A 70,298-nucleotide genomic window follows, 5' to 3' on the forward strand; every position below is an offset into this window, starting at 1 on the left:
CTTAAACATTCCTAGAATTCGAGCTGACTGCTGGGAGGTACTCCTCCTGTGTAGAACAGGAGTGACCTGCGACTCGAGGCTCAGCACTTAAACACTTATTTGTGTCTGATATTCTTGTACATGAACATGATTCAAGTCTTTTAAACACTTCAGCTAATAGCTTGTTTTTCCTGAACTATCCTATTGTGCACCACATGTCAATTGTTTATGAAACTTCAACTGTTTAATTCCATTGTCTTTCTTTTTAAAATCTCGTTCAAGTTCTGTAAAGTTTAGTGTAGGATTAGTCTTCCCTCCCTGCAGGCAGGCTGCAGGCTGTGGAGACTGCGCCATCCCAGCCATTCCTAAACTCCCCTTTTGGAAACCAATCAACAGGCACTGTCAGGTGCCAGTAAAGAAACACTGTCAGGTGCCAGTGAAGAAACGAATTAATTGGTGTGCTTTTATTATCTTATCTTGGTGTATAAAGCAAAGCCCTCTTTATTTACTGCCTGTTGTCACCAGTCCTTCCAGGCAATGGGTTTGCCAAGCTCTTAGTGCGCAGCATCAAAGACGAGATCTATAAATCAAAAGAGTTATGTTGCCACATGGCAGAAACACAGCACAATGTAAATACATGGAAAAGGTTCCTAAGGCATTACTGGTGGATACTGCCAGTGAGTTAGAACAGATTATACATTAAACATGTTGTTGATGATCTGATGCTATGGAAGCATCTTTTATCCTAACATAGAGAACATCATGTACGATACAGTACATTGATTGAAGCTGTGGTGGACACATCCTCTCCTTGCTCCCTCGTTGCTGTGGTAACGCTATACACGTTTCAGGAGCCACAGCACAAGGCAGTGTTGGTGTCTGGGAACACTGGAATGTTCTGGAATGTTCTGGAATGTTCCCAAAACACAGACGTCCCAGACCTCTGCCTCCGACCAGCGCTTCAGCAGTCTGCCTGCGAGGGCCCAGTAGCAGCTTCAGCAGTCTGCCTGCGAGAGCCCAGTAGCAGCTTGGAGAGCGCTTAACGGGAAGTGCTGACTACTGTTCATGCTCTGACCGTCTGGAACATCTATCAAGTCTTTGCTCTCCAATTCCACTCAACTGCAGGGGGCCGGTCGGGGAGATGCAGGGGGTTAGGGTCGGGGAGATGCTGAACTGCAAGTGAAGCGGAACCTTTCCTCAGTAAACATCGAAGTGGAGATTAATCTTTCCTGTTCTTTTCAGAACATTTTGAGTATGATTTGTTTCTGAGATATGCACTAGCATGCTCACTGACACATTGTTCTCAAAAGCCTTTTCATTTAAATCCTCTGGGCATGAAATCTAACTGTGTGTACAGTACAGGATTCATTACACTTATACCCACAAGAAAAATACAATTGAACAATAAAAAGGTGGTAGATTTTTATGTTGATCACTTTTGGTCAGCTTCAAGGTTATCATCCAAACAGCTTGTGTTTAATTCCAGCCTAGGGTACCACACACACACAGACACACAGACACACAGACACACACACACACACACACACACACACACACAGACACACACACACACACAGACACACACACACACAGACACACACACACACACACACACTCTTAGAGAAATGTTCTGATGTTGACTTAGTTTCCCAGGAGGCCCTTAAGCACCAAACCCAGTTCTGGTATTTTGGTTCCATGCTCAATAGCAGTGAAGCATTGCTGTCTTGGAACATCAGACTGTATGAAGAATAACATGGCATAAAACTGAAGCTTCGTCAAAGCATCAACTTGGATGTTTGCCTTTGTAAAACACATTTCGATATACTGTATATGTGTGGAATTACATTCCAGGATATCTTTATGATTTTATACACATACAGTATCAGACGTGATTGAAGTTTACTTGAACAAGCCGTGATTTGCTGGGTCAGAATTCTTCCAGGTTTCTGAGAGCAAACAACAGGTGTGTACCATTAACCATAACACTGTATTTATGCTCCAGTGATAGTAGAGTGACTCTCTCTGGACATAGACACAGATTAATCACACCTACTTCCCAGAAAAGGTACGTCCCTGGTATGAAACATAGTTCCTGTCCTCAGCCATCCATCACAGCTGACTGCTAAAGGCACTGGACTGGAGTTCATGCATGTTCTGAACGTGATTCATGCTAAAGCTCAGAAAGGTCGCTATGGAACTTAAACAGAGACTGTGTCTCACCTCTAGTCATTTGTTAGGCTGACTGAGGCAAGCTGGTGGAAGCGGATGTTCCCTGGATGAGCTCTGGGTCTCCACAGAGAGACACACAGGAGTGATCTAGCCCACAAGCTTGTTTTGGGATTTTAAATGTACGTTCTCAGATACAAGATAATCCTAAACAGGTGCTCCTTGTGGCTTGTACACATATGACAATAAGGCTCAGTTGGTGAAGTTCCTTGTTGCCAGGCCTTCCAGTTAGTGATTAGAAATTTTCCTCTGTCAACACATCTATAAAATGCAGACTGTTAGTCACGAAAATCCCAGAATTGTCTCCAAGATCTTACGGACACACATATCTGCTATTTCCCCACGTTGGCGTGCTTGGTTTTCCTACACTGCGTGGTAGGAACAACTTGTGCTTTGCCTGATTATGTTTCAAAACATAAACCCTCATATTAAGTCATCATTCCAATTGCCTGTGAAGGTATCATTCTCGTCATTTTTGTGGGATGATTGAAGGAATGGTTGCTCAGCATTGTTTGTACATTTGTAGCTCAAAGAAATAATCTGAAATCCAACCAGGTGCTCTCCATGTGTAGGTTAAATGATCCTTTGATTCTGACTCTGAAATGTACTGATTTCATGATTTTGTCTCAATGTCATGCTGAGTGACATGGTGGAAAGAAATAAGAGAAGGACGCGGAACGCAACTATCAGATACCCTGCTGGTTTTACTGGAAGAAGCTGGAATCTGAGGAATTCTTCATGCTTTTAGTTGCTCACTTCCTTGACTGCTATAAAACATGGAGTAGTGAAAGAGTAATAGTTTAGGGTACCAGGAATCCCTTCCTTGTTCCTGTCTTGAATCCCCCCCAAGTCTGCTCTGTAGAAGGAGACTGCTACTCCATTGGTGGAGAGGATGGAACTGTTTCCTTCTGTCAGAGGTCTCAGTATCCCTCTCTCTCTCTCTCTCTTTCTCTCACTCTTTCTCTCTCTCAATTCAATTTAATTCAGCTTTATTTGCATGACAGTCATTACAACCATATTTCCAAAGCAAGAGGCACAACAACAGACAACCATACATAAACAACACAAGGAACGACAGCCAGTATTGTCCGGAACATGTGGCAACAACAAAGTGTCAAGAACAGAAAACAACACTTGAAAACAAGACACAGTGACAACCCTAACCAATGGTCCAATGGCTGGTCAATTGAGTCTTCAATTTCTTTCAGCTTTTGATTATAATGTTTTCCTTTTTTTGCATTAGATTTGTTTGTATTCTCTCAGTGTTTCGGCATAATTCTGACTTACGTCTGTGTTTTGAGGTTGATGGTGTTTTTGATTAGACAGATTTATTATTATTTTTCGGATGTTTTTACAGTCTTCAACTGTTTTAGATTTTTTTGTCCATTTGTTTTTATCTCTCTCTCTCTCTCTCTCTCTCTCTCTCTCTCTCTCTCTCTCTCTCTCTCTCTCTCTCTCTCTCTCTCTCTCTCTCTCTCTCTCTCTCTCTCTCTCTCTCTCTCTCTCTCTCTCTCTCTCTCTCTCTCTCTGTCTCTGTCTCTCTCTCTCTCTCTCTCTCTCTCTCTCTCTCTCTCTCTCTCTCTCTCTCTCTCTCTCTATCTCTGTCTCTCTCTCTCTCTCTCTCTCTGTCTCTGTCTCTCTCTCTCTCTCTCTCTCTCTCTCTCTCTCTCTCTCTCTCTCTCTCTCTCTCTCTCTCTCTCTGTCACTCTCTTTCGGCCTGGAGAAGACCTCCTGGGGTTGGTCTGTGCTGTAACTGGTTCTGCTGTCCGGGGCTGGAGAGTTGTTTGACACCAAGCAGGAATGTGAAGCAGGTTCAGTAAAATCCTCATCTCCTCTCAGTAGAAGAGGTTAGAACCCACAACTGTGCAGCAACATCTGAGATTGTCCAAGTTTACTGTCAGATGTAACAGCTTGACATCATGCACTTTACACTTAAACAGCTCCACTTAGCGCCAAACCTCTCATCACCACAATTCATTAAAGGTGGACCTACAGTACCACAGGAAACGTTGTTTTGTGAATAACCGGCGTTCGTCTTAGTTTTGCTACGTGCCCTGGAAATGTCATCAGCCTCGGCTCACATTCTGCTTCCCTAACCCCCGCCCCCTGCCCCCCGCCCCCCCTCACGCTCAGAGGGGATAGATGGTTGAGGAAACTTGACTTTGAGAAACAGGGTTAGTGGTTGATCCTCTTGGACCAATATATCACAGAAAAGCTGTTTGGGGGATTTGTTTAGCAGATGATTCCTGCCTGGACTGACCAGGAGTCTGTGAGGGTCTCAGGAAGGGTGACGGTTGAGCTGTGTTCTAAATCAGCTGTGCACCACAAGGTCAAAGCCTCTCTCATCACGTTGCTCTAGCTCACCCGATGAAGACAAACTGGTGAATCAATCAGGGAAATCTGTCCTACCTGGGAGTCTGCTGATGTTCCCTGCAGGCTCCAACACTGATTGGACTTTGGATTTGCCAGGAAACATTTAAAACCACTGTCAAAATGATTCATAAGATTCCCTGGCAAACTGGATCATAGATCTTCTCATCAAACCACCTCAGTCCGGCAGCGGACCTGGAGGACCATCAGATCAGCCCTTGGAGTGTTAGAAGACTGTTCAGAGGAGGTAGGAAGGGTTAGACAGTGAGAAGTGCCTGGTGCCCCCCAGCTGCCTCCAGACCCCAGGGTCGGGAGTCTTGGCCCCCTTACCCATGTAGTTCCGCTGAAGGGAAGTGGTGGAGGGAGCCAGTGGAGGCTGATGGATGAGGCCTGCAATGTGACGTGACACAGCGCAACAGCTCCTCTGAGCCAGCCAGCCCTATAATTACCTACACATTCATTTCCAAGTCCCACAAGGTTCGCAAGCTAGCGCTCCCCCGCTCTCATTCACTCACGTGCATACACACACACCCACGTCCCAGCAGTGGGCATGTGCCCTCTCAGTTTTGCTGTGTCAGTGAAAGTGAAGAAACAGACATGGGTTGTTTTAGTTCTTTCAGGTTGCAGACCGACACTTTCCTGTGGTGCTGCTAGAGGAGGGACTAGGACAGGGGTGGAGGGGCTGGTGGAGGGACTAGGACAGGGGTGGAGGGGCTGGTGGAGGGACTAGGACAGGGGAGGTTAAACTAGTCACACTTACTGTACAACATTTCCATTTTAGACATGGAAGAAACATAATCCATCTTCTTTCTTAAAGATCACTGTTATTGTATAACTAACCCATGTGATACTTGTGAGGAAGGCATCTCTGAGCAGTTCAATGATCACAATCAAAATGTCCTTGTAGGGAAGGCATCCTAGACTCAAAACCAACCAGCTGCCAAGGTTTAGTTTATTACTAACCGCAACCCTCAGCGTTTCAGGATAACCACTCACACCTGAAGGTTGTTTGCTGTTCACGGGCCGCAGACACATCAACCAGGAAGCACTCATGTGTGAACGGCCCCAGTGAGTCTGTTCGTCTGTCCCCTGTCCCCTGGACCCAGCTCCATGGTCTCAAATGAACATCTCATCAAAGATCTCATCACAGAGAGAAAGTCTGAGAACATAGCAGCCTGTAGTTACAGCAACAAATTGAACCCACAGATAGAACAACCTAATGGGATGATTACAAAGAAGACAACCATTAGCACAGTAACCCAGGGGTAGAGAGTTGACGAGCCACTTCAGTGGTGGTTCTGGAAGCACGCATCGTGTCCTCTCAGCTGGAGAATCTTTCTTTGAGTGGGAGACGGAAAATAACATATTTCTTTCTAAGGATTAGGGAGTCTGACAACGTAAGCTGAGCTCAACACTTCAGAAGACTGCGCTGACTTGGGCGAGCCAAGAGATCTGGATGGTGCTGAGTTGGTTTTCTGATTAAAATACAGATCAGAGGACTGTTTAAGTGTTTTGTCAGCATGGCGGTATTGAAGACAGCTTTGTCTACAGCCTCATCAGCCTGGTTGTATTGTCACATTAATTATACAGGAGGAAGTCACATCTAGACGATCCTCGACTGTACAATGAGTGTGTTTGTACCTTTTCAGGTACCTTTTGTACCTTTACGTTTTCAGTGATGCAAACAGTAGGGTCAAGCCATGGCAGAGTAGCTAGGAAGACTTGTTTTACATTTAGAGAAAAAGGGCTTTTAATCAATCATTAAAAACACAGAACACTCCAAGGCTGAATTATGTGTGTTGGATGTTATGTGTATCTGTGGTTTTGGGAAGATCAAGTGCAATCAAGGAAAAAGAAAGTCAACTTTGGCCTGTGTTTGGTTTTCTGATTATTCTTGACTATGATGGCTTTAGGGTTCATTGCACTATTAACATTTTGGATTTACAGTAGAAACCAACTAAACTCAACGAAAACTAAACTATGCAGTAATATTGTACTTTGAAACCAAAGTTTTTTTAAACACTTTTGCCTTAGGAAAAGCAATAACAGTCAAAGTCTTGACATTCGATCCTTCACTGTGCTGAGTACGAAGGTTGGCCAGGACAGCAGAGAGGTTTATAGACCTTTCTCACTCCTCACTCTCGCCCTCGTTGAAGGATTCATGAGTCCCTCTCTCCTCCTCAGGGGCAAGCAGTGCTGCTACAGGAGCACGCCCTCATGTGCTGCTGTACTTCTCTTCTCCCAGTCGCACACACACTCAGGGGGTCCAGCTACTGTAAGACGACCCTATAAACAAAGCAGCCTCTGTTCATCGTGAACGTGAGACGACAGGCCTGGCAAGTAACAAGGCAAAACCACAGCCCGCTTCAGACAGTGATGCAGTAACACAGCATGCATTTCTACAGCAACCACCAAGGGTTCTCTGTCTTTAGCATTCACACCGTTCAGAGCCTGATGAGTGAGCTCTGGGGACGAGGTTTTTGAGGCTGGCTCAGGGAGGGTCTGGTGTCTGCACAGAAACACATCTCTCTGAGCTGTAGACCAGTTCTTTTCCACTGGTTGTTAAAGGGCCGTCGTGTTAGAGACTATCTGTCTCCTGTCTGTGTTGTCTGTCTGTGTTGCGTGCAGTCTCCCTTTGGTTGTCTTGTCAAACAGCTGAGCTCAGTCGTGTGTGTGGTGTGGGGTCCTCGGGAAGGTAGATGTGATGGTAGACACCGATGACACTACTGATGACACTACTGATGACACTACTGAAGGTCAACACTTCACTTTGGGAACATGATTGTAATGGTGCTGTATTTCATCCAACAACTCAACAGCAAGCCTGGGTAGGCAAATCAAACAGAACTTAAAAAGCTGTCATGGCTTTTTCTGGTTTTAAATCTAAAGTTGTTTTTTACTAAAGCTAAAGATGTGGTAGTCTCTTAGCCTGAAGTGTTTGGCATGATTAAGGATTTAACACATTGACAACAAACTCAGCAATCGTAACTAGCTGGACATCTGGAAGGTTCTATCTCTTCTCTGGTCTTTGAAAACACTGAGCTGCAGCATCTCACCAAAACACAGGAGAGTTTCACACAGCTCAGCACGCCAGGAGAGGATAGAGGAGGATTGAGAGTGTGTGTGCAAGTGTGTATGTGTGCACGTGCGTATGTGTGTATGTGTGCATGTGTGTATGTGTGGTCTTGAACAGAACTCTTCACCAATTCCAACCATGCAGGGAGACAAGGCCAGTCACTGACTGATGTCCTTCCCACCCCTGACCAGCGGACCAATCACATGCTGGGGGAGGATCTTTGACTGTTGCTGCTGTGTGATCTCCTCCTGAAATCTCCAAAAAGAACAAAACAAACCTTATATTTGACTGAAGATTAAATCACTCAATGTTGCCCAATGTCTGTCATCATAGTATTATATGGGTTTCTCAGAATAACTACACTGCACACTCTACTCTGTTTATGTTGGTAAAGCGACAGTCAACTCCATGGAATATGTTTAGAATTTGATACAATTGTTGAGATGTGGTTAAGTCATGGCTGAGTGGCTTGGGTCCTCGGGTCGACACAAGCTCGAGACTCCAGAACCAGCTGAGCCAGAACGCCAATCACCTGGGCACACATGACATTCTGAACAAACATCACCTGGGACAACATCCTGCTCAGAGCTGTAGAACCACTTACGGATATTGACAAGCCCACCACATCCACACCACTAGTGATCCAGCTGGGATCCAAACATGGTGTGGATGTGGTAGAGACCGAAAGTCTGGGTCTCTACTAACCCTAACCCTAACCTTAAGGTCTGGGTCTCTACTAACCCTAACCCTAAGGTCTGGGTCTCTACTAACCCTAACCCTAAGGTCTGGGTCTCTACTAACCCTAACCCTAAGGTCTGGGTCTCCATGCATATTACCTGTTGGAATTTAACCTAAACAAGAAGGGGAACAAACTCTCACAAGCCTTACCCGTTATTTCAAACCTAAGTGGAAGTGTCAATAACTCAATATCTGATATGCGATATCTAATATGGGACATCAGAGGCATCCCTTTGAGAGAGCCAAGGAAATCTGAATGTTGAATTGTCCAGTTCTAAGTTGCCAACTGAATTATGCTAGGCCTCGTTTTCTGTCTTTCTTTTGTTGCTCAGAAAATGTTGCCAGGTGTCCAGAATATCATCTGGTTCGTGCAGTATGCCTCAGCCTCGTGGATCATGTTACACTGACATATATCTGCTTTATCTATACACTGTCTATTTTTAAATAATGATTGTAAGTGGTTTTAAATCTGCATCCATTCTGGGATCTGTGAAGGAGGAGTGGGGAGCGGCTGTCCTACTGAGGCTGTCCTGCTGAGGCTGGAGTGTGAGGCTGGAGTGGGAGGCTGGAGTGTGAGGCTGGAGTGGGAGGCTGCAGTGTGAGGCTGGAGTGTGAGGCTGCAGTGTGAGGCTGGAGTGGGAGGCTGCAGTTAGAGGCTGCAGTGTGAGGCTGGAGTGTGAGGCTGGAGTGTGAGGCTGCAGTGTGGGGCTGCAGTGTGCATGCGTGTGGGGCTCAGGGGGGACTCAAACCTTCCCAACCCAGCCTCTGAATCCTGCAGAAAGTGACCCATGCAGAAACCTGCTGACTGCTCCAGAGGGCATATCCGTCTGAGCAGAGCGGCTCTCCTGTTCTGCAGAAGCGTTCAGCGTGCTGCAGCAGCATGCTGGAATCCCATCAAGCCAGTGTTGACTTAAGAGTTTGGATATGTACCTGAGACAGGACTGGTAATGTAAATCCTGGAGTGTGCTGTGATCCTTGTCTTCTGAAGAGTGCGTACTGTAACTCATACTGTACAGAAAAGATTTAATTGAACAAATACACACGTTGTTGTTGTGGAACGTAATGTAATACTTTACGTTTAGTTTGGAGATTGTGTGTTGTAGAAAGATAAGGAATATCACACAGGAAGTTGTGTTGGGATAGTCTGTGTCTGTAGCTAAGATGGGTGCTAGGTCAGCCAGGTACAAACCCCGTCATCACGACAACTCCCAAAGCAATTACCAGGCGCTATTTACCTACTGACATTAAATCATCAGCTAGCCTGAGTGCCGGGTCTGAGCAAGAAAACAAACTAACTGATGAATACAAATAAACCCAGACCATGTTGAAAGAAAGATGAGTTAAATTAATGCAGTGATCAACTCAACAGCTTCCAATGATTTTGTACCCGCTTCACAACTGATCCACACAATCCTCCAGAGAAGCCTGAGTCATAAACTGAATTTGGATCATTTATCCCAGCTCAGGGTCACAGCGTCTTCCTGTAGCGGTTTGAGATGACTTAACCCATCTCATGTTTCAGATGCAGTGGTGAGGACGTCAACACGACCTCTGGTCCGGCCTGAGCTGGGCTGAGAGTGTTGAGAACTGGAAGACAAACCAGGAGCAGCACCCAGGTGAGCAGTCCTGGATGATGTTGCTCTCAGGTTCAGAGGAAGTCTTTGATTTCACCTTGTCTGATAATCTACCTGGAGAGAAACTGTTTTTGTAGAGATGTGCAAAATTATACATCACCTCATAACACATGTTTATCTTGAGAAACATTGAACTAATATCACATCAACACACCCCTGCCTTAACTTGCAGCCATTAAGTTTGTCCTGGGACAGTATCCAGCCAGTATCCAGGCAGTATCCAGGCAGTAGCTGGGTCTGATTCACAAGCCAGGTGGGAACCAGCAGGGATGTAAGACCATGCTGTGTATTTTCCCCATAATGCATTGCAAATGTCCTCAGCGCAGTGAGCACCCCATGGTCCTAGCGCACGTGAGGGAAAGATGAACTAAGCAGCACACTGTGGAGCTGTGCTGCTCGTCACAGGAGACAGTAAAGGTTGCTGTGCCCTGAGCCTCACTGTCTGGAGGGGATGTCTCAAACAGAGAGCTCCTCTGCAGGCCAGGATCAGATCTGGATGCTGTTCTCATGGCAGAGAATACGCTTCCATACAAGTCATAAACAACTGCTATTAAATGAGTGTTTTCTCTCTGGCTCTCCCCTGTCCACTTTTGTCGTATTTGGAAGCATTTAAGGTGACTACATTTCATCAAGTCAACAGTGGATTAGGTGCCAGATGTAACAGGTTACTGAGTTCTCTGTAAGCCCTCAGGCTTGCTGTGGAAGGGAACTCTGTCCCTCATAGCATACATTTAGTCATTTAGCAGACGCTTTTATCCAGAGCGACTTACAGTAAGTACAGAGACATTCCCCCCGAGGCAAGTAGGGTGAAGTGCCTTGCCCAAGGACACAACATCATGTTGCACGGCGGGGAATTGATCCGGCAACCTTCTGATTACTAGCCCGACTCCCTCACCGCTCAGCCATCTGAGTCCCAGCCTGGCAGTTATAATCAAGTGCAAATCCTGTCCTGGGTGCAACACCAGAGGGGTAAAGTGAAGATTATGGATTTATCAACAAATAGGATGGACCAGCGGTGCCACATGACATCTGTTCAGCTCTGTTTGAATGCTCATGTTAAACAGAGACTACAAATATTTTGCCATCAGACAGTGTTGTCCCTGCATGTGTACTGGAGTCTGAAATGTCATCCATTCATTATTACATCATCATCCATTCATTATTACATCATCATCCATTCATTATTACAGTCTCTCCAGACTGACCAGAGAAGGGCTGGTAGACCAACAGCTGTACGTATGGAGATATTACAAGTAGCTGTACGTATGGAGATATTACAAGTAGCTGTACGTATGGAGATATTACAAGTAGCTGTACGTATGGAGATATTACAAGTAGCTGTACGTATGGAGATATTACAAGTAGCTGTACGTACGGAGATATTACAAGTAGCTGTACGTATGGAGATATTACAAGTAGCTGGACGTATGAAGATATTAAAAGCAGATGTGTAAACTGAAATGTCCTCCACATGGAAAACCAGACGGAGGCTAACCCTACTACTGTAGATCCAGCCTTACCCAGCCAACACATGCACCAGCCAACACGTGCACCGGGCACAGACGTGCACCAGACACAGATGTGCACCAGACACAGACGTGCACCAGACACAGACATGCACCAGACACAGACATGCACCAGACACCTTTGCTGAGTTACATTTGCTCTGAACTGCAAATATTGATAAAATGTTATATGTTACTAATTTGTCTTGTGGATCAAATCTTTGATCTTTGATCCTTTCATGGTCTAAATGTTTATACGTGTAAAACATGTTCCTCAGGTTTTATGAGAGTTCAACATGGCCACCTTTACCTGACAAAACTGTGTCATAGCCTTCTCTGTCAGGAATGTAATCTGCTTTTCAGAAGCATGACCACCAGCTGGCTGTAAATCTACAGATGTAAACTCAGGTGTATTTCTGTTCCTGTCAAGCATCTTCTCTGGCCTCTGCCAGCCAGGAATACATACCTTACCCGCCTGAAGGAATACATACCTTACCCTGCCTGAAGAAAACAGGGATCCACATGTGCAGAGCACCTGTCTGAGAAGCACCAAAAACACTCAAGTGTTATGCGGAGAGTTTGGACACTTGAAGCAGCGTTTCACTGCAAGCTGGGAACGTGTGGTTCCCAGAACTACTTTTCATGGAACCTGCAGCCTGATTTTAGCTTCGTTCCCACCGCAGGATCTTTCCTCAGAAGTACGCTGACGAATGCTTCGTACAGGCCTACATGAATATAATATAAATATATTTTGCGGTTTGATAACTCTTCCCCACCCTTACCATGCCAGAGATTTCAGAATACACTTTCATTGTGTGTCACAATGTAAAATAAGAAAATATCAGTGTAATTTAGTTTAATTGATATGAATACCGTATTGTATAAAGACCGTCCAACCACATGAACAAGTAACAGCTTTTTCAGTGGTGTAGCTGGTTAAAGCGATGTCTGACGACGTCAACGTGAGTCTGGATACCCGACTTAACGCCCCAGTGCAGGGCACCTCGGACGATATTCTTTAACTTTTCCTGTGAGAAAATGACACAATTCTAACGGCCTACAAATGTATCACAACATTTTAATATGTGAGCACTAATATCAGATCAAAATGAACACATGTAGCCTTGATTAACATATTAAATAACGTAGGGTAGTCTACCGTCAGAGACAACCACTACGGCCATTCAGCCAGTTTAAACAGCTGCTAGATGACGCTGTTCATTTTCAATGCGCCGATAGTTCAGCTCTTTGGGCCGGCACAATCCGGAAGAAACCACCAAAGCTTCACAAGGCATCGTTCGCCCATCCCTAGGCAACGAGTTCTCTGCAGCCCTCTTGTCTCCTTGTCGTAATTTCAGCAAACTTTCGCCGGCCCCCTGGCCCTCCTTAGGGTGATTAAACACTGCCCAAAACTGATCTGTGAACAGGGCATAGTTATCTGTCTCTGGACCCTGTTGTTCCCATTCAGCCGTTACCCACTCAAGCACCTTGCCAGTCAGTTAAGAAATTAGGAAAGTCACCTTTGCTGTCTCGGAACGAGACTGAGCGGAATCCTGGGAGAGGTGTAACGTGCATTGCAGGGGGAAACCTCAGCATCCCTCCAGTAAGCCGCTACACCTCTCCGGTAGAGCTATTCCATTCTCTCTGTGTAAGGGTGGCGCTGGCCGTTCCTAATCAGGATGTTCTGAGTCAGGCCGCGCTGGAGTATCGAGTCGCTGGAGCAGCGTCCCCATAGCTGTGTTCGGCTGGTCACTTTGTTCCTGTTGTTGACCTGATAGTTGTTCTGATACCTTGATAGCGTGTTCCATGTTGAGATCCTCGGCTTCATCCCACGGTGGTGGAGTCTTCTGTGATAAAGCAGCCAAGGACTCAGCGTCTTTAGGATGAAAGCACACAAGTTCTTTACTTGATTACAAAACAAAGGTCAGACGCCACACGGCCATCGAAAACAAAACAAAGAATAAGACTCTCCACAACCTGACCCTGACCCTGGAGGCGCAGTTTCAGACACACATGACTGCAGGGCTGGATTTGCCTGGGTCCTTCTCAAGACAATGTAAATAACAATTGCATATGGGGAACTTCCACATGTGATCATACAAAACCATTGTGGCATATCTCTGTAGACAAGTAACTTCCTTCTGCTGAAACACTTATATATCAATAGCCAATAGACAGAGCGTTGGCGTTGAGCTGGCCCTGGAGAGTGACAAGGTAGACAGACAGGCAAACCACAAGCTGCAGTTTACCACCATGGATGGATGAGACTGAATTCTACAATTTTGTGTTCCTCAATTATATATATCACCTGAAAAAACTAGTGATGATGGTAACTGCCTCGCAATTCAACATGTAAGTCTTTGCGAAGAGCAACCTCTGTTTTATCTGACGATGATATCACTAAGTGGTCTCCTGGCTGGGCAGTGTAAAACTTTGACCTGACAGGCAAGAAAATGTTAGCGTGTTAGATCATGTCTTTATTCTCCAACAAATTCCCTGTGGTCAGCCAGAGGAGCTCGTTAAAGGAGATTTGAATTATTCTGCGTGTCCAGGTTCTCACCAAGCAGCCAGGTCTGAGGCTGAGACAGACTGCTTCATACCGGCGACTGTTTGTGAGCAATCTGGAAAGCAGCATTCCCCTCACACGGCCAGTCCTGGCCTCCTCTTTTTCCATCCTGTGGTTTCTATATAAACAGTCTGGAGAAAGGACACCACTTTTGGACAGCTTCAGTGTTTGGTTGAGACGTCTTTAAGTTGGCTATGAACGGAGAATATCAAAGGTGGTAATGTTATCATCTTTTTGATATTTTAAACATATGGTAACGTCATAGTTTCAATATCACGAGTATGTGACTGAAAATGCTCTTAAGATGTCACTGGGTAGCATCATCTTTGTCCTGATAAAACACCAAGTGTTTCCAAATGGAAGGAAGGGTAGGGATGAAACTGGCTGCCAGTTCTTCATTTGAAGCAGATGGTTGATCTGATTAATGTAGGATGTTTAATCAAATCGAATTGAAACAAATGTGTACCTAAAGTGACATCTTGGCCAGATGTTTTGAGTGATTTGTTTGAAAAAGTCCCTCAAATGGAGATCATGAGATCACGTAATCAGGAGATCAAGATAATGACAAGGTATTGATGACAGTTATAAGTCTAGTCAGTATTTCAACAGCTCCCTACTGTGTGCATTAAGTGTGAATATGTTTTTCTCAGAGTGGAGGGTAATGCGAGTTATTCCCTTTATTAACCCAGAGGGATATTCAAGAACATTACATTCTGACAGAGGAGCGTGAAGATGGAGCAAATCCTGCTGGAGTTACTGTGTCAGTAAAGCTCTGCAGGTAAACAAGCTGCACCGTGGAGAAGAATGAGAGCACTATGACCGCTGAGGGCCGTTAAGAGAGAGTTTCCATGGCTTAACAGGCTTTTGCTAAATCGCACCCAATTTAATCAGGAAAATGTCCTTGGAATGCTTCGTGCCTCTAGTGGGACTACAAATAATGAGCAGCTTCTGAGGAATTTAAATGAAAAGTCTGGAGGAATCTATTACATAAGTACTGGTTTCGCAGAAGCTTTTGTTTTAATTAGAAAACTATTCGTTTAACAGAAAGTGCTGAATAAAGTGTTAATCAAGTGAAAGTAATGACTTCTGTAAACCTGTCTGCTTCTCCTTCACGCCGGCACCTGAACGAGCTGCTCATCTCATTCATATTGAAGTCTTCACTACATGGGAGTCTTCACTGCGTGAGAGTCTTCACTGCATGGGAGTCTTCACTGCGTTGGAGTCTTCACTGCGTGAGAGTCTTCACTGCATGGGAGTCTTCACTGCGTTGGAGTCTTCACTGCGTGTGAGTCTTCACTGCGTGGGAAGTCTTCACTGCGTGGGAGTCTTCACTATATGGGAGTCTTCACTGCGTGAAAGTCTTCACTGCATGGGAGTCTTCACTGCGTTGGAGTCTTCACTGCGTGAGAGTCTTCACTGCGTGGGAAGTCTTCACTGCGTGGGAGTCTTCACTACATGGGAGTCTTCACTGCGTGAGAATCTTCACTGCATGGGAGTCTTCACTGCGTTGGAGTCTTCACTGCGTGGGAATCTTCACTGCGTGGGAGTCTTCACTGCGTGAGAGTCTTCACCCCGTGGAAGTCTTCACTGCGTGAGAGTCTTCACTGCGTGGGAGTCTTCACTGCGTGGGACCCTTCACTGTATGGGAGTCTTCACTGCGTGGGAGCCAGTACTGCTCATCTCAGTACTGGTGGACTTCTACTTTCTAGCATGATGCAAAATGTATATTCTTCTGATTCTTTCTTAGTTATTACTAACTAATTTTCGAAGCAATACAGCGAGACATCATCTTGTATCTTATTAGGTAAGTGCCATGTAGGCTACAGTGAGTGTTTCTTATAATAACACATACAGGGAATATAACAAAAAGGCCAATACACGTCTGTACTTCAGCTAAACCTGATACACTGCTTGACAATTTCACTGAGGTCGATATGTGAGAAAGTCATTAGTGTCAATAAAATGAAAATAATATAAATCCACTTTTCAATAGCACGTGTCCCTTCATTGCCTAGCAACAAGCACAACAGTCTTTTTGAAAGTTAAATTTGAAACATTTTTAATTTTTTTATAATACTAAGTGACGAATAAACATGTCACCCTGTTCTAATTTAAATTTAAATCATGAACCTCCCTCTTAGTATAACTGAGTCCTCAGTGACGCATTGACTGAAAGAATGCTTAAAGATTTTATTTATTGCAACCTTCCATCTCGATTGCCTAAGTAAATATTATGGATACATGAAATAAAAGGGTTGTATTACTTGCATAAAAATACCTCAGTGACATCTGTTACTCAATCCTCTTTATGAAATATTCACATTTCAGAAACCAATGAAAGTCTAAAACGCTTATTTTGGCAAATTATTATCTAACATATCAAACAGGAGTCTTTTCAGGGTCCATTTCTCTTAATTGTCAGAAGTGCCAATGATCACACACAGGAAATGAGGAGCCTGTGTTGATCCACCAGAAGCAGGTTCCTACGTCATCCAGATACTGCCTCTCTGGGAAGACAGGACGTCAGAAACATGATGCAGTCTGAAGCTTATTTATGCTATGTTGCTGATACAACATCCCCATCAAAGCACCAGTGTCGAAGAGAGAAACTTCACTCACAATTCAGCTTTGAAGAAAGTGTTAAGGTGTATACTGCCACCCAAAGGTGGAATGACTCCCTGAGGGAGGGCATGGTGTCAGCTGGGAGGGCATGGTGTCAGCTGGGAGGGCATGGTGTCTGCTGGGAGGGCATGGTGTCAGCTGGGAGGGCCTGGTGTCAGCTGGGAGGGCCTGGTGTCAGCTGGGAGGGCATGGTGTCAGCTGGGAGGGCCTGGTGTCTGCTGGGAGGGCATGGTGTCAGCTGGGAGGGCATGGTGTCTGCTGGGAGGGCCTGGTGTCAGCTGGGAGGGCATGGTGTCTGCTGGGAGGGCCTGGTGTCAGCTGGGAGGGCATGGTGTCGCTGGGAGGGCCTGGTGTCTGCTGGGAGGGCATGGTGTCTGCTGGGAGGGCCTGGTGTCTGCTGGGAGGGCCTGGTGTCTGCTGGGAGGGCCTGGTGTCTGCTGGGAGGGCATGGTGTCTGCTGGGAGGGCATGGTGTCTGCTGGGAGGGCCTGGTGTCAGCTGGGAGGGCATGGTGTCAGCTGGGAGGGCCTGGTGTCAGCTGGGAGGGCCTGGTGTCTGCTGGGAGGGCCTGGTGTCAGCTGGGAGGGCATGGTGTCGCTGGGAGGGCCTGGTGTCAGCTGGGAGGGCCTGGTGTCTGCTGGGAGGGCATGGTGTCAGCTGGGAGGGCCTGGTGTCTGCTGGGAGGGCCTGGTGTCTGCTGGGAGGGCATGGTGTCTGCTGGGAGGGCATGGTGTCTGCTGGGAGGGCATGGTGTCAGCTGGGAGGGCATGGTGTCTGCTGGGAGGGCATGGTGTCTGCTGGGAGGGCCTGGTGTCAGCTGGGAGGGCATGGTGTCGCTGGGAGGGCCTGGTGTCAGCTGGGAGGGCCTGGTGTCTGCTGGGAGGGCATGGTGTCAGCTGGGAGGGCCTGGTGTCTGCTGGGAGGGCCTGGTGTCTGCTGGGAGGGCATGGTGTCTGCTGGGAGGGCATGGTGTCTGCTGGGAGGGCATGGTGTCAGCTGGGAGGGCATGGTGTCTGCTGGGAGGGCATGGTGTCAGCTGGGAGGGCATGGTGTCAGCTGGGAGGGCCTGGTGTCAGCTGGGAGGGCATGGTGTCTGCTGGGAGGGCATGGTGTCTGCTGGGAGGGCATGGTGTCTGCTGGGAGGGCCTGGTGTCAAATCTGCTATTTCGATAAATCAAGATTACTTCAGAATCAGAATTCGGTTTATTCGCCATGTATGTAATACAAACATGGAATTTACTGTGGCAGGGAGGTGCAAAACACTAAACATAAACGAATCTTAAGTTAAGTGAAAGTACAAAAGTTTAACTATTTATAATGACTAAAGAATCTAATAATACAACAATTTAAATATAAAATATAAATAAAAGTAAGAATAACAATGAGCAGCGTGAGTGTTATTATGGGGATTAATACAAAATAATGAAATTAATACCATTCAAGGCTTTCAATTGGCTGTAAGAAAATAATAATATTATGGTAAATGTTTATAAATCCCTGTTGTGATAATTTCTTTGTATCTGGTGTGTTAGTGGGGATATTGAATGGTGCATACATCTGGACTGACTGAATAATTACCTAATCTGTTTGTCTGCTTCAGTAGTGGCTGCAGACCTGTAGATATGGGGTGCAGACCTGTAGATATGGGGTGCAGACCTGTAGATATGGGGTGCAGACCAGTAGATATGGGGTGCGTGTGCTTCCAGCATGGGGACCAATGGTAACCCACAGCTATGAAAACAGACAGAGGCTCAAGATAAACAAATCTTCCATTTGAGTCCAGATCACTAAGGTTTGTTTTATTTTCCTATCACAGTCCCATTGCAGAGTGCAAAGTCACAGGTCTGGGTTTTCATTACATTCTGTCTTGTGTCAGGCTGGGAGGAAGTCATAGCACACAACACTGACACACTAAAGACAAATACAGTTTAAAATAAATGTATTTCAACAAACTATTGAAGTACTTTCCATATATTCCAGACATTACTATTTTCCAAGGTATTTTCTGCAAAATCCATGCTGACTCACCATGCAATTTTCCTGTGATAAACTGCAATTATTACAATTCTCTAAAAGGTGAGTTATTTAGTTATTTCATTATTCAGTTATTAAGGACTCTCCAGAACGGCCCAATCCCAAACAACACCAGACAGCCTGTTCCACCAGACAGCCTGTTCCACCAGCAGCAGACAGCCTGTTCCACCAGACAGCCTGTTCCACCAGACAGCCTGTTCCACCAGCAGCAGACAGCCTGTTCCACCAGACAGCCTGTTCCACCAGACAGCCTGTTCCACCAGCACCAGACAGCCTGTTCCACCAGCAGCAGACACCCTGTTCCACCAGCACCAGACAGCCTGTTCCACCAGCACCAGACAGCCTGTTCCACCAGCACCAGACAGCCTGTTCCACCAGACAGCCTGTTCCACCAGCAGCAGACAGCCTGTTCCACCAGACAGCCTGTTCCACCAGACAGCCTGTTCCACCAGCACCAGACAGCCTGTTCCACCAGCACCAGACAGCCTGTTCCACCAGACAGCCTGTTCCACCAGCACCAGACAGCCTGTTCCACCAGACAGCCTGTTCCACCAGCACCAGACAGCCTGTTCCACCAGACAGCCTGTTCCACCAGCAGCAGACAGCCTGTTCCACCAGACACCAGACAAGACAAAAAACAAACCTGTCACAAACATCTTATTTTACTTGCGACTTCCTGAATAGTTTGACCTGACTTTGTTCAGTTTTCTGTACTGTACAGTATGTAATGAAAGTCAGTCCTTCATCCCAGCAACCAGATGAATCAGCATTAGAATAACAGTGTGACCTCTGACTGACTTCTGATCCAGTCTGTCTAACTAGAAGATGTGCATTTCCAGTCATCAATAAACACTGGACTGAAGGCCTGCTTCACTCTCTCTCTTTCCAAACACTTGTGTGTGTCATGGCAAATTCCAACAGAATGACTATTGAATATTGCACATAAAGATTTAACTGTTCACTGACAGACTAGTTGGGTAACGTTGCTTCCAGGACAGCTACTTGCTCAAACACATGAAACCTCGTTATGTCCAATCTAGTCTGCTTCTGATTACAGATTCAGTAAAAAGTTTTTTAATGTGACTATAAAAAATATCTAGACATAGAGATTAAATGGTAAATAATTTAGGACAACATTTGGGAAAAAAGAAAGCCATGTTCAGACTGACAGTACACAGAACCAGAGTATGGCAACATTGATGGAGAGGACTGAGTGGAACCTAGTAGGCAAGCACACATTCCCATCGTCCTTCCTGACCAAGAGTTTCCATGGTTTGGAAAACAACGTGCAAACAAACCATTCCAAACATAAACAGGAAGCAAAAAAACACAATTCTCAGCATTGAAGGCCTAAAAATCAAATCTAAATGCTTCAACTTGGCACCTAACTAAGGATTAAGGGGTGAAAGCCTCAGGCCACAGTAAATCCCACTGGCAGTTTAACATGCAGTGCCGGTCTACACTGTAGCAGGACTAGCAGTTTAACATGCAGTGACGGTCTACACTGTAGCAGGACTAGCAGTTTAACATGCAGTGCCGGTCTACACTGTAGCAGGACTAGCATTTCCGGATGGTATTCAGGGAGGAGGCTGGTGTTGTGGGCCAAAAACTGAATTTTACAATCCTTAACTGGATGTTTCCCAGAACACAAGGAGTGTGTGTCATTAAAACAAAACAGGTTTACAGGATTCATTCTCTTTGTACGTTTGTATTTCCTGTTACAGTAGATATTTTCTATCACTTTTAATGTGGGTATTTTGGGCATATTGTCTAACAGACACTTTCTAATAACACAAATTATTTTTATTGATACAAAATACAGATGAATGATGCGATGATAGACTGTTGTCACTAACAAACTAGCAAGGCATCCATTTTCTGTATATATGTATATATATATATTATGATAGTTCTTCTTCTAAAATGACAAATCCCTCTGTCATGTCCATGAAATACTGGAGCTGAAAATGGTTGCAAGTGTTGACCCAAACATTGAACAATAATCAAAGAAACAGCTAAACTTCTAATCAAAACCATACTCCTGTTTTTTGGAAAGATCTCTTGGCTTGTGTATTTATGTAACTTTTTCGGCAGACAATCAGACACACAGAAAGCCTCGTAAGGGTGAGCCAGTTGTATGGAATAAGGTCGTTTGTCTTTTGGCAACTTTGATCTTACAGGAAGCTCTACAAACCTGTGATCATGTCATCATTGCACTGCTGAACTGACATGACTTCACAATAACACCGCATCCATGCCAACATGACCAGAGTCAACATCCAGACACATAATGAAGCTCTGTGATCATCCTCATGTTCAGAGTGTTCTGATTAAGTAGAGCTGAAGGTTCACCAGGGAGAACAATACTGGCTTGTTGGTTCCCGTGGATTAACAAACAGCAGACTGTTCTTAGAGCAACTCTGAAGTACAGTAGCCAAGCCATGCTACGCATTCCAACCCACTCCATTGACAAATCCCACGTCCAAGGTTCAGATGAGGGCTTTAGCAGTTCCTTCCGTAGCCAAAGTTGTTGTGTATGTTAACTGTTCCCCAGGATTCTCGTAATGCTGCTCAGCACTGGCTGTGTCTGTCAGAGGAGTTTCAGCAGCGAGGAAGCGAGCTGCCATATAAGGGAAGTGTACCGCCTCGTCAGAGCGCTTCCTCGAAGAGTCCCAGGACAGAACTGGTATGTATCTGGTCAGTGACTCACAGTCTTTCTTCTTCTGACCCTCTCTATCAATGCTGTTGTACATTGTGTGTGTGTGTGTGTGGGAAAGGGATATACTTTGTTTAGTTTCAGTGTGTCAGATCCACTACTGTGTACGTTGTGTATCTTTGGCTGTTGCTGAGTTACCATGACTGTTTATTTGATGGATTCCTAAGATTCATCTCAAGGGAAGGGATATACTTAATATCAACAGAGTGTACAATGCAAAGAGTGTTTTAGCAATAGCTCTGTTTCCCAGAGGGCTGTGTTTATATCTGTGTTGCACACATCAGAGGGATGACATCTAAAATGATCTCAAATCTAGATGGAATCATGCTGCAGGGGAACGCTTCATGAATCCAGAAGCTACAAAATGCTTCTGTCATCCAAGACCTTTTACATACTCCTATGAGAAATACCTTTTTGAGAGAGAGAGCGAGAGAGAGAGAGAGAGAGATTGAGAGAGAGAGAGAGAGAGAGAGAGAGAGAGAGAGAGAGAGAGACCTCTGTGTGGCCCAGGACCAGGAGGGTTTGGGGCCAGAGTCTTGCTCTTCTGACTGATGGTGTTAGTGTGTTAGGGTTCATCAGGGTTCAGTTGCTGTGTCTAGTTAGGGCTCCTGATCTCTACCCTGAGAGGACAGAGACCCCTGTGTGTCTAACTAGGCTGGTGTCCATGTCAAGCTGACTGCGTCTGTCTCCTGTCTGGAGCATAGCTGGTCTCCTTCCATCTTCCTCCTCCTGTCTCTATTCCTATCTCTATCCTCCTGTCTCTCTCTTCCTTCTCCCTCCCTCCCTCCCTCCCTCCCTCCCTCCCTCCCTCCCTCCCTCCCTCCCTCCCTCCCTCCCTCCCTCCCTCCCTCCCTCCCTCCCTCCCTCCCTGTATCCTCCTCCTCCTGTCTCTCCTCCTCCTCTCCTCCTCCTCCCTGCTGATTGAGTCACTCAGCAGCTGTGCTCCATCGCCCCTCACCTCATTCCACAGAAGACTCTTACAGCATCGTCACTTCCTCTTCTTCCTTTTATGGACGTGTCCACAGCAGACTTCTCTGGAGGACTGAGGATCCAGACTCATTATTCAGGACTGCGGCCTTCTGGTACCATGTTTAAAGTCATGGAAATGTAAGGCGAGGACCAATAAATCAGCATTCTTTGTTATTTTTCTGTGAGATCCCGACATTTTAAAGGTTTGTCTAAACAAACCCTGTGTTCCATGAAGTTAGAAAAGCACAATGCTGCACATTCTTGTATCCTTAGATTTACTATCTCTTTTGAAGACCTGTGTGCCAGTGTGTTTTCTGTGCTGCCAGTTCCACATCATGGAGATCACATGTGTTTTCTCTGGGAAGCCCACCACAAGACCAGACAGGCATTAGCAGCAGGGCATGTCTTCAGGAAGAAGAAGAAGAAGACAGAAACTCATTTATACAGCAGCAGTATTAGGAGCAGTAAGTGTTCCTTTACTGAATCTTTGTGCACTCTGTTCGTGTTTGGATTGTGATTACACATCTGATTTATGGTGTTCAGGAGGAATAGATAATCCCACTGTTTAAGCAGGTCTGTTGAAGACAGCAGATCAAATCTGAGCGTCTGGTCAGGCTGTGAGTGGTTCACCCCTCCAGGTGGGTGGGTGGGGGGGTGTTTGAGGAGGGACCTTGACCAGGGGTGAGACGGCTTTAGCTTGGCACATTATCACTGGACTTGGAACTCAACTACCTATTTTTAGGTTTCATCAAATACCCTGAAAACCTTTCTAATTTCTAGCATTTTTTTTATATCTTGTTTATAAAGGAGGGAAATCCTGTGTTCAATGTTTAAACTGACATGTTTAGTTTTCCCATTCCATGGCTGAAAAAACAGTCAGGTCCCTGTCTCTTTCCATCTCCTCTTCCTCCCTCTCTTCCTCTTCTCTGAGAAAGAGCTGCTTGTTTTGATGAGATCCTGTCCCTTCTATTGGGACCTGGTTTACCACTGAGGTGAGGTCAGATCCCTGAGGTGAGGTCAGATCCCTGAGGTGAGGTCAGATCAGTGAGGTGAGGTCAGATCCCTGAGGTGAGGTCAGATCAGTGAGGTGAGGTCAGATCCCTGAGGTGAGGTCAGATCCCTGAGGTGAGGTCAGATCAGTGAGGTGAGGTCAGATCAGTGAGGTGAGGTCAGATCAGTGAGGTGAGGTCAGATCCCTGAGGTGAGGTCAGATCAGTGAGGTGAGGTCAGATCCCTGAGGTGAGGTCAGATCAGTGAGGTGAGGTCAGATCCCTGAGGTTAGGTCAGATCAGTGAGGTGAGGTCAGATCCCTGAGGTGAGGTCAGATCAGTGAGGTGAGGTCAGATCCCTGAGGTGAGGTCAGATCAGTGAGGTGAGGTCAGATCAGTGAGGTGAGGTCAGATCAGTGAGGTGAGGTCAGATCAGTGAGGTGAGGTCAGATCCCTGAGGTGAGGTCAGATCCCTGAGGTGAGGTCAGATCAGTGAGGTGAGGTCAGATCAGTGAGGTGAGGTCAGATCCCTGAGGTGAGGTCAGATCAGTGAGGTGAGGTCAGATCAGTCAGGGCTTGGAGAGTAAACACTGGTTGAAGGACCTGGCGATACCTGGAGATGCAAGCTGGAGTTGAACTTTTCTCCTTTTACCCTCCTCTTCCTCCTTCTCCCCTCCCCTACCTCCTTCTGGTATTCATTCTTTATCGTTTCTTACAGAAGACTTTGTATTCATCTTTTAAAAAACTGTTAGCCTGTGGCCAAAGAGATGTAACTACCTAAAACACAGAACTAATCCAGGTTTTGTTTGTGTGCCAGCACAGTGGATGTGTTTACACTCCTGATTGTATTGACAGTGAAACAGTCCTTAGAGAAGCCTGCCACAGCCTCACCCGTCTGATCAACTACTAAACTGTGCCATGCCAAAATACAATTAGTTTCCATAAACAGTTTTTAGTTTTGGAGACCAGACAAACCTACCATTCCGTTCTTGCAGTTGACTAGCTGTTTCACTTCTGGGCCAGGACTCTCTGTGTACTTTACCTTTTGATCATTAGCACATCTTCATTACCGCTGAATCAACACTGACTGTTTAGTTGATCAGTAGGTAAACTACGGACATTGATGACTCCAGGTCCAATCAGACATTAAGTTATTCCATGTTCTCTTGTGTGTTCATGGTATCAGTCACAGTGCTGGAAGGTGTGAGGGGTTCCTGAGGGAATCATTTTGGCATCCCTGGCCAAAATGATCCCTCCTCGTCTTCCCATACAGGGCTGTAGTGTTACTGGGCCTCGGAGACCAGGTTTCCAAGCCAATTTATTTTCCTCCCTCATTTGAATTGTGTGACTCCATCGTGGATTCTCATAGTTTATGTGCACCAGGATGGGCTGGCTGAGGAGGATAAACTGATGAGGTGACTTCACAGCTCCAGGATGTCCTTGAGGTTTCTTCTCAACTGCCAGAATCAAACATCCACAACCCATGTGCATGAAGATTCTTGGATCATTACACTTTTCCTTGTGCGATCCAGGCTATGTCTCATTCAATAAAACAGGCCCACACCCTGATTCATCCATCCCAGTCAAGTCTGCGAGCTCCCTGCAGGTTTAGGCAGACAAAAGCCATCCTGTTTTGTCAGTCTTGCGTAATCCAGATCAATAGTGGTTCAATAAGCAGCCTGGCCGGGCTGTCAGAGATACAAGCCCTCAGGGCAGCAGCAGCCTAACATCTGCTCTCCTCTTCCCCTCTTCTCACTAAGGACAGGAATGAGAAACCCCAGGTCTTCTGAACCCCTCCCTGGTCATCTGGTCCTTTCTAACCCATGGGTTCTCAATCTGAAGATATCCCAGGGACTGCAGTTGAAAACTAGCCAACTGGCCAAAACCGGCACTTTTACTGAAACGTTGATTAATGTGCATTGTCCCTGTAAAAATAAACGAAATAAATGAATATTGTGTGGGACCATTTTAAAAGTAATTCTCAAGAGGTTTCTTAAGGTTTTCTTATGCATACTGTAGACAGAAACCCAGTCCAGTCAAGGACGTTCCTACGTTGAAGAACTAACAGTTGACATGCAGATGCTCGGCTTGTCTCACTCCCAAGGGTTGTGAGACTCCAAGGACAATACAGAACCAGTGATGATACAGCACTGAGTCATGTTTACTTAACTTCCTTATAGTCCATATTGTAAGCAGATTATGACTGGTACAAACAGACATATCCTTGATGTTTGTGAGTGTGTCTGATTGCAGCTGTGTACAATTCCACAGCTGACCGCTGGTGAGAAGGTCCACGCTTGCAGAGCTTACAGTCCCAGCACAAAGGCTTGACTGATGGGCCAGATCTGGGCTGGCTGACTGGTGTTTGGACTGGATACACAGCCGGGGAAATCCTTAGGCCTGACTGTGTGTACTTGACTTCCAAACGTGTGTGGTGATCCCACACAGCCACACACACACACAGCCACACACACACAGCCACACACACACAGCCACACACACCTCTAACGGTCATGTTCAGGTCAGGGATGTGTGTACTAAGCTTTACCATTTGATTAATTGACAGACATCTTTCTTAAACAAAACAGATGTATACTTTTTACCTAACAAAACATTACATTTTCTGGCTTTTAGTTTTTTTTTAGGTAACCTTTCATGACTAAAGAGGGCCTCTGTCAGTAAGAAATATCATAACTTCAGGAGTTACTATGTGAGAAAATACTGTTTACATAAGGAACTGTGATATCAGGAAATAGACACTGACAGTGAAAACCAGCCTCAGTTCACCCATGTGTGACTCACCACAGACACTGTGAATGTGAACATCTCGCACAGAGAAGAAGCACAAAACCAAACATCAGAGAAAATATCTCACTTTTGTGTAAAGCCGAAATGTTCCCCTGTCTGGGCTCCCCGGTAGCCAGGAGCTCACAGTAGACACTGTGGGGATCTGAAACTCAGGTGTGAGATGAACTGACATGCTGTTGATATCGTGTGATAGGCAGATGTTTGTGTCCCTCACTCCTCAGAGAGAGATCAGTACAGTTAACGTATGGCTTTCTATTATATTCACAGAATGACAGATTGTAATAAACTGTGCATCTGTTTTACGACTATATCTATTCTGCAGAATCCGAATGATATTTCAATAATTACCTGAACCATAAGTCTTTCTAATGTGGATTATTTTTTGTTCAAGGAGATGAGTGTGAATTTCCAAAGACCTCTGGCAATAAGTAAAACAGCTAAGAGGAAGAATTTTTTATAATTTTTGTACTTTAGAAGAATAACCACAGAAGCAAAGAAAACCAGACAGTGTAAAAGTGTTTCTGCTCCCTCAGAAGACAAAATGAAGAAGATACTTCTTGTTATGCAGAGGGGGGAAGTCTTAAATCAGCTTCAGAAGTCGGATTTTGAATTTGCACTGTTATGTTTTTCAACCCTCTCTTTTTACTTATCTTCCCCTTTCACCTCCTCTCTCTCTCTCTCTCTCTCTCTCTCTCTCTCTCTCTCTCTCTCTCTCTCCTCTCTCTCTCTCTCTCTCTCTCTCTCTCTCTCTCTCTCTCTCTCTCTCTCTCTCTCTCTCCTCCCTCCCTCCCTCCCTCCCCCCTCCCTCCCTCCCTCCCTCCCTCCCTCCCTCCCTCTCTCTCTCTCTCTCTCTCTCCCTCCTCTCTCTCTCTCTCTCTCTCTCTCTCTCTCTCTCTCTCTCTCTCTCTCTCTCTCTCTCTCTCTCTCTCTCTCTCAGGAGGGGATCAGAATCCAGACCCAAGCTTCAGGCTGTTCCCCTCTGTATGGCCCACCCTCTAAGTGCCAAAACAAATACATTATTATATGTATAAAAAATTTGGCGAGTAGAGTAGTATATGTAAATTCAGGTGGTCAGCAGGTGTACTCTGCTGACTGGTAAGAACTTCTGGGGATGACAAATCAAACAAGCAAATGTATTTCCCAAAATGTGTAAGGTAATTGTCAAGACCCAACACCGATTAACTACTTAAAAAAACCATGAGCGCTCTCCGCCAGGTTCCAGCCCTGCTGCTCTCTGTCTCTGCCGGAGGGTTGACTAGAGATGACAGGGTGGAAAGGAAGGAACAGGTCAGGCGGCAGGATAAACAGTTCTGAGTCTCGTTGGAGGCACAGTCGTGTAACCCCATCGGTTTCAGTTTACTGTAAAACTAACAGAGAAGTTGAAGTGCTGGATAGAAGGACTGTCTCACACGACTCCTTCCCCTGAGCTAGCAGATGCTGGAAACCCTCCCCCCCTCTCCTCATCCTCTCCTCCCCCCTTCTCCTCCTCCTCTCCTCCCCCCCTCTCCTCCTCCTCTCCTCCTCCCTCTCTACTCTTCCCCCATTCTCTTCCTCTTCTCTTCTCCTCTCCTCTCCTCCCACCCTCCCCCTCTCCTCCTCCTCTCCTCAACCCACACCCTGCTCCCCTCTCCTCCTCTCCTCCTCCCCCCCTCTCTTCCCCCCTTTCCTCCACCTCTCCTCCTCCTCTCCTCCTCATCAAACTCATCAAATGTAGCTGGAAATCACCACAAAATTATATATTTGAGATTGATAATTATCTGTCCCAAGTGACTCAACACTGAAGAATCTTCAATGAACAACAATCGTTTTTTTTAGAGAATGTTTGAAAATACTTGATAGCTTTGTCAAAGTAAACTACCCAGGTCCTGCTTAGACAGCCAGGGCTAATGTAAGCAACCTGGTCTAGACATCAAGACATATCTTACGAGACTTGTCTGTCTCGGTCTGGCTAGACAGGCCCCTGGTCATGTCACAGGACCTAAGACCCAGATGCTCTAATGACAAATACTCCTGTTGTTGTCGGGCACATTCTTCAAATACCTTCATCCAGACACCCAACATCTGTGTTCCTGTGGTTGAGAGGATGATCCTGGTCCACTGGAGATCGCCGCCACGCCTTCCTGTGGATCCATAAACCTCCCCAAACATCTCCACCTTCTTGGTCAAGAAGGGGATACGGTTACACACACAAATGCACCGACATTTAAATTATAATTACCTTCACAGCCTCTTCATGGTGTGGAAAAGTTGGAGCAACTTCCACAAGCCCCTGCTTCTCTTGCCTGTATGTAAGCCTGGGTCTGTTAGACTGAGTCTGTTAGCCTGGGTCTGTTAGCCTGGGTCTGTTAGCGTCTGGGCCTACAGACAAGTTGTGTGTCTGGGTTTGGGTTAGGGTTCATCGGACAACCCATCCCTGTCACCCACAGACAGAGGCAGGTTGGCTGTTCTGATGACTTCAGGAGGAGGATGAGGGTTAGAAGAGTGTTTGCTTTCCTCTTGGTCAGCTTTGACATCCCAGAGTTATCTTGGGAGTTACCTGGCATAGCTTTCACATTTTCCCAGAGTTACTTTCCTAGTCTTCTTTGGGGGTTTAAGGTTGGTTATTTGCAGTTCTGTGGGTGTCTGTGAAGCCCTCTGAAACATTACTTGTGAAGGCAAAACAAATTGGAGTTGATTCTGAGAATCAGCATGAGGATTATAGACGTATAGATATGTATGTCAAACAGAGATGTCATTGAACCCCCGTCAACAAGACCTCACCCATTAAGAATGAAGTGTTGAAACCTCCCTCAAGCCTGGTGTCATTTTAGTCTATGTCAACACTCTCACGGCTCTGGAGCCCGTGGTGGGCTTTGCTGGGACGTAGAGACAGGTAAGATGTCGTCAGACTGTAGGCACTAGCAGAGCTTTGCTGTAGAGCTTCCAGCACCAAAGGCCCTGTGGTTGTGACAACTCTGTAACATTTCCTGTTTTGAGGAGTTAGATGGCTGAGCGGTAAGGGAATCAGGGTATTAATCAGATGGTTGCCGGTTCGATTACTGGCCATGCCAAATGACGTTGTGTCCTTGGGCAAGGCACTTCACCCTACTTGCCTCGAGGGAATGTCCCTGTACTTACCGTAAGTCGTTCTGGATAAGAGCGTCTACTAAGTAAATAAATGTAAATGAGGAGCAGGGAGCGTCTAGTCCAGGTCTCAGACACTCTCTCCGGGAGCATGGCTGGTTCTTCAGGGCTCGCTTTGTGGTTTTTAGGGACTTGTTGCTCTCTTACAGTACTCTAGTCACAAACACTTTATCGGGTCATTCCTATCTAAATGGCTTTCAAATATGAGACTCATGAAGGGGGATGGTGCGACCCTCTCTGTCCCAGCCTGACAGAGTAGATCTCCTCTGGTCTGCCTGTTGTGCTCAGATCTCTGGTAGAGATGGACGTTTCCTATCAGCCTCCACAACACTGGACCATTCACCCTCACACAGTCCTGGACCCGACAATAACCTAGACCAGTAGTAACCTGACGTGGATCACATCCTCATCATCCTGGAAATGTTTTCACTCCTGGAGTGTTAATCCTGAGGCCTGAGGTGTAGGGAGGGACAGCAGTTAGCTGCTGAGGGGCAGGGAGGGACAGCAGTTAGCTGCTGAGGGGCAGGGAGGGACAGCAGTTAGCTGTTTGGAGACCCAGGAGACACAGACTTTCTGGCACAGAACAGAACTGGGACATCAGGCTTCAGATGTAACAGGACTGGGACATCAGGCTTCAGATGTATGAAGACACGTATGGATAAACTAGCCTCTAGTCTAGAACATGCATGTGGCTGTTTATGCTGTTTCACGTATACAAATTATTTGGGCCATTTCAAGAACATTGTCGGGTAAAATGGGGGTTGACAGGGTGTGGACGATCACAAGTAAATATCTGTGAAGGCAAACGTTACAGGTTATAAATCTCAGAAAAAGAAGAGGCATGTCGCTTTCTTTTACCATGAATTTACTTTGCAAAATTTACTGCATGGTGGGCATAATAATGTGGACATTGTCCTCCATGGCAACAGTCTGGATCCTGGTTCCTGCCTTGACGAGCCAGCTTGGCCAGGCGGTTTGTCTGAGCCACGTCACTTATTTCTGCAGGCATTACATAGCCTTGAGAGAAGCTGCAGAATGAAGAGAGCATGTCCTGGCCAGGAGTCTCTCTTAGGACTCAGATGAACATTTGAAGCACTGTTACATTCACATGCTGTTAATCATAATTACAGTATTACTGCATTATTTGGCATTATTTAGCTTTTACTTCCAAATGGGACCAGGGAAACTTGGTAATCACTGATTACATGTTTGCTCTTACGGCTTTTGCTTGTTTACTCTCCTCTTTACAATCCAAACATTCATCAACTGCTCCTCTTGTAGAAGAGATGTTTCTCAGCATGACACACACACTTGTGTATACGCTGTGTCCGCCGTACAGACCTCTTCTATTCATTTCTTGGGGAGAATTTGCCAACCTTGCCCCATGCAAGAATCAAACCCGGAACCTTTTTTCTGTGATGTGATGGTGCAAGGCCCGGTGTCGACCTCCTGCACCCCAGCAGAGGCAGAGGCAGAGGCAGAGGCAGAGGCAGACACAATCTCAAATAACTCAGCTCTGTGGATGGACAATCTTTTCTAGTAACAGTCCAAACAGACCAATCAAATCTAATCCAATTTTGTATTTGTAGAGCTCTTTTTACAGGAACTGTCACAAAGGGCTCCAGAGTTAACTACAGTACAAGCCTCCAGCTCCTTTAAAGGGCTGTACTGGGGGCAGATCCTGTTACACTCCTGTTAACCTGCCTGCGATAATGATGATGGGGCTCCTCTAATGGTTCTTGTTGCACTTGGGTTCAATTTGATTGTCCAACAACTAAAGTAATGTTTCCCTGACCCATAACAGACCAAGATGGGGGGATGATTGCATGTGCTGTGATAGTCAAGCTCCTCTCCATGTTGGAGCTGCACTGTCTTGTCTCTGTGGACTGAACTGTGTGGAAACAACCATCTGTGAAGGATCTTCACTATAATTGCAAAGTTGGAAACAACTTCCGATTTTGCTTCTTCCGAACACGGAAGGTCAGGTTTTCTACATGCAGCTTGATTTGATAGAAAGCACACTGCATGGGCCCTAGACAATCTTCTCCCTTCTCTCAAGTCACACACACACACACACACTCACACACATCCATAAACACACACATGCACACACATCCACACTCCTTATTCTGACCGTGCGTACCTCACACAACCTCTAGGATAATAAACTGTTTTCATTAAAACCACCTCTCTTTGCAATCCTCTCACGGTTTTTTCCCAGTGAAACAGGAAGAAATGTGTTTTGTATTTGAACACGCGGCGCGCGGCGCTCGCAGCCTGTCCTCTCTTCGTTCCGCCAGCACACGAGTCAGTTTCAGATTTAGCACGGAGGTCGACGTTTCAAAGCGTGCGTGCTGAGATGGTTCAGGATCCTGCGAGTCAGTGGGATTGTTATTACTAAGAGGAGAGAATGTCAGAGATGTGCTGCACATACCAGGCCGCTGCTTTGTAGTGGGCTGAGGAGAAAGATAGTTCCAGAACAGTGGCCATGCGGTCTGTGGAAGTGATGCATAGTGGGCCTCTAGACTGATGAAGTCTCCCAGAAGAACAACACCAGAAAGCTTGAAGTCATTAAACTCACATCCCAGTCTCAACACACGGACGGGAGATCACCCTGGATAAACCCCTCTCTCTGCTCTCTGACGAGGCCTGAGGCTGCTCTCTGAAGAGGCCTGGTCTGATTGTTTTCAGTGGTGGGGGAGGACATTTGCCTCTCAGTCTTCTCATGTGGTGTATCTGGTTCCATCCCTCCTGTTGGAGTGTGAACCCTTCTAGGACAGATGAAACGTTAGGCTGCAGAAGTCAGGTTACCCCAGTGACAATCCAAGTCCTGGTGAGAGATGTGGATCCAGCCCCAGGCCTGTGCAGGGTCCGTGGACAGGCATGACAACAGAGCCTGCTGTCTCACACTATCACATTAACGCTGAGCCAGTCCTGTTCCTGCAGCCCAGCACTATGAGGGATAACAAGTCACTATCTGGTTGGTTTACTTGAGCCTAATCAAACAGCAAGCAGATCCTTTTCACTTTCTGTGCTTCATTGATGAGTATCTTAGTGGGCCAGCACCCCCTCCACCGCTCTCACATTACGACACCACACTGGCCGGGGGGGGGGGGGGCCAGAAGGGGTCAGGCTGAACCCTGGGGTTAAACTGCTTCTGCTGAGGTGGAAATGGATAGAGACACATGTACAACATCTTTTATCAGACAGATTAGATCAAAACAGGTTGGCGACGTTAATGATTGCCGTCTTCTCACCAAAGCTTTTTCCATCCTTGGTTTTCACAATGTCCTGTATAGTGAGGGATAACAAGGTCTTGCTTGAAAATACAGGGCCCCATAAAAAAAAAAAGCAAGACTGATTTCTGTCAACAAAGACCTTTGACCGCGAGGCCGCAAACCTGCTGTGTCCCGCCAGTCAACAGTAATAAGCACATAGTATTTCAGAAACAGGCGTGCAATGTGAACTGACATGTTATTTTCTCTCTTCCCTTTTTTTTTCCTGGATTACGATCAATCTTTTTCTCTTTTGCTTGCTGAAAGTCACATGAAGTCAGCGACAAAGACACGTGTACAACACGTGACACTTACAGAAAGTCACCTCCCCTCACCTCCCCTGTCTTTTAAAGAAGAGCTATTATACTGTCCTCTGATATATGAATATTACAGCTGGATGAACGACTGGGAAAACAGTGGTGCTTTGTAGGATTTTTTAATGTGGTCACTGTAGTTAACTAATCACAGTATACAAATACAAGCCCAGAGTTAGGCTGGCTGGTCTGAGGGTTACTGGAACCCAGTAGGCTAAGTTAGGCTGAGTTTCTGGCTGTGAAGCATCGCAACTTAAATCTACCCTCGGTCTTGCATCATTTCAGTCCGCTGCTGCCTCTGACTGGAATTCTCTGCAAAAACACCTCAAACTGGACACATTCATTTCCATCCCTGCCTTCAAAGAAACCATTTCACCCATCGTCACTGAACCCTGTAAATGCTTTCTCACCTTTTAACCCCAGTATCTTGTTGTCTATTCATCCCTATGGTCTGTCTGTTGCCAACTGCCTAGTTTGACCTCCTGCTGCCTGCTTTGTTTTGCCCCCTGCCTGTATCCTTTGTTCATACCTGCCAGTGTCAGTCTATATGTCTTGATTGTGGTTGTTGTAAATAATCTCTGTGTCTTGCTTTGTGCTTTTAACATTTTTATCCCCCGACTCCCTATGTTACTAATGACCTGCTTTGTTTAGCCTGCTTGTTTTTTTTTTAGTTTTTCAAGCTTTTTCCTGTATGTTGTACTGCTGTGCTTGTGTGCCATTGTGCCTTTTAACCTGATTTTCTTCCTTAGCCCCCTTCCCCTCTCCCTCAAAAAGCTTGTGCTTATTGCCAGGCCATCACTGGAAATACGAATTTGAAAAAAATAAAATAAAAATGGTGCAGCAGAATTGATTGAAGCTCATTACAAATACTGCTACAGATTTGAGGTGCACTGTTTATAACACAGCATTCAAAGACAACAGAGCTGTAGTGCCATTAACATTCCTATTCATTTTCACTGGATGATTTACATTCATCTTCACTGGATTATAAAAAGTCTGTTGGTCCCATTCTGACACACATGAAAGAAAAACATATAAAGACTTTAAAACAGAGGTTCCTGATCAGGTTAGAGTCTGTTGGCATTCAGCTTTTTAAGGTTCATGGAATTATGGTAGGGGGTCAGATGGCTGAGCGGTTAGGGAGTCGGGCTATTAATCAGAAGGTTGTTAGTTCGATTCCCGGCCCTGCCGAATGACGTTGTGTCCTTGGGCAAGGCAATTCACCCTACTTGCCCCGGGGAGAATGTCCCTGTACTTACTGTAAGTCGCTCTGGCCTCTGGATAAGAGCGTCTGCTAAATGACTAAATGATAGCATTGTTGGAGAAGATAGAGAGGTCTTCAGATTTCCAACTGGGTCAAACTGATTCATCCATTCCATCATGATTTTGGTAATTACAAATTTCCTGTTTCCTAAAGTACAGCAAACAATGTAAATGTAAGCAGTTTCCTCTGACCCCTCCTACCCAATAATAAACACATGGACCTTATTACAAAAAAGCTCTGGGTGAACATCAGCCACAGTGTATAATAAGCTTTTCTATTCTTGGGGAATCAGTCTCTTGATTGCTCTGATAGGAGTTAAAGTGCAGTGTTCAACAGCATGATTGGGTTATTAAAAGTGCGTTTCCGGAGTGGAGTAGACGTTGGGTTGGGCTGGAGAACCATTGAGAACCAGGAGAACAATTCAGAACCAGGCTGAGAAGCCATGCTTGTCCTTCACCACCCAGATGCTGTCGATCACCTGGCCATGCTGGAACACAGGAACAGCAGGGTCAGGGAGGAAGCAGCTGTTTCTACAGTGTGTGCAGTATCTGTGTGTGTGCAGGGTGTGTGCAGTATCTGTGTGTGTGCAGAGTGTGTGCAGTATCTGTGTGTGTGCAGTATCTGTATGTGTGCAGAGTGTGTGCAGTATCTGTGTGTGTGCAGGGTGTGTGCAGTATCTGTGTGTGTGCAGAGTGTGTGCAGTATCTGTGTGTGTGCAGTATCTGTGTGTGCAGTATCTGTATGTGTGCAGAGTGTGTGCAGTATCTGTGTGTGTGCAGGGTGTGTGCAGTATCTGTGTGTGTGCAGGGTGTGTGCAGTATCTGTGTGTGTGCAGGGTGTGAGTGTGCAGTATCTGTGTGTGTGCAGAGTGTGTGCAGTATCTGTGTGTGTGCAGAGTGTGTGCAGTATCTGTGTGTGTGTGCAGAGTGTGAGTGTGCAGTATCTGTGTGTGTGCAGAGTGTGAGTGTGCTTGTAGTGTGTACCCAGTGTATGCCGTCTCACCTGGTCGTCCGACACCTGCTCCAGGTACAGGTGTGTGTTGTTGACCACCTGCATACGTGTGTAACCGTAGTCCGTGCTGCGCAGGGCGCTCCAGTCTTTAGGGTTGGGGTTGAACTGGTCGTGTTTCTCTCTGCAGCCCTGGAGACCAAAGAGTTTCCCACCATCAGTTCCCACCCATCCTCTCTGGAGAGACCAAAGGGTTCAACACCCCTCCTCTCTGGGTCTCTGGGTCTTCTCTCTGTCTGCATGGGGGGAGCCTGGTTCTTCATGAGGTCCTGCAGGCCCGGGTGATGTGAGGAAGGTGATGTGAGGAAGGTGATGTGAGGAAGGTGATGTGAGGAAGGCACGACTGAAGCTGTGGTGCTGGCCCAGTATGCTGTGTGTTTGTGTGTGTGTCTGCTGTGTGTGTCTACTGTGTGTGTCACTGGCAGGTCATCAGCATGTTTACATTCTCATACAGGGATTGTCCAGGGGATGATGACTCATAGTATTGGTGGATTTTGGACGTGAGAAAAGTCTGCATTTGGTGTTGCGGTGAACTTACAGCAGAGCCTGTGATGATGTGGACAGGAGCCTTGGGGTTCACATACGGCAGATCAGAGCTCCCGTTCAATACCTGGGGAGAGAGGGAGAAGGAGGGAGAGAGGGAGAGAGAGAGAGCGAGAGGGGTGAAGGAGAGATTTCTCTCTGGAAAAAATATGACTAATTCCAAAATCTTTCCATGTTCGACATGGAGTGTTAATAGGACAGGAGGAGAGAGGATGAGAGGAGAGAGGAGGAGGGAGGAGAGGAGGAGGGAAAAGAGGAGGAGGAGACAAAGAGAAGAGAGGAGAAGAGGAAGACAGAGCACTGGAGCTGACCTTGTCACCGTAGACGGGCCACAGCCTCTCGTATGTGTGCTCATGGGCCCACAGTTCCACGTCCACCCCTACAACACAGGCACCTCCCAGGTCATCATACCTAACTGCACATGCCTCATGCTACCTGTCATGCGGCTATACTGAAGTTCTATTGAAGTTCTACTGAGAACAGAAGTCCTTGTGTGGGTGTCTTTCAGGGCAGAGGTCAAGCTGGATGGATGACCCTTGGCTCTGTCCTCCTCTGCCCACCAACAGAGGAGTTTCCACTCATTTCTGAACACTTAACATAAGCACTCCCCAAGCTGCTCCCTACTCCAGACGCACTCCGACAGCAACAAACAACTTGGAGAAATGTGATATATGAAAACATTTGGATAAGGGCTGTTGGGATGCCGGCCAAGCCAGACGTCTGCTGTTGTAATAAAGCATGTGTTTGGTTTTCTCTGCGTGTGCTAAGACGTTGGTCTGTCACATCTTGTGTGTGACAGCCAGGAGTGTGCGGGGCTGGTGTTTGAGGTCATCTAACTGGAAGCAGTACCGTGCAGGTAGAAGAGATCCTCCAGACCGGGGGCCGGGGGGCTGATGTCTTTCCGCCCCCGTCTGACCTGGGAGAGGAGAGAGAGATGAGGGAGGGAGACAGAGGGAGAGAGAAAAGAAAGATGATGATGTGGGCGGGAGTTAGGGAGAGAGAGGGATAGAGTGCATGCACTGGAATTAAAAGTCTATCCCTTCTTTGAGGGTCTAAAAACATCTTGAAGCTTCTTAAAGCATCTTGTCAAACACTTGTCCATGTAATACCGAATGTTATACTATGTAGATTCTTATTTCTCTGATTCTTGTTGCTAAAAGTTTCCCATCAGGGACAGTTTTTGGCAGGATTTGGCTGAAATTTAGAAACATATGGACAAACAGTGTGTGTGTGTGTGTGGGGGGGGGGGGGGCGAGTGGCTGGAGACTGATCTATCTCCTGGATGGTAACATGTCTGTCCCTGTCTCCCTGGTCTGTCCCTGTCTCCCTGGTCTGTCCCTGTCTGCCTGGTCTGTCCCTGTCTCCCTGGCAGCACTGTGCTAACATGTCTGGGGGGGCTGTTCTGGGCAGTGGGGCTGCTCTGGACAGTGGGGCTGCTCTGGACAGTGGGGCTGCTCTGGACAGTACGTACGAAGCTGTCAAACTTGGTGCAGTCATCCTGGTCGTCGTCAGAGCAGTACATGGGTCTGTGTCCCATCGTGATGATCCAGGGACGAGCCGCGCGGTTCTCTGGCTTGTTAGCTTCCTGAGGAGACACAACAACAGGAATAAAGTCTGTGTGTGTGAGTGTGAGTGAATATAATGAAAGTGAGTGAGTGAGTGACTGAGGGAGGGAGTGAGTGAGTGAGGGAGTGACTGAGGGAGTGAGTGAGTGAGAGAGTGAGGGAGGGAGTGAGTGAGGGAGTGAGTGACTGAGGGAGGGAGTGAGGGAGTGAGTGAGTGACTGAGGGAGGGAGTGAGTGACTGAGGGAGTGAGGGAACCTCAAGGTCCATCTTCAGCCAGGCGTACTGCTTGAAGATGAGCTCCTGACTGTAGGAGAGGTAGAAGTACACCTCTGTAGAGAGGGAGATGATGTGGGCTGGTCCTATGTTCCAGCTGCATACATACAACATAACAAAGATCAACCTTCTGGACTGGAGTAGACTAACCTCTGGGTGGAAGCAGAGGTTCCTCCTACTATTGTGTGACATCATTTCCAGTCAGACTGCCCTGAAACTGCCAGTTATACTAAACATCAGCAGGTATTGGCATAGAAAACTGCTATTTGATGCTGTGCCCAGCTTAATTATGGAATTCTGTTGCTCTGCAATAATCTCTGTTTGTTAGCAACTGATCTCACAAACATTGACTAACATGACTGCATGATAGCTTGTTCTCTGTGGTGCAGCTCTCTCAGAGCAGAGCTCTCTGTGGTGCAGCTCTCTCAGAGCAGGGCTCTCTGTGGTGCAGCTCTCTCAGAGCAGAGCTCTCTGTGGTGCAGCTCTCTCAGAGCAGAGCTCTCTGTGGTGCAGCTCTCTCAGAGCAGAGCTCTCTGTGGTGCAGCTCTCTCAGAGCAGAGCTCTCTGTGGTGCAGCTCTCTCAGAGCAGAGCTCTCTGTGGTGCAGCTCTCTCAGAGCAGAGCTCTCTGTGGTGCAGCTCTCTCAGAGCAGAGCTCTCTGTGGTGCAGCTCTCTCAGAGCAGAACTCTCTGTGGTGCAGCTCTCTCAGAGCAGAGCTCTCTGTGGTGCAGCTCTCTCAGAGCAGAGCTCTCTGTGGTGCAGCTCTCTCAGAGCAGAGCTCTCTGTGGTGCAGCTCTCTCAGAGCAGAGCTCTCTGTGGTGCAGCTCTCTCAGAGCAGAGCTCTCTGTGGTGCAGCTCTCTCAGAGCAGAGCTCTCTGTGTGGTGGCCAGTTCTCCTGGAGAGGCTCTCAGATCATTACCGGCTAGCGTACAGTAGGAGGAAATACACATCTACACGTGACCCTGGCACAAGAACTCTCCCCCACAACACCCTTTCTTTCCTCTCGCTACTTATTACAAACACCTGGAATTAAGGAGGGTTTCCCTTGAAATCTGATATGTGGCTGTGTCACATGGTTACAGTAGGTGTGTGTGTAGCATGGGGCTGGTAAGTAACTAAACGCTGTCTTGTGAGAGGGGCTGTGTTTGTCCTACCTGTACCACAGACTCTCTGTCTGGCCGGGCATGCTGAATCGATTCCTGTAGTTTGAGAAGTTGCTGTAACAAGAGACAGGAAAAGGCCTGTTGGTGAGGGAAGCATGGTCCTCCATCAGAATGATTTATCCACTCAGCGGACACTTTTATCAAAGCAACATACAGCCAGGGATTTGAACCTGCGACCCCATGATCTGCGGCCAAAGCTCTGACCACCAAGCTACACACATCCTCATGCAATCTGCGTGCCTTGAATATCTTAGCAACACACTTATCACCACAGACCATGTCTCTATCATTTTGTGGTCCGCTTGCCAGCACTCGTAAACAAACCTAATCTCAGACTACAAACTAGACACAATAGAGCATAAAACAATGCACTCATCCAGAAACGTAAGGACCTGCCATTTTGTTTAGAACAGGCTGCCGATGGTGCCTTTCTAGTGTCTTGTCCCCCTGCTCTTCTCCCCTGCTCTTCTCCTGTGATCGATGGGACTCCTACACACAGGCTATCAGGCTGTGGTGACAGGAGCTAAGCATGGGTTTGAACCCTGTATGAAGCACAGCTAGCCTTGAGCCAGAAGGTAACCTTATCCTGGTGAACTCCTGCAGCCTAACTAGGACCATCTGAAGCCTCCCTAAACACTCTGGCAACCCTCCCCCTCCCCCACCCTACCTCCTTGCCCCACCCTCAACCCCACCACCACCCACCTTCCCTCCCCCACCACCCTCCCCCACCCTCCCTCCCTCCCCCACCAACCCTCCACCCAACCCTCCCTCCCTGCCCCTCCCCACCCTGCCCCTCCCCAACCACCACCCTCCCTCCCCGACCAACCCTCCACCACACCACACCCCACCCCACCCTCCCTCCTCCCCCACCAACCGTCTTTACTATTCTTATATCAACGCCAACACACTGGGCCAAACCCTCAGCACCAGGACACCCACAGAGAGAGCTGCTTCCCGTAAGGCAGAAGGTTCCTGACCAACAAGTGCCCGTCTCTAAATATTTCAGTTGGCCAAACTGGTGTTGAAAAGAAGGAAAAGTCTTTCTAGGAAAGCAGTCCCAAACGAATACTGGGACCTGTGCTTTTTCTTTATGGGGTCGGTGATTTAAATTTCCCCCATAAAAGTGGAAGCCAATGTTCCCTCCACTAAGGTGAGAAGGAGGGGTGCATGGTGCAATGGTCCTGTCATCGTAAACGACCGAGGGTCGGGGTTGGGAACAGACAGTTTGCCCCAGGGGACCTGGACGGTCATATGACAGGGTCAGTGCAAGGTTAGGGTAACCAGAGAGGGCTGGGGTCAGAGGTCAGAAGAAAAGAGAGGGTTAGTGGTGGATAGTGTGTTTGACAGGGATTAAGCTCTGGTGAGTGCTCAGGTCAGGGGTTCTTGGTCAAGGACAGAAACTGGCCAATGGGCATTTGGTGTCCAGGCAGTGTCCTAAGTTAGCATATACAGACCTGCACTTGAACTCAATGATTATTATTTGATTATTCAGATGAACACAAGCTTGCTACTGCACCTACAGATGCAGCACCTAGAACAGCCTGTAAGCACCCTCTGTTTTTATGAATGAGTTAGCCGATCAACATTCTCAGAGGCCAACACTGTGTTTGTCGTAACAAACACCAACCCCAGATGGATGTGGTCAGTGCTGGTGTGGAGGTAGCTGATCTCAGACAGCAGTCAGGAGCTGCATGTGTTCTTCTGCTCCAGCACCTGCCTGCCAGCAGACCAGCATCACAGGTGCACATCCCCATCTTGTGGTTGGGCAGGGAACCAGCAGGGAACCAGCAGGGAACCAGCAGGGAACCAGCAGGTGTGAGGCCTAGCAGGTTCAGGGGACCCTACAGTCTCTGATTCATACGGCAACAGATGTTTAGGAGGCCCAGGACAGTGGAAACTGAACAGAAGTCGTTACTTATTTTTATATAGAGCTCTAATACAAAGGCTATTCCTAGGTCTAAGGGATGATCTACAGTCAAGTTGTTGTGGAGAACATTATGTTGACTACAGAGGTCCGACACAACAGAGGAACATATGATATGATATGCTTTAGAATGATATGCTTATTTTGGTTTGATTCGTCTAAATGAAATTTAAGATCTTGTTCAAGTTTGAGACGTGCTCTGCTGCAGGGAGCCGATCTGCTGCAGGGAGTCGCTCTGCTGCAGGGAGTCGCTCTGCTGCAGGGAGTCGCTCTGCTGCAGGGAGCTGCTCTGCTGCAGGGAGCTGCTCTGAGCTGTGACCTGACAGTCTCCAAAGCTTCGGTCCTGTCAGATGGCCAGGGCCACTCCTAACAGACCCAACAAGAACCCTTACTCCAGCCCCCCTGCCCCCTCCTGGTGCCCTGAGACACACGGGCATGTCAACAGCTGGTTTTAGATCTCAGGATCTTCTGTCAGGAGGTGGGGCCAAGTTAAACAGACTACTGTTAGCATGCCTCTTATCATGGCCCGCCGGTCACGGCATGGCGTCGTGGGAGATGGGGAATATGAAACCAGCGTTGGTTTGACAGTGGGGTTATATTCATCGATAAAGATACACAGCAACACAGTCACTAGTCGTGATCTGCTCCAGAGCCTTCCTCCTCCCCTGACGTGCGACACAGAGATGAAGAGAACCAAGACAAACAAGCAGCACTTCAGAGCGCTGCTAGTTCATCTGGAGCTGAGGGACCATGAGACACTCTGGACGGGCGCTCATGTGTGTTTTGGAGAACATTCCCTTGTTTAGATGTTGGTGGTGGGTTCCTGATGCGTCTGAGTGAAACAGCTCCCATCTGCTCCAGGGCATACTGCAGCTCTCTGCTAACCATACTGTTTTCTACAGTGGAAAGTCTGTGGTTTCTCTGCTGCAACCGTGCAGATTGTTTTTCCTGAGCTTCCAGTGGTCCTCCCGGTACAGCAGCAGCAGGTCATGGATACTGTGCAGTCTGCCCTTCACCACTGAGAAGCACGCTCTGGGTTTCAGCCCAAACCCTAATAATAGCACTCAGCACGCGTGCTCTGTGAGGAATCCACCAAAACATTTGCTAACAGGGAGCAGAAAAGGAGCAATATTTGCTCACTGTTGATGTGAAGTATAAACTATTTATAACACACTATAATTATTATTGATTATTATCATTATCAATCATTGACGTAGCCCTGAATAATACGTCTTGAGTGTGTGTGCGGGAGAGTACAAGGAGAGAGGGAGGTGAGAGAGGGAGGAGGGAGGTGAGAGAGGGAGGTGAGAGAGGGAGGTGAGAGAGGGATGGGAGAGAGGGAGGTGAGAGAGGGAGGTGAGAGAGGGAAGTGAGAGAGGGAGGTGAGAGAGGGAGGTGAGAGAGGGATGTGAGAGAGGGAGGTGAGAGAGGGAGGTGAGAGAGGGATGGGAGAGAGGGAGGTGAGAGAGGGAGGTGAGAGAGGGAGGTGAGAGAGGGAGGTGAGAGAGGAATGGGAGAGAGGGAGGTGAGAGAGGGAGGTGAGAGAGGAATGGGAGAGAGGGATGGGAGAGAGGGAGGTGAGAGAGGGAGGTGAGAGAGGGAGGTGAGAGAGGGAGGTGAGAGAGGGATGGGAGAGAGGGAGGTGAGAGAGGGAGGTGAGAGAGGAATGTGAGAGAGGGAGGTGAGAGAGGGAGGTGAGAGAGGGATGGGAGAGAGGGATGGGAGAGAGGGATGGGAGAGAGGGAGGTGAGAGAGGGATGTGAGAGAAGGAGGTGAGAGAGGGATGGGAGAGAGGGAGGTGAGAGAGGGAGGTGAGAGAGGGAGGTGAGAGAGGGTGTGAACTGTAGAGCAAAAAGGCAGACAGACAGGCATAGACAGGCATAGAGAGGCAGACAGACAGGCAGAGATAGGCCGACAGAAAGACAGGCAGAGAGAGGCAGACAGCCAGGCAGAGAGAGGCAGACAGACAGGCAGACAGAGAGGCAGAGAGAGGCCGACAGACAGGCAGACAGACAGAGAGAGGCAGACAGACAGGCAGACAGATGGCAGAGAGAGGCCGATAGGCAGACAGGCAGGCAGAGAGAGGCAGACAGCCAGGCAGAGAGAGGCAGACAGCCAGGCAGAGAGAGGCAGACAGGCAGACAGGCAGGCAGAGAGAGGCAGACAGCCAGGCAGAGAGAGGCAGACAGGCAGACAGGCAGGCAGAGAGGCCGACAGGCAGGCAGACATGCAGGCAGACAGACAGGCTGACAGGCAGACAGGCAGACAAACAGTTAGGCAGAACAATCAGTGAGTAAAGGTTACACCTACTATGAGGCCTCGTGGTTGCCAGGACAGGTCATGTAGGGCAGGTAGGCAGCGATAGACTGAATCTGTCTCATAAACTCATCTCCTATCCGGCCATTATCCTGGAACACCAACAGCTGGTCACTACACAGCACACACACACACACATACTCTTCCAGGCTAACATATTTATTTGTTAATATAACTATGTCAGCGTAGCTTGTCTTTTGCTGACAGGATCAAAGCTGACTTTTCCTGCATTCACTAATCTGAAGCCAAACTTGGTTATAAGAATCTGGTACATCAATTTTCCAGACAACTTCCGGAATGTGCCGTCTGCACTGTGCATGCCCAACCAGTCTTATGAAACCAGAACCACTTATTTCTTAAATATTCAAATAGTGCCACTGATCTTAAAAACACTCTGTGGTTAATGGATGTCTTCACTGTATCAGTTGCCATGGCCCTTGATTAGCTTTCAGACAGAATCTTTATTTCTGTTTTTCTATTTATAATATCAATGAGTCTAGGGACTGAGGTAGACATTCCAACAGAAATTACATGAATTACAGCGATTACATTCTGTGGTTGTCTGCTTTAAGCTTGCATCATTTGTCTTTACTTTAAAGTACAAGTATGAATGGTTTGAGACAGCGATCCTGCTCCCCATTTCAGGGAAAACACATTAGCTAGTCTGGACTGATGTTGATGACAGCTGAACATCCATGTAATGTCATGGTGGCCCTGGGGAGAGGGGGCCTGAGGAGAGGGGGCCTGAGGAGAGGGGGCCTGGGGAGAGGGGGCCTGAGGAGAGGGGGTCCTGAGGAGAGGGGTCCTGGGGAGAGGGGTCCTGGGGAGAGGGGGCCTGGGGAGAGGGGGCCTGGGGAGAGGGGGCCTGGGGAGAGGGGGCCTGAGGAGAGGGGGCCTGAGGAGAGGGGTCCTGGGGAGAGGGGGCCTGAGGAGAGGGGGCCTGAGGAGAGGGGTCCTGGGGAGAGGGGTCCTGGGGAGAGGGGTCCTGGGGAGAGGGGGCCTGGGGAGAGGGGGCCTGGGGAGAGGGGGCCTGGGGAGAGGGGGCCTGAGGAGAGGGGGCCTGAGGAGAGGGGGGCCTGAGGAGAGGGGGCCTGAGGAGAGGGGTCCTGAGGAGAGGGGGCCTGAGGAGAGGGGTCCTGGGGAGAGGGGGCCTGGGGAGAGGGGGCCTGGGGAGAGGGGTCCTGGGGAGTCTTGAGAAGGGACTCATTTGGGACAGTGCCATAAAAAGATAAGAGAGAGTATTTTACCTCATCCATATCATATGCAAAGTCCCCTAGAAGACAAAAGAACATAATGTCGATCATGCACAACTATTATAGACACCAACTGATTCACGGTTCAGTAACATCAAGTGTTCCCAGTCTGACATGCATTTCCACTGGTTAGGTGGACTCACCTAAGTGCAGGATGGCATCATAGATGCCTTGCTGGGTCTCCTTCTGGAGACGAGCCAGTGACTGGGGGTTGGCGTTGCCCAGGTCCCCGTACAGGGCCACCCTGGGGCTGAAGCTGGTGCTGTCGTTCAGGGCTGTGAAAGCAAACCTGTCGCTCCAGCCCAGATCACTGCCACAGTGGTACACTGCAGCCAGCACAGGGAAGCAGGCACACACACAATGTGAGTTAGATACCTCACAGAGAAGTCAATGAAGAGTCCTTTTCTAGTCGTGTCAGCGTGAGTCACAGACCCACCGTAGGCCGCCGCAGGTTTGAGGTCTATGAGCGTGACTCTGTGGATGTACATCCTCCTCTTCTCCTCTCCCCCGTCTACGAACAGGGTGGCCCGGCCCTGGGCCCTCCTCTGGAGCACGCGCTGCCCCCCCAGCCCATACTCCACCCAGCTCTCCGTCTGGTTGAATGTGGTCCAGGTGACCAGCATGGAGCCAGATGCTCCTGGGGGAGAGGAGCCCCAGAAACACAGGCTGACTGGGCTGCTAACTGCTTCTACTTGTTAAGATATATGACCAACATTTAATTTCAAGAGGCCTGGAATCATTCATCTGACCTTCGTTTTAAGTATGGTAGATGCAGTTACGACAGCATCTGTACTGTACTGCACTATCTACTACGTGACACATCAGACATGACTTCTTAATATGTCACATTTTAGTTGATCATGCTTTCCCACATAGAAATGTAGCCGATCTGTAACACAGTGGCTTGCAGCGCCTTGCAAATGTCACACATGATACAGCCTATAGCCAGAACCATCAACAAAACCTCCTAATAGTGATGAGAGGCCTGCATGTGAATGCCTCCACCTGAACGGCAGACCTACCTGGGTAAGACAGGTGAACCTGCTCTGGCTGGGTCCACACAGGAGGCACAGCCAGCCCCCACACAGAAGCCCCCAGCAGCACCAGAATCACGCACACACGCTCCATCTCAGCTCTGCTCCTGGTCAGGGACACGGATTAAACTATGTCTGTCCACTAGTAGTAGTCCCATGACATGTTCAGCTCCTATCAAAATGTCACATGATATTATACCAAAATGGAAGTCCCTCCCTGACCATTTTATAAGCTGTCTCTTTTGCTGACTGCAGTATTAAAGTCGTACACACACACGCACGCACAGACACACGTGCACACACACACACACACACACACACACACACACACACACACACACACACACGTGTTGTCTCATCAAACAGCAGCCACACAAAAGTAGCCTTGTCAGCAGGAACGTCAGTAAAAAAACAGCTGATGTAGGCTACTTGTTTGACATTATTCATGTGCAATCATGTAGGAGTTACGGGACTGTGCTGTTATCATATTTTACAGTTTGTCGTTATGTCTCAAAAAGATCAGCATTGTAAATGTAGTATAGTCATTGCAAGGTTCCTTTTATTATCCATCAGCTTCTTTTTTTCATGTTTCATAAATGATACTTAGCTAAGGTAAAACTAGACTATGAAGTAGTAAACAGCACGACAGTGAAACAGTCTGGATTTGAATTTGTACTGTACAGTATCATCTGGCCGCTAGAGGAAAATGGGCACTGTCCAGTAGCCCCAGCAGCGCAGCGCCATGGATAGCTAGGGTGATGCATCTGACCTAAACCTAACTAGACATCCAATATTTGTGAATTAATGTCAAGTTGATTACCAGAAGGCAATATGTGACTATACCAACTAAGTTTCTACAGTCTATGCAAGTATTGAGGTACATAGCAATGCATTCATGTGTAATGAGCAACGAACTGTCAATACACAGATCGGTAGAAGTTTACTAATTCGTGGGTAAACTAGTCAACAGCATTTAGAAATTTTGTTTCATGCTTCAAGTATCTGAATTGGATCATGCCTGACTACTGCTAGCGCTGTTGTTTAATCCTTTCATTTTGTAAACTGTAGCTACAGTTAGTCAGCTAGCATTAGTTAGCAAGAAAGACAGATAGGTTTAGAAACAAAACATCTTAAGCTAACTTAACTACCTAGGATCTTTTTAAGAGTTTAAATGTAGCGTCTATTTTGTTTTGCCAGCCGAGGATTGCAGCTGTTAAAGTACTGTATGTATCATGGTTAATGTAGACAACACGATCTTTATAACAACACTTACCAGTCTGCTGCTATACAATAACAACACTCACGTGATGCGCGCATTGTGGGTAAATAAGATAACTTCTCAAAGCGCTTGAGGTGACCAGCTGATGGGATTCCAGCATTGGACAACAGTAGAAACAAGAATCGCAGTAGAAAACCAAACGTTTACTTGTCCTTTCATTGGTACATAAATTAAATTGGTTAGGTATATGTGATTACTCATTACAACCCCAAAACAAACTATAAACCGGTAGGAATTTAGGCCTACTTGTACACCTCCGCTACGGTTTTCTGTCGTGCTTTGAAAGCGCCTGTAGCCAATGTGTTATAAAAGGCCATGCATGTATTTAAAAATAATTTATTTCCAGGATTTCCGTTGGTGATGGCGTCAGAGGAGCAAGACAGTGAGGAGGGGGAGTACCAGAGTGTTGAGGACAGCCTGCCTCGCGACATGCTTCAGTACAGAGTACGCTACTCTCATGCTAGGAACACAGAGAAGGTATGTATTTATGATTTATAAAAATGCATAAGTAACACTTATGCCTTTAATTTCAGCTGTACCGTTTTCTGTTATGTAATTGCCACCTTTAGTTCAACTTCAAGGAAGACATCAACAAAAAGAGGTGAGGTTCATGCCCACACCATACAGATACAGTATCACCAACTTAAGTGTTGACACCAAGTATTACGTTTAGGCTGTAGCGTATAACACCTGTGTGGCTGAGCTCCTCCCTGTGACCCAGGTGTCCAGCGGGCCGGCCAGGCGCTGGCAGGCTGAAGAGGGTTGTCTCCTGCAAGAGGAAGACCCACCGCCTGGTCGTGGCTCGCAGGAAGCAGGCTGGGCCGGGCCGGGCCGGGGACACGGCTGGCAGGCAGGACCAGTCGGACCCTGAGGAGGACCAGATCTTCCACATGGACCCCTGGGAGCTCCCACATGCCAGTCACCCAGGAAGCCCTGGACAGGAAAGCTCCAGAAACACAGACTACTTTACTGAGGTGACATGGTGATCATCTGTAAATCGTTTTTTTTCTGTCTTGGATGTGGAAGTTTCCAGAAATGTGATGTCAGGTGATGTATGGATCCCGTCACTGTGACTCTGTTTTGTAGATGTCCAGGAATCACAGCGCTATGATTGAAGTGCTTTTCAGCAGGAACCTGCGACTGACTATAGCGATGACCCTGTGGAGAAGAAATGTTGGAGAATTCCTTACATACCTTGTAAGGTAAAATGTTTCAAATGTCAGAGAAGTTCTCTGGATTAGGTTGATTAGGTCTGATTAGCATCCTGACGATGTGTTCTTCCCACAGAATCCAAGACACTGCTGTGTTTGTTGACTGTCTTCCTATCATCACTGAAAGGTACTGAAGCGTCAGGCCTGTGTGGGGTCAGCAGCAGGGGGTGCAGATCACAGCAGGCCTGTGTGGGGTCAGCAGCAGCAGGGGGTGCAGATCACAGCAGGCCTGTGTGGGGTCAGCAGCAGGGGGTGCAGATCACAGCAGGCCTGTGTGGGGTCAGCAGCAGGGGGTGCAGATCACAGCAGGCCTGTGTGGGGTCAGCAGCAGGGGGTGCAGATCACAGCAGGCCTGTGTGGGGTCAGCAGCAGCAGGGGGTGCAGATCACAGCAGGCCTGTGTGGGGTCAGCAGCAGGGGGTGCAGATCACAGCAGGCCTGTGTGGGGTCAGCAGCTGGGGGTGCAGATCACAGCAGGGCTGTGTGGGGTCAGCAGCAGGGGGTGCAGATCACAGCAGGCCTGCTTATTTATTTACATTTATGCATTTAGCAGACACTTTTATCCAAAGCGACTTCCAAAAGAGAGCTTTACAAAAGTGCATAGGTCACTGATCATAACAACGAGATAGCATGAAAACATGCAGCATACACTGTGAAAAATAAATAAGTCCCAAAGTGAAGAACCATAAGAGCATGTAGTTGAACAAGTTACAATTAAACAAAAGAGATCTATGAGCCAGTAGGACAACTGTTCAGTATTCGTAACAAGAAGTGTGAAATAAACTTGCATTTGTGTTATTTGTTCATCCCTGCAGCATTAAAGAAGAGTCACCACTCTTTTCTATTGGCTGTTGTGTCGACCTTTTACCACTAGTGAGAACAGCCCTTAACAGTCCTTATGAAGGGTGAGTAAGGTACTGTGTTACCCGTTCTGCTTTCAATAGCAGGACTCATGAGCCCAGCTGAACTGATCCCATGCTATCATCCAGGTATCTGACGGCAGGGTTAAGCTGGCTGGAGTCTGTCCTGAAGACAAGATGGAAGGATCTGGCTGCCTGTGGCTGTAGTGGAACTGGCACCCAATCATCAGATAGGTGTGTTTACTGGGTTGAGAGAGATGTGTGAATGTGGGTTGTGCCTGAGAAGCTGTCACACCTATGTAGAAAACTGAAAGCATGTCCTTAATGTGTGTTACAGAAATATCCAGGTTTTTAAACAGCAAATACTGGCCGTGTGGACCCAGGATGCGTGTTGGGCCCTGGCCCCCCTGGCCCCCGGGGCCCCCCTGGCCCCCGGGGCCCCTGGGGCTGCAGCAGCGGTAAGGGGCTCACCAGCTGGTCACCAAGATTACATTAACATTTATACATGTATTCATTTAGCGGACGCTTTTATCCAAAGCGACTTCCAAGAGAGAGCTTTTCAAAGTGCATAGTTCACTGATAATAACAAGATTATGACAAAATCATTGCGAGTAGCCAAAACATGAAGCACATATTGTGAACAACCAAAATAAGTGCCAAAGGGAAGAACCATCACAACATGAACCGCTATAAGTGCAAGTGTACCTGTAGAAAAACAAGCAACAATAATAAAAACAATATATCACGCGAGTACAAAAATTTAAATCAGTTACCACTAACCACAAGAGCAACAAGTCTCTAAGCAAGAGTCATTGTGATCCTTGATGAAACTAACATCGGGTCAAGCAAACCATTCCTAAGTACCGTTGTACTCCCGGAACAAGTGTGTCTTCCGCCTTTTCTTGAAGGTGGAGAGACAGTCAGTGTCTCTGATGGAGGTGGGGAGGTGATTCCACCACTGGGGGACCAGACAGGAGAAGATGGCTTGAAACAAGGCACAGTACTGATGATCTCCTCTCTCCCCAGGTTATACACACCTACCTGTCTCACCTGTCTCACCTGTCTCACCTGTCTCACCTGCCCTGACGAGAAGCAACCAGATGCTCACCGGAGGGCTTTACTAGCAGATGTCGTTGCTATTCTTAAATGGAAAACAACATGTTTTTAGATATCCAGTATAAATCTCATCAGATGATGACTGCTCATCAGAATCAAAGAGATTGTTCATTATGTTTACATTTTACTTGACAGTTGTGCCTTTTTTCTCATTTTGAAAATGTATAAATCATGCATACATTAATGATCCTGTGAAAATACAGAAATTGACTTCATTGTGTATCCATTTAAGTTGAAGAACTGTGTGATAGAAAATTACCCAGTTACTATCTACTGTGGTGAAAACAAAACATTAAAGTCAGTGATTAAATAAAGGACACTTTCTTCTCTTGCTCGCTCGCTCTCTCTCTCAGTTCAGTTCAGTATGCTTTATTGGCATGACAGTTTGGGTTGAGCAGTATTGCCAAAGCAGTCCATATTGAATGGACATTTTAACATATATATAACAATTAACAAGAAGTCTAAGGACTAGACTTGCAGTAGGACAAGTAACTGGTTACATTATCCAGATATTGATCTCTTATACTTTTATACTTGTAACATTCAAATAGGACAGTTTCAGTTTCCCCTGATGTACAGTGCCCACATGTCTTCCTTTTTTGATTGCAAGGGTGTGGTCACTCATTCTGTATTTAGTGAGCAGCTGTCTCTGCTTTATGTCCATGACAATATATAGATATTCAGCAGTTTCATAGTTTCTGTTTAGGCCCCGATAGCAATGTCATTTGTTTTGTGTTTATTTTATTTTTGTATTTTATTTATTTGCCGGGCGGTAACTGGTTTGTTAGTCTCATAACCAGCTGGCACAGGGGGGTCCTCTCAGGGTTACCTTCATGGACTGCAAGGGCTTTAGATTGGAGGGTTTCCTCAAGACTGGATTTTAAATGGGTGTAAAATTGTAATGATTTTTTCTGGATTTCTAACTCTCTCCTCTATTCTCTCTCCCTCTTTCTTCTCCTTCTCTCTTCTCCCTCTCTCCCTCCTGTTTGTCTCCTGACTCATGTCAGCACTGCTGGTGACGATGTCATGCCTGAACAGGAAGTGATGCACAGTCCAACAGTGTCCATGCTCACTGGTTGGATTGAGGGCACTAGCATTCATTGCTGTTGTAAACCCAGGGTGATTAACTTTGATATCTAGCACTTCTATATCATTAAACCATAACCAAGTTCCACAGCCATGTGAGTTATCCAACAGTAGTTGAAGAAACTTGTTTGTTTTTCCACTAGTTCAAATACACCGAACTAGGACAGTCATTTCAACACCAAGACAAAGGTTGTCAGGAGTGGTCTCAGTCAGGGAGGGATGTGAGGTAATCCTCCATCTTGACACAGATAAGCAGAATCTCGTCTTCAACCTTTGATGTTTTTAATAGTGAAGTGATGTAGGTGCTGAAGTCCAGCTGTGTTGGACTCCAGAGGGCTGGGTGGTAGAACCACACTGGATTCTTGTTTGCTCTCTAGCTCTCTCTCTCGGCATAGCTCTCTCTCTCTGTCCCTGTGTAGCTCTCTCTCTCTCCCTGTGTAGCTCTCTCTCTCTCCCTGTGTAGCTCTCTCTCTCTCCCTGTGTAGCTCTCTCTCTCTCTCCCTGTGTAGCTCTCTCTCTCTCCCTGTGTAGCTCTCTCTCTCTCCCTGTGTAGAGCTCAGTGAGGGTCCACACTACAGGAGACCTTGGAAGCACTTCTTACTCACAGGGCCCAGAGTAAGTACTTTGGTTCTTGAATTGGTAATTAGTTAAATTGAATTAGTTGATTATTTCATTAGGTTTTTGTTAGCTAGTTTCTCTACAGAGTATGATGACTGTCTGACGAGTTTTCAACTAAAGTGTGTGAATGTGTATGGTGTGTGTGTGCGTGTGTTTGCCTGTGTGTGCGTGTGTTTGTTTGTGTGTAAAGGCGTGTGTGTGAAGGCCAGCTGAGCAGCAGGATGGCTGGTCAGATCTGCTGGCTGACTGCAGTGGTGCTGCTGTGTGTGAAAGGATCCCTCTCCACTGACCTGCAGGCCGACAACCTTCACCTGCTGCCCTTGCAGGACCACCTGCTGGTCCTCAACCAGGGCCTTAAAGGTGCCCCCCGCATCACCCGCAAATCCATTTCACACCTGTAGAGTATTACATGTAGCAAGTGTGTATACACATGTCTGGGCTTTTTTGCTATGCGCGATAAAATGTTATTTTAGTTAATGATACTCATTATTATCTCAGCTTTTCAGAGAAACCTCAAAAATTCCTTTGAAGTAATCTATCTCTTGTCTTATCACTGTTGGATGTGAACTGTTTTGTTTTGATGCTCAAGGTTCAAATTCCACAGCGTAGACCTAGTGGTTTACTGACCGAGACATGATGAGTGACTCTGCAGAGAAAGACCATATGTCCATGCTAGTGATTATGTGAAAAAAGATATCATAACATGAAAGAGTGTCTATGTTCATGAGGTTATATTAAACAAAGTTTCTTTGCCTGTTAGTATCTTTGCCACTCAGTCACAGAGGTCATAGCTGATAGGACAAGCTGTGGTTCATCACCTTCGTTCATCAACATACAATATATATACAAAAAAAGCAGTTGATCAAACAGTAACAAGGGTAATCACCTTAAACTCATACTACAACTGTAATCACATTCAACTCACACTGCTCTCTGTGCTGTGTAACATTACTGCTACTCGGTGTGTTCCCTGCAGCCCCCAGGGACTGCCATGAGCTGTGGCAGAGCTCCAGGAGCCAGGCCAGGGACGGCGTGTACCTCATCCAGCCTGGGGAAGCCCCCATCCTGGCCTACTGCGCCATGCAGGAGGGGGGCTGGACCGTGGTGCAACACATCACCGTCAACAGCAGCGTGGACTTTGACCGCAGCTGGTCTGAGTACAGGCAGGGCTTCGGACTCCTGACCGGGGACCACTGGCTGGGGAACCAGGCCTTGCATCAGCTGACCCAGGGGCCTGGCCGCTACACGCTGGGGGTAAAGCTGGTGGACAGGGATGCCGTCACCAAGACGGGGCAGTACGATCCCTTCCTGGTGGAGGGGGAGGCGGCGGGCTACAGGCTGAGGCTGGGGCTGTTCCAGGGGACGGCCCTGGACGCCCTCACACAGGACACCGAGAACTATCTCCACGACAACCAGAAGTTCACCACCAAGGACCGCGACAACGACAACTACTTCCAGAACTGTGCTAAGCTGGAGTTCCAGGGCGTGGCGGGGGGTGGGTGGTGGTATGATGCCTGCGCTGGCGCCAACCTCAACCGCAGGAATGTGATCTACTGGCAGAAGGACTGCAACAAGGAGCACCTGTGTAAGTACGCCTGGATGATGGTGAGGCCCTCGGAGACTGTGAAGGTGGTCCGCACTGGAGACTGCCAGAAGGATGAGCTGTGAAGGACTAGGGGACTGGAGGCCGGATTCAGTCATAAATACATACTACCAGGGCCGGCCAAAAGCTTAAGCGAACTAAGCGGCTGCTCAGGGCCCCCGTGGCCACCGGAGGGCCCCCAAGAGCACATGAAATTACAGTTTAATGTAATTGTAATAAAAAAAATATATACTTAAAAAAAAATCAAAGCAGAAAGTAGAGGCGAGACCAGCCAGCTAGTTAATACAATGATAGTTAAGTACCAAAGGCAGATAGCTGGCTAACTAGTGAGGCAGGACTGGAGCTGCCGTTTAGTGACGCTCAACAATCTGAGATAGGTGTTCCTGCTTTGACACGTTTAATTCAGAAATTAAAATACAGAAATATATGATCACATAATACTGTAAACATACTGTATCAACAGATTCATTGCACATTTTTCAAAATAAGAAAAGGTGTATTCATTTTTGATACTTTGTACACCAATGAGACTCCTTTCTGCAGTTTTCTGTGTTTCTATTTTATCACAAAAAAGGTTGTTGTCAAGCCATCGTACTGTAGTTTACTAAAGATGTAAAAAAGCTTTTGCAAATCAGTATTTGGACTCCTTCAAGTGTTGTTGAATGTTGAATGGACGGTGTCAGGAGTACATGACATGAAGTGATTATACTTTGATACCTTAATGACATCATGAACATGAAGTGATTATACTTTATACCTTAATGACATCATGAACATGACAGCTAAGTTCCTGGCCTAGTAAGAACATGTGTTCTGTGTTCATGAAGAATGTTCAACACAAAATAACAAAGAGCACATTGAATTCCCTCTGAGGACAGAGAGACCATGAGGGATTAGGAACGTCAGGCCAGGAACAGCAAAACTGGGACACACAAATTCGTCTTTCTATTTGTTTAAAACATATACAGCAGTAGACTGTGATCAGATGTTCAAGTTTGTGTGTGCCGGATGTGAATGAATGGCACATGTGGAACAGGCTTTGATCATATGAGTTTACAATAATTTCTAATTAAGCCAGCTCTTACATCAACACAGTTAGAGCCCTTCAAAACTAAACTAATACCCACATTTGCATAATACCAACACAATACATTTAAAACAATGTGTACATGTACTTCCGTGTCATTTTTTAAGCTACACATGTAAATTGATTTCAGTGTTAACTTCATGTAAATGTACAATGTGAATGTTTATACTGGGTCTGGATCATCTTGTTATTTTATACCTTTTAAGCTGTGATCAACAACTGATTAAAGAAACACATTTGCTGATAAACGTCTGTCTAGTCTACTTCCTGTCCCATCAGGGGAGGATCTGAACCAAGCTGGGGCCAGTTGGACTGTTAGAGGGGCCAGTTACAGTAAACATTATTTTCACATAGTTTTCATCACTGATACATTGCAGGCATGAACAGGTAAAAGATCAAGTTAAAAATGATTCAGACTCTACATTTATGGGGGCCACAAGGGAGTGGCCCCTGCCCCCGCTCCCCCCCAGGACAACCCCTGCTTCACATCCTTCTAAAAGACCCTCCAGTGGGAGATATCCCTGCCTTACACCTCATGCACCTCAGTGACATGGTCATAGTATCTGACTCCTAGTCACCACAGTCGTGGATTTCTTTCCAGAAGGATGAAGTGAGAGGTTTCATGTGAGTTTGGTGTTGACCACAGGGTTCTGTCCATACCAGTAGAGCTTCTCCTCTTCTCTCTTCTTCCTCCAGTGACAGAGAAGCAGCATGCGAAAGGTCTTCTGGAAGGTCTTGTTGCAGAGTGCGTAGCACATGGGGTTGACCGTGCTGTTGACGTAGCACAGCCAGTATCCCAGGTGCCACAGGGAGATGGGGATGCAGTCGGAACAGAAGGTGGAGATGAGCACCATGATGTTGTAGGGCGTCCATGTGAGGATGAAGGCTAGTAAGATGGCGCTGAGAGTCTGGGCAGCCTTCCTCTCCTTGATCAGCACCATCTTCTTCCTCTTTGTCATCTGGATCTTCAGCGTGACGTCCGTGGGCTTGGAGGAAGAGCACGGCGCGCTCATGGACTCAGCTGAGGAGAAAGCTGTTTGGGTATCCCCCCCGTTCTTGCTCGGAGGGGTACCGCTGTCTTTGGGTTTGAACTTATAAGACACGCATTTCCTGCTTTTGTGAGAGGTGTTTCTGGGGGGAGCGTCGTCCTCGTATCTGCTGAGCTGCTCGCTGCCCGCCACACTCTGCCCACGCCCGCACGCCTGCGTCTGATAGGACGGCTGGAAGGGCCCTGGGGACACTGGGCGCTCCTCCTCCTCCGAGGAGCCGTAGCTGTTGAAGGTGGTCAGCTGCTCAGCCTTGGACCACTGGTCGCTGGTGGCGGCCAGCTTGGGGCCGTGGTTCCTGCTGGAGGAAGACCAGGAGGCCTGGGCCCGGTCCTGGGGCCCGCCTGCCGGTTTGCAGCTGAAACAGGAAGTCATGATGGTGTTCTTCTGGGGCAGGGGGACCCCCACTGGGTCCGTGGAGGAGTTGACCCCCTGCAGCTCAGCCAGGTCCTTGGTGCGGCGCTCTGTCTCCTTGTAGATCCTGCAGTACAGAATGGTCATGATGGACACGGGGATGTAGAAGGCTGCAATGGCCGTTCCAAACGTGATCACAGGCTCAGAGAAGAACTGAATCTGGCACTGCTTCTCCGGAACGGTTCGCTTCCCTACGAAGTACTGCCAGCACAGGATGGGCGGGGCCCACAGGATGAGGGACACCAGCCAGGCCAGTCCAATCATCACCCCAGCCCGCCTGGGGGTCCTCTTGGCCCTGTAGGTGAGGGGCCTCGTGATGGAGAAGTACCTGTCGAAGCTGATGACCAGCAGGTTCATCACCGAGGCGTTGCTGGCCACGTAGTCCAGAGCCAGCCACAGGTCGCAGGCCAGACTCCCCAGCGCCCAGTAGCCCATCAGGATGTAAGATGTGTAAAGGTTCATGGAGAAAACACCAATGATAAGGTCAGCCACAGCCAGACTCAGTAGGTAGTAGTTGTTGACGGTCTTCAGCTGGCTGTTGACCTTGAAGGAGAGCATCACTAGAACGTTCCCCACAATGGTGACCAGACTGACGGCGGCAGACAGCGTGGCGATGGTGACCACCTCCCACAGTCTGTGTGGGACCAGATGCAGGCCGGAGCTGCTGTTGGTCCACGAGGCATTCTGGAGGCTTCCGCCCGCCATGCTCCTTACAGGGGCTCGGCTGGGAGGAGGGGATTCATGTTGAATGGGGGGTCCTGGAAAGAAAAGGAAAAGCCAGTCAGATGAACAATATATTCTTATAGATTCTGTCCATAAACTACCTAACACACACAGAGAAGTTCCACCATGAACCACTAGATGTCCTCATGTTGTGGTCAATCGGACATCACCGCTATCATTTGTAAGAAAGCGTGCACTGTGTCAAGCAGAAGGTAGATCAGGGACACGAAATCAAAGGGCAATAACGTTCATCAGCTAAGTGTAGCATACAGGTCCAGGGTGTTTTAGTCAAGTCTATCCTACATCACAGGTTGGTTAGAACCTTCGAGACACAGACACGTTACATAAGGACAAGAGACAGATTTAGGGTCTCTAATGGTTTGCTGCATGAAATGAACAGCATTCTGCAGCTCCACAACAGTTTACACTCTCAAGCACATATGGGGTCTCTCAAGCACTCTTCAGAAACAGATATGGCACATCCGGAAATATCCAGGTCATCGCAAAACTCAGTTCCTCGCCTCCTAATACTTAACTCCTGTTTAGTTCAAGTTGTGACAGTTGAAATGGGATGAAAATGACATCTGTGTTGTTCAACGTTACCATGGAAACAGTCAAGAGCTGGTTTTACGGTGAGAACGGATGTTAATCTCGATAAAGAGAAAAGAGCTCAAGACGCTGAGTGGGGGAACAATCAACAAACGGACAAAGGAGGCAGCCACGTCTGTCCCAAGGGCATGTTTGGTTTGTCTGAGTGGCTGTTCCAGGTGTGTGCGTGCCAGAGCTGTTTCCCCAGGAAAGAGCCTCCTCTTACTGAGACAGCTCAGGTCACTTCGCTAGCTGCCTCGCGTGTGAAAACACGGGACAACTGGGATTGATAAAAGCAAATAAATCTGTGTGTGTTCGCCTCGGTGTGGACTGAATGTATCTGCCCCCGGAGACACGGGTCTGAATGCAGCCAGGGTGACCAGCAGCTTCCTGGCTTCCCCTGACATGGTTAGTAAGAAGTGAACCATCTGAACTATCATCAAACGCGCTAACTGAGAGAGGAGAACAGAGTTATCAAAGGAGATGGACAAATAATGGATGTTATCATTTCTCTGACCCAGCAGGGTGTGTTTCCAGAGAGTCCACAGACCAGCCAGCGCCCTGTATCAGGTGACCTACAAACGGGGCACACCCCCTCTCTCTCCGTGTGAGGACAGAGTCATCGAGACGCCCTCTCACATTATGCCTATGTCTCCTGTCAGAGTGTGCAGTTTAATGACCCCAGACTGCAGTGTGTCGGTGTAGCAGCTCCCCAGTGATGAGGGGAGACAGATGGGTGTGATCGCTGACATTTTTCCATTCCCTTTTCAGTCACATTGGACAGCAGATGGATAATCCTTCACTCTCCGTTTCTGTGGGAGTAGGAAACCAGACATGACATGAGGGTTGAGACGATGGATGTTGTGAAGTGAAGTACACTGTGTCGATGGTAGGGCTGGCTGGTGCAGGACAACAATTGCATCTAATCACACATATAAATGAGACATTTAAAAGACAGTTTAATAGTATTTTGACAACAATATTAATGGCCCATCATGAGGCATTTGTGCCAATTGAGTTTTTGGTCAATAATTCCTCCAGTGGCGGTTAGGGTTAGGGGGGTTACATTACATTTACATTACATTTAGTCATTTAGCAGACGCTCTTATCCAGAGCGACTTACAGTAAGTACAGGGACAATCCCCCCGAGGCAAGTAGGGTGAAGTGCCTTGCCCAAGGACACAACGTCATTTGCCACGGCCGGAAATCGATCTGGCAACCTTCAGTTTACTAGTCCGATTCCCTCAACGCTTAGCCATCTGACTCCCTGGGTTAGGGTTAGGGTTAAGGTTAGGCGTGTTAGGGTTAGGCGTGTTAAGGTTAGGCGTGTTAGGGTTAGGCGTGTTAGGGTTAGGGTTAGGCGTGTTGACAGACGGCTCCTGTGCTGAACCACGCAGGTCTGGAACACGGACAGACGGCTGCACCACGCCAGGCATCATGGGACCACTGACGTGTACAGAGAAAGAGAATGGTTGACACCTGCTCAGGGATGATGGGTAAATATTACAGCCTCTAAGAGCATCTGGGCGACGAGTTGTTGGTTCCACTGGGAGCACTTACGGGCGCATGAATCAAGAGCCATCTTCTCCTCTCAGCCGTTCCTCCTCAGAGGCAAGTCAGCCTCACTAGAGAGCCTGAGCACGCTGCATCCTGCTGCTTGGCCTTTAGAGTGAGGCTTATGAGTCACTTCAGCATATTTTGTCTATTAAAAGGATGTAACTAAATGAGATGCTCTCCCTCTTCCACTCTGCTGTCCCTGCATGTTTAGTCGGCTGTAAGAACTCATCTGTCATCACCTTAGCTTCAGAAGGAGGAGTCTGTCTCTCCCCCTCGTCTCAGGCTGTCTCTCACTCTCTCTCACTTTCTCTCTCTCTTTCGTTCTGTGTCTTCCATGTAGGTTCTTGTGTATGACCGCCTCTCATCCCCTCCTTCCAGCACATGGAATAGTAACCCTAACAGTCATTGATATTCCGTTGGTGCTCCTGTGTTAGCAGGCGTACCTGTGCCAGCCTCAGGCATGCTCAAATAACATTCCCCTCTCCACAGGACTCCTGCCCAGGCTTATTACTGTGGCATTTCACATCATATCACTCATACAATCAGCATCCCTCCACAGGGGACCAGTGGCCCCTGCCATCTGTTTTTTATGAGCACTGTCGTAAAAAATAAAATAAAAATCTCTTTCCTTCTCTCACTTCATCCTGCTGTTTTCTTACTACATATAGACTTTCTCTTCACTTTCTCTCTTTTCCCCTCTCCCCCCCCCCATCTCTCTCTCTTTGTCTCACACTCCTTCCCTGCAGCATGTGTCGCTACCTCGAGCAAAAAATACACCTCTACTCTGAGGAGTGAAACCACACCACATTCTCAGCTTCTCAACATGTCATTATTCCAAAAGTACTCCAACAAAAAACACTTCTCTTTCATTAAAATGCTAAACAATCTCAACCACAAAGTCCATGCTTTAACATAGGCCCTTGTATCGTGAGTAGAAGGAGCTCCAGAGGAAAGACATCTCCTGGTGGTAGGGGGTTTGGAGGTGGAGATCCCAGGATGTCTGAAGGAATCATGACTTCTACACGGACAGGCAGAAGTGAACACATGAGAACACAGGTGAGGTGTTCTCATGTGCACACACAAACGTACACGGGCATGAAGACTAACCCACACACAAAGAAATACATTCAAGAGCAGCTACTTTTAACCATTTCCTTCCTTTTCTGACACTTCCTATATGTTTGGGCTACCGTTGGAGACGTTCACAGTGCCTATAGGGTTAGGGTTAGGGCCTATAGGGTTAGGGTTAGGGCCTGTATGGACGGCTGCTGGTCACAGCCGGTCTGATAGGGCTTCAAAACAGGAAGTGTACACCAGCTCAACACTTTCCTCATAACAGCCTTTCAATGGGAGAACCTGGCCAGCCCAACACACGGTAGAGCTAACATCAGCACTTCTCATCGTAAACCTTAGTCTGCATTTTCTATACATTTGAATATATATTCAGTCTGACACACAAGAGGAAATACTTTAGCCTAATAACCCTGTCTGGCTCTGAGGAAAAAGCCCTTACATGAAGATACACAAGTTGGGCTGGTTCAAACTCTCTCCACCGTCACTTCAACTTCGAGGCTACATGGATATTTCAAAATTGGTTTGTAACCAGATATTGGATGTATATTGTTATGACAGTAGTTTGTCCTTGAGGAGTTTCTGTTTACGAGAGACATAATAGAATTCCTGCTGTGTTCAGGGAGAGAGTGAGTCAGCCCTGGTCCCTCCTCCCTCCCTGCCCTGGTCCCTCCTCCCTCCCTGCCCTGGTCCCTCCTCCTTCCCTGTCCTGGTCCCTCCTCCCTCCCTGCCCTGGTCTCTCCTCCTTCCCTGTCCTGGTCCCTCCTCCCTCCCTGCCCTGGTCCCTCCTCCCTCCCTGTCCTGGTCGCTCCTCCTTCCCTGCCCTGGTCCCTCCTCCCTCCCTGCCCTGGTCCCTCCTCCCTCCCTGCCCTGGTCCCTCCTCCCTCCCTGCCCTGGTCCCTCCTCCCTCCCTGCCCTGGTCCCTCCTCCCTCCCTGTCCTGGTCGCTCCTCCTTCCCTGCCCTGGTCCCTCCTCCCTCCCTGCCCTGGTCCCTCCTCCCTCCCTGCCCTGGTCCCTCCTCCTTCCCTGCCCTGGTCCCTCCTCCCTCCCTGCCCTGGTCCCTCCTCCCTCCCTGCCCTGGTCCCTCCTCCCTCCCTGCCCTGGTCCCTCCTCCCTCCCTGCCCTGGTCCCTCCTCCCTCCCTGCCCTGGTCCCTCCTCCCTCCCTGCCCTGGTCCCTCCTCCTTCCCTGCCCTGGTCCTTCCTCCCTCCCTGCCCTGGTCCCTCCTCCCTCCCTGCCCTGGTCCCTCCTCCCTCCCTGCCCTGGTCCCTCCTCCTTCCCTGCCCTGGTCCCTCCTCCCTCCCTGCCCTGGTCCCTCCTCCTTCCCTGCCCTGGTCGCTCCTCCTTCCCTGCCCTGGTCCCTCCTCCTTCCCTGCCCTGGTCGCTCCTCCTTCCCTGCCCTGGTCCCCCCTCCTTCCCTGCCCTGGTCCCTCCTCCCTCCCTGCCCTGGTCCCTCCTCCCTCCCTGCCCTGGTCGCTCCTCCTTCCCTGCCCTGGTCCCTCCTCCCTCCCTGCCCTGGTCCCTCCTCCCTCCCTGCCCTGGTCCCTCCTCCCTCCCTGCCCTGGTCTCACAGACACCCTCAACCTTTTACTGCGCTCTGCTTTGGATACAGAACTCGCAACCTGCACTGCAGGTAAGTAATATACATAAATATGTATGTGTGTGTATATAAATGTGTGTGTGTATTTGTGTCTATGGATATGCGTGTATATGTGTGTGTATATGTGTGTGTATGTGTGTGTACAGTATATGTGTGTGTGTGTGTGTGTGTGTGTGGGCCGTGGGCTTGTTGGCAGAGCCTGGCCCCCCCAGGTACGCCCAGTGACCCATGTTGAAGATTACCTCTCTGACCGGAGGGGGGGGGGAGAGACAGAGTACTCTACAAATACATGGTGCACGCAAGAATCTGGACACATTTCATGTGCAACTAGATATAAACAGCAAATTTTTAAATAGAAATGTATGTACATATTTATATTTGGCTCAAATCTTAGTAAACTTGTTTTTCTTTCACCATCTCAACATACATTAGGATCGTTATTATCTTCCATTGTGCAATGTGATAGATTTCAGATGTAATTTATTTTCTCATCAGCACTCAATGCCATTTTCACCACAAACTGTGTGAGGGTCTCTGTATTCAGAAGAGAGACAATGTCTCTGTTTTAGGGTTAGGGCTCTTAGTTGGATACGACACCTGGACATTATGTACTGCTGTCCATGTAGTGCTGCTGTGTCTTAATGGTGAGATCCAGCCTCTTTCTCTCTCTCTTTCTCTTGGTCTCTCTTGGTCTCTTTCTCTTTAGGTCTCTCTCTTTCTGTCTCTCTCTAATAATATTATTACATTTAATTTTCCAAGGCGCCTTTCTCGGCACTCAAGGACCTCGTACAGAGGTATATAAAAACATTAATAGCAGCAAAAAAATTAGAACTACAACATTAAAAACAACAGAAGGAAGCAGTGCAAATGACATTACGTGGAATAGGCAGTAGTAAAAAGATGTGTTTTGAGTTGTGATTTGAAATGGGGGAATTAATCTATATTTCTGAGTTGGGGAGGTAGTGAGTTCCAGAGACGGGGAGCAGAGCGGCTGAATGCTCTACTCCCCATGGTGGTGAGACGGGCAGAGGGGCTGAATGGTCTACTCCCCATGGTGGTGAGACAGGCAGAGGGGACAGACAGGTGTGTGGAGGAAGAGGATCTGAGGGAGGTAGTGGAACCCTGGAGGAGATCAGACACACATGGGGGGGTGAGGTGGTGGATTTTTACGGAGGGATTTGTGAGGGAGACCAAAAAGGAGGGAGTTGCAATAATCTAAACGGGAGGTGATGAGACTGGACAAGAATGTCGGCAGTATGGGGAGTAAGGGAGGGGCAGAGATGGTTGATATTTCGTAGATGAAAGTAGACAGACTGGGTGATGTTATTGATGTGGGGCTGAAAGGATAGTGTGCTGTAAAGGATGACACCCAAACTCTTAACCTGGGGGGATGGTGAAACGGAGGACTTGTCAATAATGAGAGAAAAACTGTCGGTTTTGGATAAAGTGAATTTGGTGCCAATGAGGAGAACCTCGGTTTTATTACTGTTTAATTTGAGGAATCTTTGGGTGAACCAGATTCTTATTTCAGTGAAGCATTCAGTAAGAGGGCGGGAGAGTGGACGAGGGTTTGGTAGAAAGGTAGAGCTGGGTGACATCAGCATAACAGTGAAAGTGAATGTTGAATTTGCGAAAGATATTGCCAAGGGGAAGGAGGTAAATGATGAAGAGTAGGGGCCTCTCTCTGTCAGTTTTTCTCTCTTTCTCCCTCTGACTCCCTCTTTCAATTCAATCAAATAAATTAACTCTCTCTTGGTCTCTCTCTGTCTCTCTCTCTCATGTTGTTAAGACCCCTAGGTTCCTGCTGTTGGCTGTAGGCCCAAAACACGACCAGCACAAGATGCTGTTTGTGTGAAACACTGTGATTGGTTCAGTGCATTTGGAGACACAGTGGGGGTAGTTTTAACATTACACTACCGAATCAGGCAAGAGCCTAGTCACTCTTTCTTTTCCTCCCAGATCTTTCTTTCTCTCTCTCCCTTCCTTCCTCCCTGAAACACACACACACACACACACAGACAAATACGAACACTCTTTCTTCCTCTCTGACACACACAGGCATGCACTCTCTCCCTCTGCCAAGGCCTGTAAAGGGCTTAAGGACACAGTCAACAAATTCAGGTCGACATCTCAATTTCTCAACACGCTCGCAGTTTGCCTCCTCTGACCCTATTGCAGTGATGTACTGCATGAAACATGGGACAAATATGGGATCAGGTTCCACATACCGCCTAATCATCAGAGAGACCGGACAAAACAGGAACTGGCAGCATCTTTAGTAGAGAGTGCTGGAGAGGTGAGGCATTAAAGGTCTGGTCATATATAGTCCAGACCTGTCTGCTCCCTAGACACCATTCCTAACTGCTTCCTAATAACTACTGAGGCTTCATGTTATGGTCACGTGAGGCTTCGCTGGTTACAGGGAACACCAGCTCTTCTTAACTGAGGCTCTGACAGTCATCGTCTCTCTCAGCATGGAGAATGTTTCCTGTTCTGTAGCTACCTTCCCCCGAATACTCAGTAGCCGTGAGCTCCTTACCGCTCCGCTGACCAAGGGTCTCGCAAGGACTCGTTAAAATCACGCTTCACTTGCTAATCCTTTTTTTTGTCATTTTCGTTCAGTCACAAAAAGTGGGACAAAGGCTCAGGAGAAGTGACTATTTAAATGGATAAAGCCAATACTACTTTTTCCAGGTATTTAAAAAAAAATCCTCCTTTCGTCAAAAAACACAAAAATACTTCAATCATACATCAAGGTGAAGAAATACCCCCAAAACTAATCTTGGTTGGAGGTTGTTTCTTAATAAAGGTGTTTAATGATGTGTAGTGTGGAGCCCCTGTGCTCCTCAGGAGAGCAAGCAGAGATGTGTCGCAGAGAAGATAACATACAGAAAGATAGAGAGTACATTAAAGAGTTTTTAAAAGATACTGTAATAAATATAAGGTAAGCTGTGAGTGTAAGGAATGGCCATGACCAAACAGAGACTTGTCAGGGAGAGATGGAAGGGAAGACAGATGGAAACAGATAGGGAGGGAGTTCTGTTTCTCCCTGCTGTCTGTTAGTGGTGACTCACAGTCAAAACTCTTACAATACTATGTGCACGTCTTGTCATTTGAAACCTGTGCCGTAAAGTGATCATACTGGAACCATGCCCTTTTTTCACAGAATTTTTATTTTTATTTCTCTCTTTCTCTCTCTCTTTCATTAACGTAAAAGGCGACATTAAAAATACATGGCAGGACTCTCAGACATGCTCCTGTGCACACGTGAATGTAGTTAGGGTTAGGGTTAGCGCTCGTCTGCATCAAGGCCATTCTTCCGTGCATCATCAGAAGCCTCCCCACAGCCCCCCTGAGCCCCCCACAGCCCCCCTGAGCCACCCGAGCCCCCCACAGCCCCCCTGAGCCCCCCACAGCCCCCCTGAGCCCCCCAAGCCCCCCACAGCCCCCCTGAGCCCCCCACAGCCCCCCTGAGCCACCCGAGCCCCCCACAGCCCCGCTGAGCCCCCCACAGCCCCCCTGAGCCCCCCACAGCCCCCCGGGACATGGCAGCAGAACCACAACAGAGACATATGGACTCACCGCTGCCCTCCTCCACAGCCCCTCTGTGTTAGGGCTGGCCTCTCCTTATCATGGAGGCTCTTCATGTTAATCCCTTTGTTTTGCCTCCAGCCCGGCAGGTCAAGTAGGGGGCTGAAAACCAGAATCAAAACACTGGAGGAGAGAGTGAGGCGGACCACAGGACCAACATTTCCACACAGCAGATGAGCCTCAGGAGTCCAGATGACCAGCCAGCTCAGAGTAGAAGAGGTGGACCAGGGTTTCCCTCATCACCGCTCAGACCCAGACACCATCTGAGGAAAAACCTCCTCGGAAACATTCAGCAAACATCGCAGTCCAACACAAAGAAGTATCCACAAGTTGCCAGGAGACCCGTTCAGAACACTCAGGACACTGTAGAGGAGGTCCAGAAGCATCCAGACAGGAGAGGAACTTTCCTCCTGACCTGGAGCGTGAGGCTGCCTTCCTCCCTCAAGTAGAGTCGCCTCTGAGAGTCTGTGTGGAGGAGAGAGAGAAGGAGGGCGAGGCAAAGGGAGAGAGAGATGCAGCTTGCTTCTCGGCTGCTAGTGCCGCTACTGCTGACAGACACAGATGCAGCCGCTGCTGGAGGGAGGAGGGAGAGGAGGGAGGAGGGGGAGGAGGGAGGAGGGGAGGAGGGAGGAGGGGAGGAGGGGAGGAGGGAGGAGGGGGAGGAGGGAGTCCCACAGGGCAGAATGGCTCATCATGTTTCAGCACAGTGAGCAGCCCTGTCCTCCGACTGAAAGAACAAGGATGGAGAGAGACAACCAGGAGAAGGGAGGGAGATTCAGGAGGTGACAGCAGGAGAGGAGGAGAGGAGGGGTATGTCTGGAGGAAGGCCTCTGCTGGTCCTCCTCTCACGCTTAGCTATCAGAGGAGGGTCATGCTGAACCAGACCGTTACGTAATCACTCCAAGACACACGGCCCAGTCTGCTCTCCGGACAGCCCTAACCTAGGTCCCAGGGCAGCACCAGGGATGGGCTGCTCCTCTATTTGAACAGCTGTGAGCCAATGTCAGGTATCACACTGTCCATCTGTGGCTACCTACAATATGACCATGCTCAAATGAAAGGCCTGTTTCTCTTTCACAGGAGCGCTGGCCTGAACAGATAAGCACCGGGATGCAGCACCGAGGATCTTCTCTGGAACCTGTGCGTGTCTGTGTGTGTGTGTGTGTGTGTGTGTGTGTGTGTGTGTGTGTGTGTGTGTGTGTGTGTGTGTGTAAGAGAGAGAGACAGAGAGAGACAGAGAGAGAGAGAGAGATCATTGTTGCGTGTGAGAGTGTGTGCTTTAATGCAGAGACAGGAATCATTTGTTTGGTATTAGGGGATATGCTGGGCGATAGCTAGGGGCTTTATCAGGTTAAAGCCCTTCTGTCTCTAATCCTGATGATAGGCCTGATCTTCCCCATCAGGCACCACCACCCTCAGTACACCAGCACACATCACAAGATCACAGAAATTCCCTCAAAAATACAAGAGATCTTGTTGTAAATGTCAGATAGCAAAAAGCAACATATCTTATGTGTTCTTTGAGTGACTGGAACAAACTCACTGTCTAGGAAACCAACTCCAGTTATTCAATTTCAACCGATTGTGTAATCTGTTGCTTCTAATACTCTAATGTATATTACATTGAGGTCAAGTGCGTTCTGAGGTCAACATGTTTGCTGCTGTCGCTCCACACAGACCCAGACAGCATGGTCTGTACTGGGGACAGCATGGTCTGTACTGGGGACAGCATGGTCTCTACTGGGGACAGCATGGTCTCTACTGGGGACAGCATGGTCTCTACTGGGGACAGCATGGTCTCTACTGGGGACAGCATGGTCTGTACTGGGGACAGCATGGTCTCTACTGGGGACAGCATGGTCTCTACTGGGGACAGCATGGTCGCTACTGCACACTCACTCACTCACACACACGTTACTGACATTACATTCAACTTGATGTCCACCAAGTTTCTGCTCAATATTCCATAATGGCTGTCAATAAAAATACATGACACATTATTTATTGTTCAAATCTTTCTCCATAAAAAAAAATGAATATTTTAAATGGCCAATGCTTGTTCAATGGAGGGTCAAATAAAGGGCCAGACAGTCAGCATGTCTAAATGATACATTTTCCTTCCATGGTGCAGGTGAGCTACAACATCATCACGGCCAGCCAGATCAGACTTTCTTCATGATGTTCAGTTTCTCCCCTCACCTCACCTCTGATCTGATCTGCCGGTGCCCGAGGCAAGAAGGAGGGAGAGAAATACAAAGAGAAAGAGTGACAGAAAGGTTAACTGATTTATTTTGACAAATGTAAGTGTATCATAATTCATATATTCTGTTAAATTTGATATGGCTTTGGCAGCAACGCTCAATTATGCCATTAAAGCATTATTTAATTGAATAGGGGAGGGAGAAAGAGAAAAATGGAGGGAGAGAGGGAGGGAGAAAGAGAGTGAGAAAGAGAGAGAGGGAGGGAGGGAGGAGAAAGGCGGAGAGGCAGAGGCAGGAGAGAGGCAGAGGCAGAGGGAGGAGAGAGGCAGAGGCAGAGGGAGGAGAGAGGCAGAGGCAGAGGCAGAAGGAGGAGAGAGGCAGAGGCAGAGGGAGGAGAGAGGCAGAGGCATGTCCATGTTGCTCCAGACTGATCTGATCTGTCCACACTCCACAGGGACTCACTTCTCTTCTGATCCAGCTGTGTATCATCTCCTGCTCTGTTCTCTCTGGGGACGTCCAGTGCTGCTTCTCCTCTCTGGCACCGCAACACTGAGACTGCCCTTCAGTTCAGGGGTCCTCTCTGTGTCTGTCACTGACACTGCCCTCTGCTGTGTGAGCTGATGGGAGTTATTGTGTCTGCTCAGGGCAGCAACTGAAATACTGAAACATGGCATGTTAGACAGACTGCTGTTTGGGCCAGCCTGGCCTCCTCTGTAGGCTCACCAGACTAACAAGATCCCACTGCAGGGATGAGAAGGGAGCAGTTGGCCTCACTGACATGATCAAGGGTTTCCTTTAGCCAAGGTGGATGCATCACTACCTGGTTTGTCCAATAGGCTAATAATCCTGGATTCCAGACAGAGAGAGGTTTCCACTAATCAACACTTTGATGTGCTGTGAACCAGGCCAGTGTTCCTCTCCTTCATCTTCCTCCTCACCCTGCCTCATCCTCCTCCCCACCCTGCCTCATCCTCCTCCCCACCCTGCCTCAGCCTCCTCCCCAACCTGCCTCATCCTCCTCCCCACCCTGCCTCATCCTCCTCCCCACCCTGCCTCATCCTCCTCCCCACCCTGCCTCATCCTCCTCCCCACCCTGCCTCATCCTCCTCCCCACCCTGCCTCATCCTCCAAGCTACAACTCCTTTTGACGTATTGATTAATCAATAGCCTCGCCCTGTTACAGTGGATTTACAAATCCCCTGTCGACTAACCAGCTTTCACCCTCGGTGTTCCCGGCCCGCTGGTTGGTCCTGAGAAACATTTCCTGTGACTGCCTCTGTCTTGTTTTCTTGTTTAAATTAAAGAGGTGACAGACGAGGTGCCCTCTCTGACTACTGAAGCAAAGCTGTTAAAAGGAAGCTATTTCTGGATTCATGAATATCTTATTGCTTACCACAATTAGAATTTGAACTCAAACAAAACACCAGTGAGTCATTGAACCACTAGAATAGTAAGTGGATGACTAACTGGCTACATTCAAACTACCCCAGCACCGGGGTACCGTGGGGAACCATGTGGTACCGTGTGGTACCGTGGGGTACCGTGCCATGAGACAACACCCCTTCAAAATGAAAATGTGATGATTAGTTAACAAAAGAGGTTAGGTGGTGACTGTGGCTGCTTTGGTTGTTGTTGAGAGGTTGGCTCTTCTTTTAAGACACCCAGCACCAGCCTGGCTTTGCAGGTCCCGTGTCAAAGCCAATGACCTTGTCTGGACCAACCCCAGTCTGAGTGTGTGTGTCCCCGTGTTCACACAGAGATAAGTACCACATGCGAGCTTGACTTAAACTGGCTGATTCTGAAGGAGACAATCAAAGAGAGAAACAAAGACAAACTGAAAGAGTTTTGTGATCAGAGCAGAGGCAGGTGAACCAGAACATTCATTTAGAGATCAAAGATGAGAAGAAGAAAAAAAGCTTTTTCTTTTCTTTTCCCACAAATGTCTGAATTATAATTTGATTTGTAGACTCTCATAAACGTCTCATTTAGAAAGTGAAATTTGAGTAATTGTCATGTTCATGACAATTTGTGCATTTTTTACATAATATCGCATTTTTTCCCCATTGTATCCAACACTGTTGCATGTCATGGCCTCTAAAATCCTTGATGACTGTCTCTCTGGAAGACAACAGAATAATAATGCTATGCTGGACCTAATGAGAAAGTCCTGAAGTAACTTCTGCTGAAAACCATGTCTCACTGCAGCCATAAGCAACTAGCCACAATGTCTGTTGATGCCGATGATGAAAAGTGAATCTTTTCTTTTGTACAGTAGCTTTAGAATCGTGTTCATACCTGAGTCACTGCTGATAGATGCTCACTCCTCTGTTATCAGCACAATATTTAAAAGCATCATTTTGACAGAATCGCAGCACGTGTTGATGCCAGCCGCATGCTTTATATTCCAACAGAAAAACTCAGTGAGCTGATGTAAAGCCGGTAGCTTGAGTGTTTCTCATTTCAGAAACACCACCCTGGTGTATTTGATGTATGGGGGATTTGATGTATGGGGGATTTGATGTATAGGGGATTTGATGTATGGGGGATTTGATGTATAGGGGATTTGATGTATAGGGGATTTGATGTATAGGGGATTTGATGTATGGGGGATTTGATGTATAGGGGATTTGATGTATAGGGGATTTGATGTATAGGGGATTTGATGTATGGGGGATTTGATGTATAGGGGATTTGATGTTTAGGGGATTTGATGTATGGGGGATTTTCCACATGCCCAGTCACTAGGCCTTTTTAACATATCTTCTGCTCGACCAGATCTTCAATCTATCAAACATGTTAAATCTCTCCTGTGTGTGAGCACCCAGCAGTCTCTCTCCAGCTGTCTGTGCTCCACTTGCTTCTCTACGCAATATCATATGAAACCAACCCACAACTGTGTTAGCTGTAAACAACCTGCAAACTAAACAGCTATGTTAGCTGTGGATGAAACACACCCACCACAGATCTGTCCATGAAGCGTGTGTGACATGTTCAGACACGGTTCACCAGACATGGCTGTGTGGTGCAGGATTTCAGTAGGATCTCACCTTAGGAGGTTGTGATGAAGGCCTTTGTCTGTGCCACTCAGGCTGGAGAACATTATCTCCTGGCTGCAAAGCGACCGGCCAAACCTGCTCCGCTTCTCATGCCTGCTGCTGGAGCAACATCCTGCCTTCAATAGAAGCCACACAGTCTCAGTGCAGCGCACACAAACACTTGATCCTAAGTAAGATATTTTGCTCTTGTACTGTTAATAACAAATTTAGCTTATAAATGTGCCATATCATACTGTCAGAATCATAACATTAAACTCATTAAACTCAAATCAACATTTTAATTAAACATTAAAATGTTGATTCCTTC

At 47.6% G+C, this 70,298-nt stretch overlaps 4 protein-coding genes across 9 annotated transcripts; 2 read left to right on the forward strand and 2 right to left on the reverse strand.

The window, feature by feature from the left end:
* The first annotated feature begins 20,697 nt into the window (after positions 1-20,697).
* On the forward strand, positions 20,698-50,082 carry LOC124466546 (KATNB1-like protein 1). Of its 5 annotated transcripts, none has more exons than XM_047018487.1 (10): positions 20,698-21,435; positions 46,912-47,042; positions 47,135-47,166; positions 47,287-47,539; positions 47,652-47,767; positions 47,853-47,903; positions 48,591-48,680; positions 48,765-48,869; positions 48,973-49,093; positions 49,662-50,082. In XM_047018487.1, exons 2-10 carry the CDS (start codon positions 46,926-46,928, stop codon positions 49,719-49,721), a joined length of 945 nt encoding a protein of 314 aa, XP_046874443.1. In that variant the 5' UTR covers positions 20,698-21,435; positions 46,912-46,925; the 3' UTR covers positions 49,722-50,082. The 5 variants fall into 5 exon arrangements, with proteins under 5 accessions (XP_046874443.1, XP_046874441.1, XP_046874444.1 ...); XM_047018485.1 differs by lacking the exon at positions 20,698-21,435 and adding an exon at positions 45,387-46,163; XM_047018488.1 differs by lacking the exon at positions 20,698-21,435 and adding an exon at positions 45,387-46,041.
* acp7 (acid phosphatase 7, tartrate resistant (putative)) lies at positions 33,595-46,706 on the reverse strand. 2 transcript variants are annotated; one of them, XM_047018481.1, is made up of 14 exons: positions 46,560-46,706; positions 45,275-45,393; positions 44,689-44,889; positions 44,396-44,578; positions 44,247-44,272; positions 42,994-43,091; positions 38,751-38,813; positions 37,580-37,694; positions 37,230-37,343; positions 36,608-36,674; positions 36,070-36,137; positions 35,754-35,825; positions 35,210-35,347; positions 33,595-34,694 (listed from the first exon to the last, which is right to left on the reverse strand). In XM_047018481.1, exons 1-14 carry the CDS (start codon positions 46,601-46,603, stop codon positions 34,629-34,631), a joined length of 1,374 nt encoding a protein of 457 aa, XP_046874437.1. In that variant the 5' UTR covers positions 46,604-46,706; the 3' UTR covers positions 33,595-34,628. The 2 variants fall into 2 exon arrangements, with proteins under 2 accessions (XP_046874437.1, XP_046874439.1); XM_047018483.1 differs by having other exon boundaries at positions 45,275-45,387; positions 46,560-46,642.
* A 1,231-nt stretch (positions 50,083-51,313) lies between the features above and the next one.
* zgc:194887 (uncharacterized protein LOC571819 homolog) lies at positions 51,314-53,790 on the forward strand. The gene is made up of 3 exons (XM_047016977.1): positions 51,314-51,452; positions 51,646-51,815; positions 52,432-53,790. The coding sequence occupies exons 2-3, from the start codon at positions 51,677-51,679 to the stop codon at positions 53,121-53,123; spliced, it is 831 nt and encodes a 276-aa protein (XP_046872933.1). The 5' UTR covers positions 51,314-51,452; positions 51,646-51,676; the 3' UTR covers positions 53,124-53,790.
* A 975-nt stretch (positions 53,791-54,765) lies between these two features.
* On the reverse strand, positions 54,766-56,310 carry chrm5a (cholinergic receptor, muscarinic 5a). The gene has a single exon (XM_047018211.1). It carries the CDS (start codon positions 56,308-56,310, stop codon positions 54,766-54,768), a length of 1,545 nt encoding a protein of 514 aa, XP_046874167.1.
* Between the last annotated feature and the right edge of the window lie 13,988 nt (positions 56,311-70,298).

Source organism: Hypomesus transpacificus, chromosome 3 (genome assembly GCF_021917145.1).
Source record: "Hypomesus transpacificus isolate Combined female chromosome 3, fHypTra1, whole genome shotgun sequence".
Lineage (NCBI taxonomy): Eukaryota > Metazoa > Chordata > Actinopteri > Osmeriformes > Osmeridae > Hypomesus > Hypomesus transpacificus.

Bases quoted from the DNA above. Each gene is read 5' to 3' on its own strand.
- acp7 (XM_047018481.1), bottom strand. From the start codon at position 46,603: ATGCGCGCATCACGTGAGTGTTGTTATTGTATAGCAGCAGACTG. The intron at 45,394-46,559 runs GTAAGTGTTGTT...GTCCCTGACCAG, and splicing joins TATTGTATAGCAGCAGACTG to GAGCAGAGCTGAGATGGAGC. The intron at 37,695-38,750 runs GTAGGACAAACA...GTATGTATGCAG, and splicing joins ACAGAGAGTCTGTGGTACAG to CTGGAACATAGGACCAGCCC.
- LOC124466546 (XM_047018484.1), top strand. From the start codon at position 46,651: ATGGGATTCCAGCATTGGACAACAGTAGAAACAAGAATCGCAGTAGAA. The intron at 47,904-48,590 runs GTACTGAAGCGT...TCATCCCTGCAG, and splicing joins CTTCCTATCATCACTGAAAG to CATTAAAGAAGAGTCACCAC. The intron at 48,681-48,764 runs GTGAGTAAGGTA...GCTATCATCCAG, and splicing joins CTTAACAGTCCTTATGAAGG to GTATCTGACGGCAGGGTTAA.
- zgc:194887 (XM_047016977.1), top strand. From the start codon at position 51,677: ATGGCTGGTCAGATCTGCTGGCTGACTGCAGTGGTGCTGCTGTGTGTG. The intron at 51,816-52,431 runs GTGCCCCCCGCA...TGTTCCCTGCAG, and splicing joins CCTCAACCAGGGCCTTAAAG to CCCCCAGGGACTGCCATGAG.
- chrm5a (XM_047018211.1), bottom strand. From the start codon at position 56,310: ATGGCGGGCGGAAGCCTCCAGAATGCCTCGTGGACCAACAGCAGCTCC.